This window comes from Cervus elaphus, chromosome 19, assembly GCF_910594005.1.
Source record: "Cervus elaphus chromosome 19, mCerEla1.1, whole genome shotgun sequence".
In the NCBI taxonomy this organism is placed as follows: Eukaryota; Metazoa; Chordata; class Mammalia; order Artiodactyla; family Cervidae; genus Cervus; species Cervus elaphus.
Window position 1 is genome coordinate 37,966,249 of NC_057833.1, and position 72,089 is coordinate 38,038,337.

General features: G+C 41.3%; 2 protein-coding genes and 1 pseudogene across 4 annotated transcripts; 2 read left to right on the forward strand and 1 right to left on the reverse strand.

Moving 5' to 3' along the window:
* Positions 1 to 476: 476 nt before the first annotated feature.
* Positions 477 to 967, forward strand: LOC122675335 (40S ribosomal protein S24-like). The gene has a single exon (XM_043873912.1). It carries the CDS (start codon positions 485 to 487, stop codon positions 881 to 883), a length of 399 nt encoding a protein of 132 aa, XP_043729847.1. The 5' UTR covers positions 477 to 484; the 3' UTR covers positions 884 to 967.
* A 4,147-nt stretch (positions 968 to 5,114) lies between these two features.
* TRA2B (transformer 2 beta homolog) lies at positions 5,115 to 25,073 on the reverse strand. Of its 3 annotated transcripts, none has more exons than XM_043873913.1 (9): positions 24,779 to 25,073; positions 13,552 to 13,685; positions 12,333 to 12,495; positions 11,124 to 11,312; positions 8,960 to 9,075; positions 8,574 to 8,657; positions 7,324 to 7,383; positions 6,550 to 6,623; positions 5,115 to 6,117 (listed from the first exon to the last, which is right to left on the reverse strand). In XM_043873913.1, the coding sequence occupies exons 1-9, from the start codon at positions 24,812 to 24,814 to the stop codon at positions 6,107 to 6,109; spliced, it is 867 nt and encodes a 288-aa protein (XP_043729848.1). In that variant the 5' UTR covers positions 24,815 to 25,073; the 3' UTR covers positions 5,115 to 6,106. The 3 variants fall into 3 exon arrangements, with proteins under 3 accessions (XP_043729848.1, XP_043729849.1, XP_043729850.1); XM_043873914.1 differs by lacking the exon at positions 24,779 to 25,073 and adding an exon at positions 18,496 to 18,671; XM_043873915.1 differs by lacking the exon at positions 13,552 to 13,685 and having other exon boundaries at positions 24,779 to 24,973.
* A 13,454-nt stretch (positions 25,074 to 38,527) lies between these two features.
* On the forward strand, positions 38,528 to 55,433 carry LOC122676120 (annotated as a pseudogene).
* The last annotated feature ends 16,656 nt before the right edge of the window (positions 55,434 to 72,089 follow it).

A 72,089-nucleotide genomic window follows, 5' to 3' on the forward strand; every position in this document is an offset into this window, starting at 1 on the left:
CTTCTAACATTTTTTGTCTTTTAATGTGTGTATTCGTACCACTGGGCTTCCCTGGTGGCTCAGCAGTAAAGAATCCACCTCCAGTGCAGAAGTCACGGAAGATACGGCATGTGGGATCATAGCTTGATCCCTGGGTGGGGAAGATCCCCTGGAGGAGAGCACAGTAACCCACTCCAGTATTCTTGCCTGGAAAATCTCAAGGACAGAGGATCCTGGTGGGTCAGTCCATGGGGTCGCAAAGAGATATAACTGATATAGTTCGATTAATATCTTCCATATTTGTTACTATTTTTTGTTCTTTGTTCTTATTTTTGTTCTGCTTTTTGTGGCTTTGATATTTTTTACGTATGTATTTTCTTTCCTTTTTTTTTTTTTTCTTTCCTTTCTTAGCATATCAGTTATACTTCATTTTTTAAAAAAAGTTATCCTTGTTTGCAATATACAACAAATCTAAGTCCACTTGAAAGTAACACTACTGGCCATCATGAACGACACAGTAATTATCCGGACTAGGAAGTTCATGACCAACCGACTGCTTCAGCGGAAACAAATGGTCATTGATGTTCTTCACCCTGGAAAGGCAACAGTACCTAAAACAGAAATTCGGGAAAAACTGGCCAAAATGTACAAGACCACACCAGATGTCATCTTTGTATTTGGATTCAGAACCCATTTTGGCGGTGGCAAGACAACTGGCTTCGGCATGATTTACGACTCCTTGGGTTACGCGAAGAAGAATGAGCCCAAACACAGGCTTGCAAGACATGGCCTGTATGAGAAGAAAAAGACCTCAAGAAAACAGCGAAAAGAACGCAAGACCAGAATGAACAAAGTCAGGGGGACTGCAAAGGCCAATGTTGGTGCTGGCAAAAAGAAGGAGTAAAGATTCTGCAGTGACTGTATCTGTGGTGCTTGTGCAGATTTTTCATGAAAGAATAAACTAAGACCTTTTCCATGAAAAAAAAAAGTAACACTATTGCTTCACCAGTACTGTGAGCACTTTTTAATAAAGTGATTCTAATTCCTCTCTAGAACTGCTTGTTCATTCCTGTCATTCCATTTTTATAAGCATATGTAAATACATATGACACATATAAGCATAGTCACATATTGTTAATCAAATAGTACTGTTGCTATTATTTTCAACAAAATTCAGTTCAAAGAAAAAAAATTTACCTTTCCTTAATCCTTTGATGCTTTTCCTTTATGTAATGAGTTTCTATCTAGGTTATTTTCCTTTTCTCTCTGGAGCTTATCTTGCTAGGCAGGTGTACTAGCAACAAATTCACTCTATTTTGATAGTCTAGTCTTCAGTGTTCACTTTTGCAAGATAATTTCATGAGGCAGAGAATTCTAACTTTGCGGGGGGGGGGGGGGTTTCTCTGAACATCTTAAATGTTACACCACTCTCTTCTTGCTTTCATGGTTTGTGAGACATCAGATTCTTACCTGTGCTCCTTTATAAGTAAGATGTATTTTTCCTCTGGCTTCTTCCTGGATTTTTAATCTTCAGTTATCTGTGCTTTGAAAATGACATGCCTTGGTGTGGTTGGGGCATTTACCATTTGTTGTTGAGTTTCTTGGATCTGTGGTCTGGCATTCAGCCTGTTCTAACCAGAGTATCATAAACTGGCTGGCTTATAAACAACAGAAATTTATTTCTCACAATTCTGGAGGTTGGGAAATTCAAGATGGAGACACTGGCAGACTCAGTGTCTGATGAGGATCTACTTCCTGATTCAGTCATCTTTTTACTGTGTGCTCACATGGTGCAGAGCAAGGGAGCTCTCTGGTGTCTATTTTATAGGACTCTAATCCCATTTATGAAGGCCCCATTATGATGACCTAACTACCTGCCAAAGGCCTAACACTCCAAGTGACATGACATCAGGGATTAAGCTTCAATTTACTGAAGGCACACATTCAGTCACAGCAGTTAACAGTCAGACATTAACATGGGGGAAATTCTCCATCATTACTGTTTCAAATATTTCTTCTCTTCTCCATTTAGCACTGCCATGACATATGAGCCATACCTTTCGCAATTATCACATAGTTTTTTTTTTTTTTAGGTTGGCAGTTTCTATGAATTCCTTAAGCTCAGCTATGTCCTGTTAATGACTGGTAGGGGCATTCTTTTTCTGTTGTTTTTTATCTCTAGCATTTTTTTGATTTCTTAGAATTTCCACGTCTCTGCTTGCATTGACCATCTGTTCCTGCATGCTGTTTACTTTATCCATCCCAGTTCTTTGCATGCTAATCAGAGTTAAATTCCCAGTCTAATTCCAGCATCCCTGCCATATCCCTGTCTGGTTCTAATGCTTACTCTCTCCAAACCGTCAATTTTGCTTTTAATATGCCTTCTAAATTTTTTTTTTTTTTTTTTGGTGTTAGCTGGACACAATACACTCAGAAAATGTGTGCGTAACGTATGGGCAGTCTGTACCCTTATGATTGGTATCTTTTTGTGCTTGTGCCTCTGCCTGTAAACGTTTTAAGTGCTTCTGGACATCCTCCTCCCCCAACTCCTTCCCCTTAGGTGGGACAGGATGGCTAGTGAGCTAGAGTTGAGTATTTCCCTGTTCCAGGTCAGTGAGGCTCTGATAAAATCCCAGCATGTTGGGCTCTGGTTAGTTTCTCTTGGGAGAGAGATCTTAAGAGGGTACAGAAGCTCTGGTGGAATCTCATGGTGGTTCCTTTTCTTCCCCCTCTGACAGCACAAGGGGACTTCTGAACATTCACTGAAAAATTAGTTGAGCTGGCAAAGCTCACAGAACTGAGAATTCCCTTATGGCTGCCATAGTATTTTTCATCCCCCCCCGCCCCCAAGATTTCTACTTGTGGGTTTCTGCTCTATGTTGAGATTTTACTTGCCTGTCTCCAGTTTGGGAGGCAGCAGTTTGCCCCATGACCTTACCTCTCTTATGAATCTAAAAACAGCTGTTGACTTTTTGTTTAGCCTTTTATTTGTTGTTAGAATGGAAAGGTGACTTCCAAGCTCTTATGTGCTTAACTAAAAACCAGAAATCATTTGATAACCTTTAAATTCAAATAGCACATTTAGACTAAAGCAGAGTTTTTTTTTTTTTTTACGATTATCAGATAGTTCTTATATTACCTAATGGGACAGTCCTCTGCAGGGAGAGAATCTTATGAACTTGGTGACTTCTAGTTTTAATAAAGTATATATCCATTGTATTGAAAAAGTAAATCAACCTGAACATAAGTGGCTTTACTTTAGGAAATTTAGTTTTAAATGTCTTTTAATAATTTTAAGCTGCTGACATTTTAAAGCAAGCTTTAAATTGTATCGTGATTGCAAAAGTCAAGCAGGCAATAAGCCAAATAAAAATTAGGAAAAGAAAAAGTGGGAGATGTGGTTGGAGAGATGCAGTGAGTTGTGTGGTTACATAGTGAAAGTCTTTTGAGGGTCACTAAAAAGTTTGGATTTATATCTAAATGCACGAATCAATGAAGGATTTTAAAGCAAAGGGATGATGTGATCTTATTTACCTCTTAGACATTCACTTTCACTGCGTAAGTGAAGAATGTATTAGGAATATGAATTGAGACTACAGAGATGGCTACCAATTAGGCATCACGAATGACAAGGAGTATTTGTCAAGACTTTTGACTGTAAACAAAAAATGCCAGATGACAAGCAGACACTTTTGGAGGGTTTTTAAGAACATCTGAAGTTTGTAGACTGCAGGAGGAAAAGAACCGGGCTACAAAGGAAGTTTAACAGCCAAAGCCACACCAGGAAGTCAGTTCAGTGAGGTGATGATCACCACTGCCAAACCCTGGACACCACAGCCTATCCCACTGCTGTCAACACTAGACAAGGAATCTCAGCTAGAGACAGAACCTCTCCACTCCTCTGGTCCACCCCTGCACCCATTTCACATATTGCTGACATCTTTAAGGCACTCTTTATCACCTACCCACTCTAATTAAATTTGCTACTGCCCCTGCTTCTTGGGGTTAAGGGTTACTGATTAGTGTTGTGCAAGCACTTTTTGCTGAAATACTCTCAATGCAAAGGGTGGCTAAAGAATTTGGGATTTAGGGCGTCTTATGTATCACGTAGTCGCTAAATCGTGTCCAACTCTTTTGCAACCCCATGGACTGGGGCCTGCTAGGCTCCTCTAACCACAGGATTTCCCAGGCAATAATACTGGAGTGGATTGCCACTTCCTTCTCCAGGGGATCTTCCCAACCCAGGGATTGAAACTGCATTGGAAGATTCTTTACCACTGAGCCACCAGGGAAGCCTCAATATTCACTGGAAGGACTGATGCTGATCCCAGTACTTGGACCACCTGATGCTAAGAACCAGCTCAATGGAAAAGACCTTGTTGATGATAAAGACTGAAGACAAAAGGACAGGGGGGCTCAAGGGACATGCACCTGAGCAAACTCCAGAGACAGTCGAGGACAGAGAAGTCTGGATTGCTGCAGTCCATCAGGTCTAGGTCTCAGTTGGATACCCAGATTAAATGACATCGTGATTAACAGCAGACTATAGATTGAGACTGGTTAAATTCAGATCCTAACATTGGTATTTTAATTGCTGTTTGACCTAAGGTAAATTATTACATCATTATGATTGATGCAGCTAAGCGTTATTGTGCTCAGTCACTTCAGTTGTGTCTCTTTGCTGCCCCATGGACTGTAGTCATCCAAGCCCCTCTATACATGGCATTCTCCAGGCAAGAATACTGCAGTGGGTTGCCATGCCCTTCAAGTACACGGGACATAGTATTTGTATGTAAGTAATAATACAAGGGTCAGCAGGCTAACACACTTATTTACCTGCCTAGAATTGACCATGAAAATATCCTAGAAAAATGTTCATTTCAGGCACCTTCAGGGGAAGTGTGGAGAATATTTTAATACAATACCATCCCCAAGTGGAGATGTTCATTCCAATACCTGGTTACTTACTTTAAATGTATTTTCCAGGAGTACAAAATTTACCTATTTAAAACAATTTTAACAACAGAAAGAATACATCTTAGTCCAAGGAATACTGTATAAGGGACTACAAACTATAAAAGAACTCTATGTAGCAAGGTTAAAACAAAATCTCTATAAACTGAGTTTTACCAGCCTTTTTACTCTTTTCATTTGCATTTATTTAAACACAGTTCTCAAAACATTTGAGTGAAATTGGGCCTCCTTTGGTAAGCAAAGGACCTGAAAGTAATATTTAAAAAATGAACAGGCAAAGTCTTCAGATCATCCACAACACAGGTGTAGTGTTCCCTTCTTTTTTCTCAAAAACTCTGAAGCACCCAGTTTTTCCATATAGTCTTAAAAGCTAGAAGAACAAGAGTACATTTGTGGTGGAATGTATTGTCACTGCTGATAACTAACTGAAATACCATTATCCCCTTGTAACAGCTTTAAGAAATAGCCTTTTTAAGGCATACATTGTGTAACTCATCTTATTCCCTGCTATATATAATACAGATTACATAAAGGCTGACAAATTCACATTATATAAGCAGTAAGCATTTGCTGTATTGAAAGATCTTTAGTTTTTAACACTAGCAGTATAGAGTTACAGAGCATAATTTTTATTACTTAATTGCAGGTATATTAAGTATGGTATGTTTCATGGACTGGAGGAAAACGGGCATTTTTGTCTTTAATTTACTACTGACAATCTAATCTGAACAGTTCTGCTAAGCATTGATATGTTAGAAAGAAAAGTAAAAACCAAACTTTATTGTTGCTTTTTGCCATTTGGTAGCATTTTACACACAGGCTTCGATCTTCAGAATACCCTGGATTCAGTAGAAAAACCATTTAAATGAAGTTCTGTACAATAGAAACTTCTCAGCAGTCAAAATTTTAGACTGTAAAAAAATACATGCAAAACATACTTTTCTGAAAACACTTAACTTTGAACAAAGCACCGAACTACACAAATGCAGAATGAAAACAGCATTTCAACTCCACCAAAAGTAGTCATCATAAAAGGTGTAAAAGTCACCTAACTTCACTAGGCACTGTTCACTTTTTAAACAGGAGACAATAAAAAATATTGTCCACAAACAATATCCCAACTGTAGGGCAGGTTTCAGAAAGTCTTCATGCTTTAATAGCGACCTAGAAAAAAAAACAAATATACTTCAATACTCAAGTGCATACATTTAATGTTGAGAATTTTAAACTTTTCTGTCATCAGCAAATTCCTATGTACCAGATTCTGTTGTGAAAACCTTCACCTAGTGCAGAACCAATGTTAGATAAAACTCATAGCTGGGAGTTTTACCTAACTCAGTCTGAAAGCTAAGGTTTTAAATCACTCAAAAATGTTTCTAAGCTTTTAAAAAATTTTAATTCCTAAAAAGAAAAGCTACAAATGGTGAGAGAATACACATGCACTATTTTAATTAGCAACAAGAGTAAGATCCAAGGGTTGTTTTCATCTATTTTCTTGTTAAAAACTAACTGAATCAACCCATTATCTGCTGTGGTTTCCAAAAGTCATAGCAAGCCACACTATTATATCAAAATTATATCAAAATAAAAACTTACGAGGTGAGTATGATCGAGATCTGGAACGTGATCTGTATCCTCCACGACTATAGTAGGGAGAAGGTGACCGTCTTCTGTAAACAAGTATCAAGACCATGTAAGACTCCATAGATCACATATTAAAGTGACTGGTTCCTTTATCAGTTTCCAAAACTAAAAGACCCTCGGCTGACCTTCACTGAAGTAGTGAGGTCTGTTTTAGTCCTGAGAATGAAGCACATTATCAGTACCAAAAAACTCCTCTATCAAAGAGGTTGAATATTCCTTGCTCTATCTGACCCACTGATCATCTGCTAGTTAACATTACACCTAACAAATTTAAACTGGGTTAGAGAAGAAAAAAATCATTACCACTAATTTAACCACACCCTATGAATGAATACCCAAAATTTCATTCATAGTGCTTCAGTGATTTAGTTTTATGTTAAGATAAACTTGAATAATTATTTGCTTATTCTGAAATGTTTATAAAAAGCTAATGAAACCATTAGGGATAAATAAGATTAAAATACTATGGATTCTTAGTTTATGCCATCATCTCTCAAGTTAAGGTATAAAATGGTACCACTGAGTGATAACAAGTACAAGCCCAATTTCTATAAACACAAATTAAGCCATGTACATTGTCATTTGACTTCAGTTACAGTATTTTTATAAACTTGTTATAAAATTTTGTGAATGCCATTTATAATTTATCAAAATATGAATAACAAATGTCTTTTTATGTGAGCCATTCTACTATTGTACAGATTTAAAATCTTTTCCTGGCCATACCTGTATATCTGATCCCTGTCTTGAGCAGCTCTCCAACCTCCTCCTCCTCCACCTCCACCTCTGTGAAGGCAGAAAATAAACATTTTAAGTTTTCAAAATGCACAATTCATGCATTAAAATTAAAACAGAAGTGAAAGCTAGTTTCCTTTAAGCAATGAAGAGTTGCTTTTGCCACCCCTTTACAAACTGACAGAGCTCTCCCTGGTGGTTAAAATGAGTATCATAGTAAGTACTCTTAAGACTAATCTTTGCAGCCTCCACAAGTCAATCAATCCCTTACATGTCAGTACAAAAATGCCACTGAAGAAAGTCTGTCAGTGCTAAATGTCAGGACTGTCAACTTTCTAAAAATTACAGAATAGTGTGCAAAAAAAAGACAGCTCACCACCACACCAAAATAGGGTATCATGGATTAACTGTTATGGTCAATATTTACTACACAGTTTGCATTTTGACAAACGACGCAAGATCTAAATTACCTGCTGTTGCTTAAATAGAGAACTTTACTTCATTTTTACTTTCCAAAGTATTCCTAGTATCATCAGCATTTCCCTATCAACCCCTGAAAAATGTATCAATATTGTTAGTATTAATAATAAATATCTTACCATTGTTATAGCAAACTTAAATAGTTACTTCTTTAGATTTTTCCAAGAATCAATTTGCCTCGTCCTTCAACACAATTCCTCAGCTACCAAAAAATTGCTTTATAAAGCAATGGTATTTAAAATCAGTTCATGGGGGAACTGAAGTATGGTCTATAATTTTATTGTCCCATTGGTTTACAACTTGGTGCTTATAAAAAATAAACATACCAAGAAAAAAAGAAGTAAAACCATAAAATCCAGAGACTTCCCTGGTGGTCTAGTGGTTTAATACTCCATTGTAGGGGGCACAGGTTTGGTCCCTAATTGGGGAATTTAAGATCCACATGCTCTGAGTTGCCCCCCAGAGGAAGGCATGGCAACCTATTTCAGTATTCTTGCCTGGAGAATCTCAAGAACAGAGGAGCCTGGCAGGCTACAGTCCATAGGGTTGCACAGAGTTGGAAACAACTGAAGCATCTTAGCATGCATGCCTTGAGCTGCGGCCAAAAAAGAGAGTCCAGTTTAAACTCTGGATCTCCAATTTAATAGTAAAGGTAAATACCTTTATCAAAGGCTAAAACCGTGCTGCTTTATGTTGCAACTAAACCAGAAGAGCTGATTTGTCTTTCAACAACTTAAAACTTTGTATTTTGGTTAACATACCTGTACGATCTGCTGTAATAGTCCCGATCATCATAGCCTCGATCATATCCTCTGTCATAGTAATCTCGACGGCGTGAGCTGCCACTGTGAATAAGATTTATACAAACTTGGTTTTACCTACATTAATACTTAATAGTTCCCAGTGTGGGAAAACTGGTCTGGTGAGAATCATTTAATTACCCAGCAATGTCAAATATATGGCATTTCTTTACGATACAAGTAGGATGTGCTCTATTACATGACATCAGAATTTATGGTACCAACTGAATGTTTCTACTGAATATATTTATACTGAATTTAAGTTTTAGTCAGTTGGAAATGCCAAAAGCCTCCCGGTGCCCTAAAGTGAACTGTCAATATTTTAACAACCTTGAAAACAAACTTACTAGGTAGGTCTCCCCATGTAAATTCCTGGTGTTGGAGTATGTGGTCTTTTCGTTATGGAGAAGTCAACTCTGATCCTACGTCCATCAAGCTCCATTCCATTGGCACGCTCTTTTGCCTTCAAAAGATATGTGAGTTGTTATATACATCATGAACAAAGCCCCAAATTAACTATTATCTATAAATAAAACCCAACTAGATGTTTCAGTTGGCCAGGGCATTATATCTGACAGTTTACTAATAGGTTTTTCTGCCTATCAAATCTTTACTTACAAAAGCTAACCTAGAAAAGTTCATTTAAAAAAAAAAAAAAAGCCACCCAATGAGAGCCAACTTAAGCCATGAAATATTTGGAATTACTGTATCGACTATAGATTTGACAGTACCTGTAGATCTATAAAATAGTACACAGTTGGCAAACTATGACCCATGAGCTAAGAATTTAAACAGGTGTTGGGGGTCAAAGTAGTATTTCATCAGAAATGAAATTCAAAATTAAGTGACCATGTTTTACTGAAACAAAACCCCACTTACTAATTTGCATTTTATACAGCTTTTACATTACAATGGCAGGGTTGAAAAGCTGTCATTGAGTTCTTATGGCTCCCAAAGCCCAAAATATTTTGTCTAATCCTTTATACAAATTTGAGGACCCCTGTTATGGAAGCAAAGAACTGGGATGAAAGCTTGAATCACACATAGTTCCTTAACATTAAAATGAAAATACTGTACTTTAAGAAAAAAATACCCCACCCCAAAGACATACCAGTTTATTCACAATTTAAAGAAACACCTCTCTCCCTAAATAGAATTTAGATTTCTAATTCCAATTATGCTATTTTCTAGTTTGACTGTTTTAAGCCTCAAGGCAGTTTCTGGCATTACTGATTTAGATACAAAATATACTATCTTTCAAAAAGGGAAATGTGGTTCTGTAGCGCGCGCACACACACACAAACTAGAGATACCAAAAAGCCGATCCCATAAGTAAGCTTGGACAAATATTATTTACATTTTTCACATCAATTATTACCAAAATGAAGTTGAATGACATCTTAAAGCATTCCTTAAATCTCTTAAATTATAACCACTAGCATTCAGCTTTTAATTCTTCCTTTAGTAGATGGGCCTACTCTATTCATTTAATTTTATTTAGAGCTCAAAATTATTAACCTCCATATTAACCTCAGATGACTTGCCATTGGTTTCTCAAGATTCTCCCCTCCTTATACTGTCCTTGGAGATGACTTTAGCTATCATCCCCATGTATCTTAAGTTCAAAGTTCTTCAATGGGCCAGGAGTCACATATCGAATTTTTACTTTAGTCTCTGTAAAAAAAAAATTTGAGGTCCCTGGTGGTCCAATGTTTAGGACTTAGTGCTTTCACCGCCGTGGCCCAGGTTCAATCCCTGGTTGGGAAACTAAGATCCCATAAGCCTCAAGGCCAAAAAAAGTTACTTCCTATGTTTTACCTCAACATCCAAAACATAAAATCACTTGCCAGTATACATTCAAAACCAGTTACTTTCTCCTGAGTCATAGCTTTATCACTTTTTCATGTTTTCTTTCATTTTAAAGTAATCTGATGTAAACTCTCATTAAATATCCCAAACTGGAGTATTAATATTCTTCTAGGCACACATCTGGAAACAGCTGACTGTGTTTGAATTTACTTCAAATAAATTGGTGGAAGAGACTGAGTTGGAATTTAGACCCAAACTGTCACTTTTCTGTTACGCTACAAATCTTTGAAATTTCCACATTAGAAGTTTTGCTTTTTTTTTTTTTAAAGTTCCAATTATGGACTTTAGTTATATATTCCCAGAAGGCATTTCCTTTAGATCAAGCTATACAGATACTAAAAGGGTTTCCCTGGTAGCTCCCCAGCTGGTCAAGAATCCATCTGCAATGCAGGAGACCCCAGTTCGATTCCTGGGTCCCCTGGAGAAGGGCAGCTACTCACTTCAATATTCTGGCCTGGAAAATTCCATGGACTGCATAGTCCATGGGGTTGCAAAGAGTCTGACACGACTGATCAACTTACAAAAGCAAAAGTCATCCAAGGAAGAATAGTTAAAAATAAGACTGTGTGTGTGTGTAAAAATGAAAGCGTGTGTATATACAGTTTTTTTTTTTTTTTACAAAGGTATAAGACTTTTACTTACTTCCTTGGCATCATCTACATTTTCAAAGTATACAAAGGCAAATCCTCTTGAACGTCTAGATTGCTGGTCATATACAATAGATACATCAGCAATTGGGCCATATTTAGAGAACACTTCTCTTAGATCTCTTTCTGTAGTGTACAAGCTCAATCCAAATACTCCAAGACAACAGTTGGGATCAGGATTTGCCTAGAAATAGAAAAATGGATTAAAAAAAAAAACTTTTAAAAAGCATCACATAAAAAATAAAAATTTTAAAAAAGGCATCACATATCAATCCCCCCAAAACTGTCACTAATATGAAAAGATAACAATGAAATAAAAAGTAATGTTACGCCAGCACAAGCATGTATGCACAGAGAACTGTGTCTAAACTTCAAAATGGTGAATTAACTAACATATACCACTCACACAATAGAAGGCTCTAACCTGCCAAAGAGATACAGAAGGTATGTTCAGCTTGATTTCTACAGAAAAATTGTTAAGTGTTCAAATATACATACAAGTGAAACCACAGATGTGTACCAAACTTTTAAAAATCAGATATTAAGCAGCTTCAATTATTATAATGAAGATAAATAGTGAACTCAATGTTGCTGACATCCCAGTTGCCATGAGTTTGCATAAAGGTTTCACTATTTCGCACATACATTTACTACAGTCAAATTCCACCCCACCTTCAAAAATATACACTCCCTATAGACCTACTTGTATATTATTCAATAAAAACCACAACAGGAACACACTAAATGCCATCTCATTCGTAACTTCTCATGGAAGACAAGCAAAGCTTTAAAACTGGAAAGAAACTTACTTAAAACTAAATGGGAAAATTAGAGCATATTTTAAAGCATATTAAACCGAGAAAACTCTAACAATAGTATGGAACATAGATACATGATCTAACTTTATTAACTGTAATGCAGAGAATTTTTATTTGATGTGCTGTTAATGTAACAGTATCTTAAATATGATCAACAGCTCAAATGTAGACCATATGTGGGAGCTATCTTTTTTTTAAAAAAAAAAAAAAGTCTCCAAACACGGAAAAGGCTCTAGAGAGAAATCATGCTACAGCTCCACCATCAGAAGTATCAGTTTAAAATCACAAAAGAAAACACTAAAAACAGAGGGGAATATACTATACATTAATTATAAAGTGGTTTCCTACAGTGTTCACTGCTTCAGAAACGATTGTTTTCATCTTACCCGATTCCCAACATGACGCCGGCGAGTAGACATGGGAGAATGACTGTGGCTATGCCGTCTTCGATAATCTCTGCTGTAAGATCTGCTACGAGATCGTCTATGGGACCGGGACCGAGATCGTGACCTTGTATAATGCCTCCGAGAACTTCTTCTGGATCTAGACCTGAAAGACAAAGGCTTCAAGGTTATGACTAAATAGCTGACAGTAGGATATGGCTTTTAATTCTTTCAACACTTTATTCTAAAGTTAAGCTTCAAAAGGTAAAACACACAATCCAGGTATATAGTGGGATCAATACTTTTCTTTTGTATATTGTCATTTCTGTGCTAGGAAGAGTTCCAAAGCCATCACTAACTAAAGCTCCCTTCCATCATCTCTTAAATAATTAAGAGATTAAACAACACAGTATCTATTAAAAATCATAAAACATGCAACATTTCATACTAGCCTGATTTGTGCCCACCTTTACCCTTCACAATACCATCCTTTATTTTTAAGCTTCTTGCATTATGCCCATTATTCACTCATGATAACATCACCATTACAAGCAGTATTCTCCAGCAGTGTTTTAAAATCAACCAGTTGCTCTTAACTACAGTGATCATATGAACTGTCATTTAAACCAGGAAGAATACAGTGTAAGAGAGAAAAGGGGCACTGTTAATTATGCCTGACAATAGGCATTAAGCTGGGGCTGACCTGGGCAAACCAGGATATATAGCCTACCCTTGAACATTAAAAAAAAAAAAAAAAAAGTGCTGTGTTAATAAGGTTTTTTGTTTTATAGTACATCTGTCATATTAGACTACACCTATTTATCAAGAATTGCAGTTACTAAAAGCCAATGCTCTGCACTCTTTTTTTTGCCATACTAATAAGCAGTTCACGTAAACTCAGTGAATCCTCACAACAATTCTGAAGAACTGGTACTATCGATAATTCATCTTTTATAGATAAGGAAGTTAAGATTGAAAAGGTTAAGTAATCTGCCCAAGCCAGAAAAAAACAGAGGTAAGATATGAACCCTAACACCAAAAGCCCAGGCTCTTAGCCACTTAGTCTTCTATCTCCCAGAACTTAACAATTAAGTTCATTTCTAATACCAATATTAAATAAGCCAACAAATGATCTAACCCTCTCTATCTTCCTAGTTTACAAAAGCACACACCAGTTTGAAAGCTAAGAGTAACAAGAAAATCCCAAGACAGTCTTTCTTACCTAGATTCAGATCTGGACCTGGACTTTGATCTGGAACGCCTGGAATCTTCCTTGGAGCGAGACCTTGCAGGGGTATGCCTTGCAGATTTCCCAGATCCATGAGCACTTCCACTTCTGGAAGCAGAACGGGATTCCTACATGTAGATGTCAAAAGTTTAATTTGTATACTTTCTGGGCAACTTTAAAAACAAATAAGCTGTGGTGAGATAAATGGTGAGGGAAAGCAATCCCCTTCCAAGATAAGAAAACATAGGTAAGGGCAGGAACTGAATATACCTGGTATAATAGTTACGTTGCTCCAATTGACATAAGCCAATTAACTTGAACTTCCACCTTTCTTGGGGAGCAGGGTTAAGAGTTAACTGACCCCACTCTTCAAAAATGGGTGCCAAAGCCAAGCAGTTAAGGGAACTGCCCAAGGATTGTTTTGGGAATGTTACTCCGTAAAGACTAGGGTGAGAAAGAACCTTATTAACTATGACACCTATACCTCATACCTATTATTTCAGTCAAACTGCCATCAATTAAAAAAAAAACCCTGTGAGATTTGTAAAATTTACTTTATTTTCAACTTTTATTTATTGCTGAGTGGAGAAAAAAGACAAGGACAGTACTGTTTCAAGTCACAGAGGAAGACAGAAACCTGGAGAGCAAGGACCAGCTTGAAGGAGACTAGATCTGTAGACCCTGTCCATCCAACTTTGTAGGAAGCCCTTAAGGATCTCAAAGCAACCAGATGAAGCTACAGCAGAAAGGCAGTGAATGAACTGCAGAGATAAGAATTAAGAGGGTACCAGAGATTTTCCTTAGCTAAGTGTAGATGAGCCAGGGCCAATAGATGGGAAACTGGGAATAAGCAGTTAGAAAAGTTACATACAAAAAGGACATATTAAAACGGAAACAGTTTAGATCACAGGCTCCTAATCTAGGTTCAGGAAAAGAAGTTCAGAACTGTATGTAAAAAACAACATCTAGATACATACTTTGTACCTAAGCTTTCCCCTATCATAACTGTGACTAGCTGGTAGGTAGATTGTACAAAAACAAAATCTCTAAAAGGAACTAGCAAAGAAATGGGTAAACAGGATAACTAGTTTGGTGAACCAAAGACATATAATTAGAGAAAAAAGCTAAAGGAATGTTCCGCCAAGACACCAAAATAGAAATAGTGGAAAAGACAACAATTAACTCAGTCTGACAGCTAACCAAGGTATCATCAAACAAGACAACATTTCAGGTTATCCACCTTCATCAAATTTAAAGGCATTAATCTCATGAATCTTCCTGCCAAACACAGAATAAAAATGGCTAAGTTGCTGTAGGGGTAACAATCAGTGTTGAAGTGGCACAAAAGTTTTTATCAAGAGACCTCCCTGTGTGGCAGACCTTCAGAATAAAACACTCCAGCCATTCTTAAAAGGATAAAGGTAGGAAATTCATCTAAATCACAGTCCAGAAAATTTGGAAGATCTTTCCTATGATGCTTAAGGACAAAAGTTACATGCAACACAGAAGAAACAAGGCTTAAAGTTTAGAACAAGATAAGAGTAACTCAGTGGGCAAAATGAATTCCGGTATCTATACCCAAGATGACTCTAAATACCAAAGTCACATGAAACATGGTGTGAAGTGGCATGAAACATGGCTACTCTCCTTCCTGCCATGAGTTAAAGAGAGTCAAAGTAAAAGATGACACCCCTAAGTATTGGTGAAAATAGTTACTTTTATCATCAAGAGGCACTACGGCTTTGAGGACCCCAACTAACAATCCCTTGACTTTCTCTGGCAAATATTCTGGACATTTAGAAGTACAATTCTCCTCTCCTTGGATAAAGAGGTTCTCAAATTGGGGATACAGTTTCTGCAATACATCAACAGGCAAAAGCTAACGTGGAAGGTAAAAAGAGGGTCTCTTAACACCTTTGTTTATTCCGATGCTAGAAAGATGACTTCATGGAAAGATTATGACCTTTAGTGGAAACAAAACAATCTGCTCTAGCAGGGAGAGAATATGGGTGCCTCACAATAAGAGTTAAAAGATTACCAATAAAATAACTATAGTTAACAGAAACCAGTCTGTCTAGGGAATCTAAAAAAAAGAGTAGAAAGTCAAGATCCTCTTTTAAGCCTCTTGCTTCAGTAAAACAGAAAAGCCTTACTCTAAGCTGAGGTGCATTACCAATCTGTTCACCAAGAAGGAAAAGAAAGTCCTTATAGCCTCAGAATAAATTTTAATGAGGTTTCTGGCAGACCAAGGGTCACAAATAACAGTATTTGTGAAATTATAAGACTTTTCACTCAACCTCTAAAACTAATTGGCTGTATGCAGACGTATTTTATGAACAATCATTTCTCAGACCAGGAACAGGAGAAACCACTAGAACACTAAGTCTTCTTCTGTACTGACACTTGTTAGGCTAACACAGAAACAGTCTCTACCTCCTACCTTTCATATCAGAGATAGTCTTCAAGTTAAATAAACCCTTTTGCAATTATGTTGGCTATTAGCTGGTTTGGAAATACATGCAAGGATATTTAGACTGTCTAGAAGGCCAAATCTAAAAGCATAAAGTTAACTTTAAACCTTGGTCCATGTTTAAATCTGTAAAACCAACTGGAAAAGCCCCTAAACACAAAGAAAATTCAAAGACCACTTTCAGGGCTCACAAAACTCTTCAATGCTAACACAATTAAAACCCTACCAAAAGAAGCACTACTCTCAACACCAATACCTCAAGAAAAAGGATCATAAATGTAAAGTTAGTATGAGCGACACAACCAAAAATTCCCTGAAAACCACACAGGGAATCAAGTTCTTACAAACGGAATCTTAGTCGTGTACTAATATACAATCATTAGGGAACACATCGGGGAAAAACAAACTCAGCCTTCCAACAAAATACCAGCATCTCCCTATTCCGAGAATGACAGAATCTTAATAAAATTTTTTGAAAGAGATGAAAGAAGTAGGAATAACCATCCAATTGCTAGGTTTCTCACATATTTTAAAAACTAGATGCAATAAAGTAGATTTTCAACAAAGGCTCTTACAGATATGTAGTAAACCTACAAAACATTTAATAATAGATCCCCAACTAGAGCTTATTTTAGCAGGTCTGGAGTTGGGCATCTGCATTTCTTAAAAACACCGTACATATTTGTGATGCTTATTTAAGTCTCACTGACTTAATTTCAAGTTTTATGCTTCTTATCTGGTTTTTTCAACAGTCATTTTCCTGAAACCTTGTTTTCTGTCACCTTCTCTGACCCCACCTCCCCACCCTGTCATTTATCACCCATCCTGAGGGCATGTACCTTACATTTGCCCCAGGACAAGAAGTCTGTTTCCCCCTACTACCCAGGCAGGAGGTGGAGAGAGGCACTCTCAGACTCAAAAATGCTTTTGGCCAAAGAGGGGTAAAAACCTGAATGGATAAGATGGTCCACTAGCATCAATGTTTACTTTTGCTTCACATCTTTCCAGCTTTTGCCATATAATCAAACTCCAAACTGCTGCTTCTCCTTACATGACTAACAGATCCTTTCTCTTTCAGACCCCAAGGACTTTTCAGGTCTCCTGATAAAAGAATCAATGAGCTTGAATAAAAATACAACATCCATTCACATCACTTGCCTCAGCCTAATCTGTAAGTAACTCAGAATGCAAAACGAACACTAACAATTTAATGTTATTAGTTTATATATGGCAAGTTCTACAAAGTAATTATCAGGGCAAATGATAGAAGATGGGTGTAATCTTCTGCTTGCAAGATACAGAATTGAAAAAGCACAAATTTGACACAAATCGGCCCTGAAGTATCAGAAAATGAATCTGTCTAAAGTCATTTAAGACACTGCACCAAGAGTTGTAAGGTTCAAAAACTCTCCAAGTTTAGGCTATCTTAATTTCAGGGAGAAGTGATAGCCTTGGTTTTCCCGATAGGGGAGAAGCTATCTCTTGGTTGCCTACTACTGGGTATTACTTTTGACACATGAACTTTCCCCATCCAACTGAAAGTAACAATACTGCACCAATCATTTGACTCTTCTATTCCGTTAAAACAAGCATACAGAAAGGGAAATAACAGAACTTTTGGATCTATTTTTACAGTAAGTGGTAAGAGTAGAGAACCAGAAACAAAGTTACTTTATGATCTGTTATCTCTCACACCATTTTAACAGTTAAGTTGTTAATAGCAGAAAATGAGAAAAGGGAATAAGACACTTACTGTTACTGCCACTGTTGAGTTAGGTATCCTGTTCACTTATGCGACCTATCTCATTCTAAGGGAAGCCCCTACAACTTTTTAGCAGTAACCCCAGTCATTCAGCTGGAATAAGCATTAAACGAAAAGAATTAAGACTCATCTTGTGAGTTTAGCACACATACATCTTAAAAGTTAGGGCCTAAGTGGTCATAGTTTTCCACTATTGCCATCTAAAAAGAAATTAATTTTTCCATAAATGCCAAAAGGAACTATCCTGTCCAATGGATTTTGGGGGTTTGGTTCTATAACCATCCTGGCAACATTCTTTAGGAAAACTGACAGACTTACAACATTCTATTTATACTGATCTGTACTGAAGGATAGGGGGTCAGTACATTGAGTCCAGAGAGGGTGGCACAGACCACCTACTTCAATTCTGGAAGTACTCACGCCCCAGGACCAGCAATGTCAGAGACGAAAAATCCAGGAGACAACATGAAGCCGGCTGTTACCCAAATTGGAGAGCTCATTCCTGCCTCCTATTTGACTACAAAGGGTTATTTTTTTTAAAGTTGCATTTCAGTCAGTTGACTAAGAAGTTAAAATTAGAATTACCTAATTTAAACGTTTCCCCTGGAAGGCACTTCTTTACCCTGTATATATTTCTTCTATTAAACAAATAATGCATGCATGTTTAGCAAAATATACAGGGACACATAAACAGACTAGTAATTACTTAGCGTAGTGCTTTCTGATTCCAGATTACTTCTTATCTTAACTTCATTTTTATTTCTTTTCTTCATTCTTCCGTTTCAAATTCTGACTTCTTTCATCTTCCCCACTTCACACAAATTGCTCAATATTCTACAAGTGGGACTTCTGGTCTGATAATTAGCATGCATTCTTTCTTTTATTTTTTCAAATTTCAGCTTCACTTATTCCTGAGCTTCAAATACTCATTTATAAAACTTGTCAAATGACGACTTCCGCATTTTCCTTCTTCAACATTAACCTTAATAGAAAAAGAACAGGATGAAGAATATTTTAAAACTCCAGGATAAAAGCCAGTGCCAAAACTGAAACTAGAAAAAAAAAAAAAAAATCCCTCTTGCTTTGGATTTTTTAGAAAAACTAAAATACGCAGCTCAAAAATCTGAAACTAGTTTCCTGCTGGTTCTAAAATATAGTTAATCTCATTTGTCTACTCCATGTAGATTTATCATGCTTAAGCTGAAATGTGAAGTGCGCAACTGAACATTTACTGTTCATCTAACATTAAGAACTATAATTACATTTCACACTTCTTATTGTATTCATCAATAGAAAGTATTTTAAGTGTCAAAAGCACATCTCTAGTCAAAAAATGACACATTAATACAAAAGTGCAAGAAAGGAAAAGCACGGACAATTCATTTGCACAATGATGACAAGGCTCAGGGTTGAAGAGGTCTACAAATTGTGACTAAGGTCAAAATATGTATTTAATGTCACACTTTTTAACTGAAAAAGTAGCCTGTAGAAAAACAATGTCAGGGAATTTGAAAATTTGGACTAATGTTTAACCCACCCCTAGAAAGTTGTCCTAGTGAGATTTTATAATATGAATGGCCCAACTTGTTAACTTAAAACTAAAGCATAAAAAGACCAAATCAAGTCAACCAACTACTGTATGCAAGGAGCTGTGAAGGAAGCAGAGCAAACTCAATTCAACTGCAGTGTTTTCAAAGAATTTTTGGTAAATCCAGCCCCCCAATGATTATTAAAATCGTCTGCAGTCCAAAGAAGCAACCCTACTTTAAAAGGTGGCAATGTTGTGGATAAAACCGCAGCTCACCTCCTGAAATTATTAAAAAGACTCAATATCACTTATATTTCACTTAAAAGATCAGTAAGTTGAAGTGTCTATTGAACATCCTAAACAAAATATTGCTCTCCTAAAACATTCTTGTTTTCTTGTACTTCACACTTTATGATCCTTCACTGTCAATTTCCTCTCCTAGTTTTTTCCTGAAAATAAAACTTTCCTTAGGAGAAGGAAAAAAAAAGAAGTCCTTTATACCTATCTGATCACAAAGACAACCATGCATGGCTATGAAGGAAGTGTTATGTCGTCTTTTCTAAGAGGATAAGCATAACCTTCAGTCTAGTTTTTCAAAGTCAATTATTGCTTATCTAATCCAGGAAAAAAAATTTTTTTAAACTTTTTACTTAAGGGAATCACAGTAATTGTTTTCTCTTAATATCCATCACTAAAATGTAATGGGAAATGTTTACTGGCAGCACACAATTGTAATCGTGGAATCAGAATGCCCAAGCAGGTTTCCTTTAAGGCCTCCTAAACTTTAAATATATATACAGGGCTTAGGTTCAGAAAATGCTGAATAGAGGCCAAAGCTCTAGATATGACAATTATTCAATATGAATGCCTTCCTGCTGTTATCTCACTACCCACTTCCCAATTTTCTTTATATTTGAAGAACAAAATAAGCTGGTATATAATGTAAGTATTAGATTTCTTCAAACTCAGCTAAGTTGAGGTGGCCACTTAATAAAACCAGGAGACTAACTATTGGGCTAATGTTAAACACATATTAAGAAGTCCTACTTAGAAACAAGCAGAAATTTGTCTCACCACCAACACAATTTTTGTTAAAATCACTCTAGCGGTTATAACTGGAATTTACACAACATTAATTAAGTACAAACTCATTAGGTTGACTAGGTAGTATTTTAAAAATTGGGACTGGCAAAGGAAAACTCATTGATTCTGCTATAAAGATCAATGCTCATATCAACATTAAGGACTTTTCTGCAGCTAAACTCTCCAGAAGTTTGGATAGAAAAATCCTCAAAGATTGAGAATATGTTCTGAAAAAACTATCATGACAAACTTAAATCAGCTCTAACCCCATGTTTAAAAGATCCCTTGCAAAAACAGTAGACTCTGAATTTATTACTACTTTTAAGTCTATTAACTAAACACAAAAATGACTGCAAAGAGTCTTCATCCATGCTGTCATATACAGCAATCGTATTGATAAAAATCAGAATATAACTTCCAAAACCCAATTCAAAGCAAAGACTTTTGAGAATTTGAAAACTAATTTTCTGTAATGAAGAATTCCTCCCCCACTTAAAGACTAAATGACAATACCTAATTCTGTTCTGTGTGACCCAAACCCCTCAAAAAAGCAAAACACTTAAATTTCCCCAACTTCAACCACCACCTCATCACTGTATTTTATGAGGAAATAAAGCAATTATGTGTTAAAAAAAAAAAACCAACATAAATATAACACACATGCTAAGGCTCAAAAGATATACACAGCTGTAGCCCTGTCCTCTTGGGTGAAATGTAAAAAAACTATGATATTAATATTATCATTTAGGTTTGGGATTTTATTGGAGATAAAGAATGGAAAAGGCTGTACAAAGCAAATTCCATTTAACATTATCTCTCATCATTTGAGTTCCTGTTCAATCTCGACAAAACCAGTACTTACCTTGCAACCACTTGTATTTTCAGTTTGAAAGTGCCACCTTCTAATTCCGGACCATATCCACAATATCAAATCATTCTTAATTAAAACCACCAAAAATATTCTTCAACTTGGTTTCAAGAGACTTGTTGCCTTACCAGACTCAAACTGAAACAAAACTATCTCCTCCCACCCAACATGAATCCTCTATTTAAGGAACTTAGTGCAATGGCTACAACCCTTTGGGAAGAAAAAGACTGAGATGTTTCAGTTTTGAAAAGTACTAAAAATTCAAAGAGACAACCCAAGATTAAGCAGAAGAGGAGAAACTGCAGAGTATGAAAGGGAGTTTGATGGAATGGTACACAGATGCTATTCATCTCTACAAAGAAAACTAAAGGTAATATACCTACATTGTAAACCCATTACTTTCGTAAAACTAAGCAATACTCTACCAGAGTATGTATGTATCATAATCTTGACAGCAAGACAAATTAAAAAGACTTGGTCCATACAATACTGCTTCCTTAATTAATTTCTGGTTTCTCTAGGTCAAGACCCAATTGTAGAATAAAAAGAAGTTACAGTTACGAGGGTAGAGCATCAAACCAGTGCGAAGGCCAAACTTCACCACACCCTAAACTGTGAACACAATTAGGCCATAGGATTTATCACCTCCCTCCCCATTACCATACAGCCCTACACTTGGCTACAGGACCCTATCGTGTTATTCTCCCAAATCTTGACATAACAGATCTAGGACCACCTTTTTCCAAAGGTGCTTGCCAACTTCTCTGCAAAAAAACATGAGAAATTTTGGGGGATTACTGGAAAAAACTTGAATTCGAACAAGTAATATCTTACTTTAACTTGGGTTTGGCCAGATCAGGGAAGTCAGCTCTAACCAGAAACATTTAAATTTAAATCTACTAACCGAGACATGAAAAATCCCGATACTGATAAAAGATACAGTCTGCAGTAACCGAAGGTGTTCAACAAACACAAAAATTCAGGAATGCACCCTAGCCGCACATTTAAAATAAGGGAACACAAGAGCCACAAATCAATATTCACCCAGTAAGTAAACAGGTTATAAACAACCAAACTGAAGGTGATTTATTGCTCTCCCTTCCTCTACTCCGGTCTGGTTAGGACTAAAAGGAGGAAAAAAAAACCTTTTTAAGTGACGGCAGGGCCACGAGGTGGTGGTGGTGATGAGTGACCTCAGCTGGTAAGATTTTATTACATTATCACTGGCTGATTAGATTAGGTGTTAGTGATTTACACTAATAATTTGTAATGTCTGAAAACTTAGGTGTTATGTGAGTCGCTAAATCGTGTCCGACTCTCTGCAACCCCATGAACTGTAGCCTGCCAGACTCCTCTGTCCATGGTGGGTTGCCAGTCCCTTCTTTAGGGGATCTTTCCAACCCAGGGATCGAACCGGGTCTCCCGCATGGCAGAAAGCTTAGAGTGGAATGAAAGTAATCTTTCAGGCTCTTGATAAGCTATTCATAGCAGCCAAGTTCAAGACCATTACTCTGAAACGCAACAGTTTTCCCGCTGTTTTCAGGCACTTCCAAAAAGGAAGTTTTTAGCCAATCAGACCTGACTGGTCTACCTAATGCTTTTGTGGCATTGTATTTAAACTATTTCATTGAGCTTTATGGTTTTGCCAAGCATTCTTTGGGAGTCCCAAAGTGTTTTTTAAGTCTAGTCTAACCACTTCAGAATCCAATAAACCAACTGGAAAGCAATCTACAGACAAAACAAAGGCCAAAGAAATTAATGTGGAAGTACTCCACATCGTCGAAGTTCAGAGGTCTGTTTCAAGCCAAGACGCTTAAGAACATCATTTGTAACATGTACCTTTATTATTTTCTCTTCTTCCGTAAGTTTGTTGAATAACCCTAGGTAACAAGATTGTGAGGTAACTAGGATGTATATTCTACTAACAGAAAAAAAAAAAAACCAATTCAAACGCTTTATTAGTGGGACGATAATGTCTCTTGAGCTGTCTCAAACCAGGACTCAATCTCTGCAATTGTTTCCTCTCTCACGAACTTCCAAACGTAACTTAACTCAGGTTTATTTAACTGAGAGGTCCTCCACTGAAACCAGCCATTTTTTATTCTCAAAACGATGCAAAACGGACCCAATAGTTGTTTTAATAGCTTAAGACTGAAATTATCACTTGCCTTCCAGTCCAAACACCGACACCTAGTTTCCAGTTTTCAACTGGCGGAAACGATAACCCACAGTTTTAACAACTTGTGAGCTAGATCCACGCTTTCTCACCAAAGAGCTTAAAACGATAATCACACACACACTGCTGACTGGAAATTAACCGTCTTTAGGATAAAAAAGCCAACATTCACCTGGATAGGTAAAGGCGAGGACTGATTGGTTCAAACCAAATTAACCAGATTTGGCCGCAAAGTTACACAATAAACTTAAGATTTCAACAGCTAACATTTTTCCTTTCAAAAAACGCCCTAATGAAATCACCTAGAATTTGTTTCGTAAGTTTGCGAAAATATTCGATAGATTTACGGTGATCAAAAGATCAAGACTGACATTTCTGCGGCTTAGTACTCACGGACCCGCAACCAAGCTTTATATTATGCTTTATTCTAGGCCTGGGAACATTATTTCTAGTTTGTCCAGTCCTCACCAAACTCCACATTTTGGGGTGGAAACGTTAAAAAATGCACAAACACAATTCGTGGTTCACAAAATAGGTATGGCTCAAAACAAAGGAAACAACGGCGCCAAAAATTGTTGCCCGCCAATTTCTCCTTCACCATCCCGTGGAAAAAAGATCTACTCGATCGGCAAGAAAACCTCAGCGACCTCGTGGTCTACTTGGTTACCGATAACTATTTGCGGTTTAAGAGCGATTTTGGCATCCAAGAAAATCACGCCATTTAGGCCGAACACAAAGCTCGCGCGCAATCCCCTCTAACGGGCCCAGAACTTAAGTCTACGTCAGACTAGTTTGCCATCTCTCAAGAAGCCAAGAACACCTTAGATTCCCATCTTTTCGGGGTCCAAAATATGATCCTGTCTTAACCTAAATGCTGGGCAAAAACCCTGAAGAACACTGTTCTTTGCATCCCACGTTCCCCGACCGCGGCCTGGAAATTGTTGCGCGGCGCCTCCGCCATTTTGTGCCTCTGGCAGGGCGCCCAGCCCGCCAGCCCAAGATGGCTGCGGCGAGGCTTCGCAGGAGAGCAACGGCGAAACGAGATACCGCTCCCCTCCCCCACCACCGAGGGGACGCAGCGGCCATTTTTAACCTTTCCCTCCCGATAACGGAAAAAACCGCCGTTTCGAGTACCGGGCAACCTAAACCCGCCTGCGGCCTCCTTCACGGATAAGGACAATGTTACCAGGGTTTCTTAACCTGACTCGCACCCCTCCCGGTCTCAGACTTCGGAACCAAAATCGCCCCAGTCTCCCGGCCCGAGGCCGATGGGCCTGGAAAGAGATGCAAGAGGCTGGGACCACACAGCCGCCCCCTGCACCACCGATACCTACCCGCTCGCCGTAGTTCTGCTCGCCGCTGTCGCTCATGACTTCCACTGCTGTCACCGCTCGATGTGCTTCAATCGAAGCTGCCAACCTCTCGCGCCTTCAGTGTAGAGGCTCCGCCGCAGCCTCGCACTACACACCGGTTCCCGATCCGCTGAGAGCCGAAACGCTCCGCGCCGCCTCCGCTTGGGCTCTAAGTCTCCCGGACGTGACGCGGCGCTCTTTAACCCGGCCCCACCCCCTCCCAGAGGGCGCGCTTTCTTGGCTCCGCCCCTCGACGTTAGGCCTTCGCTTTCCAGCTGTGGCGCGTCCCGAGCCGGATGTGACGTAAGCCCCACCCCTCGCGCCGCGCTAACCCCATCTCCGAGTCTCTTTGAGGCGGGAAAGTGAGCGCGGTGGGTAGCTTCTGTGGTGGTCGCTGCGGGGGTTAGTGATGTCACCCTCCACACCTGACTGCCTTCTCTAATTTTCCAGGGAAACCGTCGTGGAAGGTGGGGGATGGAGAGAGGAGATACCCACCTTTTCCTCCCATCCTTCTTGCTTCCGCTTTATTCATTTTTTGTGTCTTTATTTGGTTGCAGAGGGCAGATACTCGTATACAGGGTTCCGTGCATTACTTAGGTTTTTTGTAGCTTCAGTTGTGGATCATTCCTACCTGAAATCCATTCATGTGAGCCTCTGTCAAGTACCAAATCACGTTACCACATCCTGATGCACTGAAATCAAGCACGATCCCTAACCCGAGGAAGTTAGTGGTCTGTTAAGGGAGAATTGTTAGACATACATTTGCAAACTGATTTGGTTAAACGTACAACTGTAGTGGTGTCTCGGAGTAAACATTAATTATGCCATCACCCAACAGCATGATAAAGAGCTCAGATTTGGAAGTTCAGACATCTCTCTGTGCCTGCTGTTTCCCTTAAAAAAAAAAAAAAAGTGTGTGTGTGTGTGTGTGTGTGTGTGTGTGTGTGTGTGTGTGTGTGTGTGTACCCGGCTGGTGAGGTACTCTGATACCTATAAAGGGCCATTTGATTTTTTAAAACAGTTTTCTTGAGATTTAATTCACATACCATGCAATACTCTTATTTAAAATGTACAATTCAAGTCGTTTTTATATTTACAGAGTTGTGCAACCATCACAGTTTTAGAACCAGTTCATCACTCCCCAAAAAGAAACCTGTCATTAATAGTCACGTTTCATCTTCTCTCCAGCTTCCCCCCACCAATTCTCCTAGTTTTAAGGAATCGAAAATCTACTTTATCTATAGTTTTTCATATTCTGAATATTTCCTATAAATGGAATCACATATGTAATATGGAGTCTTTTGTGACTGGCTTCTTTAACAAAGTTTTCAAGGTTCATCCATGCTGTAGCATGCATCAGTTATTTCATTCCTTTTTATTGCTGAATAATATTCCATTGTATAAATGTATCAGATTTAATTATCCATTCATCAGTTGGTAGACTTTTGGGTGATTTTCACCTTTTATCTATTATGAATAATGCTAATATGAACATTCTGATACAAGTTTTTGTATGAACATGTTTTCAATTCTTTGGGGAATATACCTAGTAATGTAATTGCTGGGTCATGAAGGTAATGCTGTTTAACTTTTTAAGGAACTGCCATTTAATTACAGATACCCTAGTGGATGTGAAGTGGTATGCTATTGTGGTTTTGATTTGCCTATCCCTAAGAATAACGTTGAGTATCTTTTCATGTGTTTCTTGGCCATTTGTAGATCTTTGGGAAAATGTCTGTTCAGATAATTTGCCCACTATTACTTTTTCTTATTGAGTTGTAAGAATTGGCAATTTGATTCTTGCTTGATTTAAAATAGTCATCTGGAACAGCATCAGTACTTAAGGTACCTGAGATCCAGAGATTTGGTGATGACTCAAGGTAACAATTGTCCTCTCTTTTTACATGCTCTTCAGAGTCAACTTCATTGCTTTCATAGCTTAAGTCAGGGACCTATATGATTATGGCTTCCAAATCTATATTTACTTCAACACCCACCCTCCTTCAGTTCCATGTTTAAATTGTAGGTGCTTACTGGAATATTTACCTGGATATTTCAGAGATTTATAAAAATTAGCATAAGCATTTTAATAATATGCCCTAGAAACATCTCTGCTAAAACTTTCTTCTCTCTTTCCCTCATTTAATTAGTTAACGCTTCTCATTAATTCTACTTCTTGTATATTTTTTAAATTTATCTTTTTTTTCTCCATTCCTCTTGCCACCATTTGTCAGGGTTTCATCAACTCACTTATCTGATGAAGTGCAAATTATCTTAGACACTTTAGTGGAGTTTTTACCTTTTGTGGAGTTTTTATCTCTTTAAACACTATATTTCAAGTTCTAATAAGAGAAAATCGTGTTATAAAAAATTCAAAAATATTACCTTACCCAATCAAAAAATGGGCCAAAGAACTAAACAGACATTTCTCCAAAGAAGACATACAGATGGCTAACAAACACATGAAAAGATGCTCAACATCACTCATTATCAGAGAAATGCAAATCAAAACCACAATGAGGTACCATTACACACCAGTCAGGATGGCTGCTATCCAAAAGTCTACAAGCAATAAATGCTGGAGAGGGTGTGGAGAAAAGGGAACCCTCTTACACTGTTGGTGGGAATGCAAACTAGTACAGCCGTTATGGAGAACAGTGTGGAGATTTCTTAAAAAACTGGAATTAGAACTGCTATATGACCCAGCAATACCACTCCTGGGCATACACACTGAGGAAACCAGATCTGAAAGAGACACGTGTACCCCAATGTTCATCGCAGCACTGTTTATAATAGCCAGGACATGGAAGCAACCTAGATGCCCATCAGCAGACGAATGGATAAGGAAGCTGTGGTACATATACACCATGGAATATTACTCAGACATTAAAAAGAATTCATTTGAATCAGTTCTAATGAGATGGATGAAACTGGAGCCCATCATACAGAGTGAAGTAAGCCAGAAAGGTAAAGACCAATACAGTATACTAACGCATATATATGTAAGTTAGAAAGATGGTAACGATAATCCTATATGCAAAACAGAAAAAGAGACACAGATGTACAGAACAGAATTTTGGACTCTGTGGGAGAAGGCGAGGGTGGGATGTTTTGAGAGAACAGCATCGAAACATGTATATTATCTAGGGTGAAACAGATCACCAGCCCAGGCTGGATGCATGAGACAACTGGTCGGGCCTGGTGCACTGGGAAGACCCAGAGGAATCGGGTGGAGAGGGAGGTGGGAGGGGGGATCGGGATGGGGAATACATGTAAATCCATGGCTGATTCATGTCAGTGTATGACAAAAACCACTACAATATTGTAAAGTAATTAGCCTCCAACTAATAACAATAAATGGAAAAAATATTACCTTAAAAATATTACCTTATCATTTCAAAGTTAAAATGAGAAAACAACTCTGGTACACTTTTTCCCAATAATTGTGCTTGGAATTTTGTGACGATCTCTTGTGCTTTTGTGTATTTAATGATTTCTAGTCACTGTATCAGGGAAGCTCCTAGTGGCTCAGCAGTAAATAATCCACCAGCAATACAGGAGACTTGAGAGACGTAGGTTTGATCCCTGGGTCAGGAAGATCTCCTACAGGAGGAAATAGCAACCCTCTCCAGTATTCTTGCCTGGGAAATTTCATGGACAGAGGAGCTTGGCTGACTACAGTTCATTGGGTTGCAAAGAGTCAGACATAACTGAGCACCACACCAAATCATTGTATCAGCTAGACTGTACTGTTTCTAAACTTTTTTGTATTCTCCCTAGGATGAAGAAATTAATTTCCTCCTTTTTAACACCTGCATACCTACCTGTGTGATGTAATTTAAAAATTTAAGTCAGGAGTAAAATGTTAATAGTAAAATCTATGTAAGTCAACAATATGGGTGTTCACTGTACAGTCCTCTTCACTCTTTGAATGTTTTCATAATAAACTGTTGAGAGAAAAAAAATATAAGTCAAGCCATGGTATCACATGCTTTGAAACCTTCAGTGGCTTCTCATAACTTTTAGAACAAGTCCAAAAACCTTGATACAATCTGCAAGTCTCTGCATGATTTGTTCCTTACCTGCCACTCTTCTCCTTGTTTTCTATGCAGTAGGCACACAGCTTCTCACAGTCCATGTATCATCAAAGCTATACCTTTGAATGAACTGTTCCCTCTTCCTGGGGCATTTAACAACTATCTTCTTCCCAACACACGTCTAAACCTGGGCTCCAACTCAGATCTCTGGCCTCTGAACTGGCTCAGAATTGTTCTCAGGAGGGGTCTCCCAAGATACTACAGAGATGTGAAAGTGAAGGAAAGAGAATAACTAGACCAACTTCTGGGTTCTGGCTTGGGTGAACAGGTGAAAGGACAATGGTACCATGAACTAAGGGGAAATGAGGGAAGGTGGGGCAGAATGATGACTTCAATTTAGGACATTCCAGTGAAGGTGTCTAGTGAGTACTGGTTATAACAGTCTGGGGCTTAGGGAAGATCTGAGTGGAATATACATCCTGAACTAGAATTACCAGTATAGAGATGGTCAGGGAAAACTTTCATTGAATAAACAAGATGCCTAAAGTAGTGATGTCCTCATGTGACAGAAAACAGCAAACCTGAGTCCATATTGGGTTTATTCTCTTAGTTCTAACCTTTGTGCTCTGTTGCTTGTGCTTTGTCATGCTGGCTCTGTACCTTGATTTAAAAGAATGTTGCCTAGAGCCTGAAATATACATGATAGCCCTTTCTCAAGGCTCTGCCTCCCAGGTTTGACCTTTAAAGCCGTTAACACACTTTTCATTCACATAAAGATAAAAAGTTGTAGATCATTCATACAGAGATAAAAAGTTGTAGAACAGGAAATAACATTTGTCCTTTTGGAGGTGTTCAGGAACATATTACAGAACCTACATGGACAGCTACAAGATCAAAGCATTGTCACATGCTCTCTGGAGTCTGGTGGGCACCAGGAAGTCTGTGACAACCAGTCACACCCCCTTCCCTTTTAGTATCAGTTCAGTTCAGTTCAGTTGCTCGGCAGTGCCTGACTCTGCAACCCTGTGGACTGCAGCACGCTAGGCTTCCCTGTCCATTACCAACTCCCGGAGCTTGCTCAAACTCATGTACATCAAGTTGGTGATGCCATCCAACCATCTCATCCTCTGTCATCCCTTTCTCCTCCTGCCTTCAATCTTTCCCAGCATCCCAGTCTTTTAAATAAGTCAGCTGTTCCCATAAGGTGGCCAAAGTATTGGAGCTTCAGCTTCAGAATCAGCCCTTCCAATGAATATTCAGAACTGATTTCCTTTAGGATTGACTGGTTTGATCTTGCAGTCCAAGGAGCTCTCAAAAGTCTTCTCCAACACCACAGTTCAAAAGCATCAATTCTTTGGCGCTCAGATTTCTTTATGGTCCAATTTTCACATCCATACATGACTACTAGAAAAACCATAGCTTTGACTATACAGACCTTTGTCGGCAAAGTACTGTCTCTGCTTTCTAATATGCTGTCTAGGTTGGTCATAGCTTTTCTTCCAAGGAGCAAGTGTCTTTTAATTTCATGGCTGCAGAGCAGTTCTGTGAAGACCTACAAGATCTTCTAGAACTAACACCAAAAAAAAAAAGATATCCCTTTTCATATAAAAGAAGCCTAAATTCTAATTTGGGTAAGATGATTCTTTGGGATACTAGTCTGCCATCTTCTCGGTCTGCTGGATTTCTGAATAAAGTTGCTATTTCTTGCCTCAACACTTTGTGTCTCAATTTATTGGCCTGTCATGCATTGATCAGTATGAGCTTGGACTCAGTAACACTCAGAGAACCAATAGCAGATAAAGTGACTGAATGGACTTGAGTTTGAGCAAGCTCCGCAGTGCATGGGGTCACAAAGAATCAGACACGATAGAGCGACTAAACAACAACAAAAGTGGCTGAACACTTATTCATTGCTTGGAAACATGAGCGTGGAAATCAAAAGTTGGCGACTTAGTTAAGGCTGATTTTCATGAACCAGCTTAAAGCTGAGAGGAAATTAGGAAAACATTTAGTTAATAATAATGGCTATGGCTGCATAATATAAATAATTGTGGTGAAACAGCCAATCATTTTGGAGTATCCTGAACACTAAAGAAAAGCTCAGCCTAGAAAAAAACAAAAGAATTAAATTAGGCATCTTTTCTAGCTACCTAGAGAGAACTGGGAAAGGGATAAAAGTAGCAAAAATTAGAATACCAGATGACAAAATTCAGCAATCAGACATTTAGCATATAAAGAAAATATTTGCCTTAGAATTATTATTACATTACTAATGTAGTCTGGGAATAAAAATATTCAAACAAGAACTGTACAATGTAGAAGGTGAAAGTCCTTTTTCCTATTTTTTTCTTTAATCTCACTCCTCAGAGGTAACCTCAGTTAAAAATTTAATGTCTGAACATTTAGACCTTTGATAGGTAGACAAATTTATTAATATCATGCTATACATATTCTTTTATTTTAATATACTATCCTACAGGTTGGCGTTTTTCACTTAGCCAAATCTAAAATGTACTAAATTCCATGTTAGTACATATACATTTAGCTCATATTTTAAAACTAGTTACATGGTATTCCACTGTAAGTATGTGCCATGATCTATTTTATTATTCCCTTTTTATACAGATGAGAAGCAGCAGCTGTTTAAAGAGAAGTGGAAACCGTGTCCCTGGGAGGGTCAGGCCAGGGCACAAATGCATTAAAATGAGGACGTTGGTCAGTCTCCAGGAGCCTAGTGATCAGACCATAGGATCCTTGTGAGCACAGCTAAGTATTGGAGGGGGCTAGTGATGCTAAGAGCAGGGGCTAGAACACCTGGGGTTGAACCCTGTTTCCACCATTACTGAGAGCCCTCAGGCAAATTTAACCTCTGTGCCTCATTTGCCTTGTCTGTAAATTAGAAATTACAAGAGCACCTACTTCAAAGGTTTTGTTAATATTCCTTGAGTTAGTAAATATAAAACATTTAGAAAAAAAAAAAAAAACATTTAGGATAATTGTCTAGCCCGTAATAAGTAGCAATTATTATGTAGGTCATAGAAGGGTGTTGAATGTTATGTAAATACAGTGGAAAGCCATTGAAATGTTTTCAGCGGGGGAAAGAGTTGACTCAGTTTTTATTTTTATATGATCACATTCTCCATTGGATGGAGATGGGTTGGAGGGAGGTGAAAACTAGACTACTCACTTATCAAGCTATTGCAGTGGTCCAGGAGAGAGAGACCATTGCTATACAGTGGTGACAAAAGAGACAGAGAGACATAAACAGATCTTAGATCTATTTTGAAGACAGAATTGAATGGACTTGTAGGAGGGTGAGGGGATGGAGACATCAAGAAGCTCTCACAAAAGGCTGTGGCATGCCAGACTGGGGAAGCCTGAAAGGGAAAGAGTTAAAAACTGGGAGGGGATTAGGGTTTGATTTTGAATTCAGTAAGTTTGAGAGGTTATAAAATATGGAAGTACATGTTGTCAAGTAGGCAGTTCCATCTACAAATACAAAATTAGATATATGTTAAAATCTTATAATGCATCTAGGCTTCATAAATCTTATTTGTTGTCAATCATGAATTTGTATTCAACAAGTAGTTATTAAGCAACAAATTATGCATTGAATGCTAACATATTTTATTGGCAATGGAACATTTTAATTGGATTCTTTCCTCTAACTAGAAAAGTGCTGTATCTTGCATGTGCACTGTTGGCTGTATAATATTCTACCATATGGCTATACATAATTTAATCATTTTCTTTGTTTTTTTCTAATTTTTTGACATTTGAAATAATACTTCAATGAATATTTTTTGTTCATAAATCTACATATGAGCTTTTAAAATAATTTTTGAGGGGGTTTAGGATAGCTTTGTAGAAACAATACTTTGTCAACAAACATGATCTTTTTTAGGATTCTTTTTTTAGTAGTAAAATATTATTGTCTATATTCATTATACTGTGTATTAGATCTCTTTTTTAGGACTTTTGAAACATACTGTCAACTTAGTTTCCAAAAAAAGTTGTATTAATTTACACTCTTGGTCACAATCTATGAATGTTCACCATATCATGGGGATCAAAATTAAAAACTTTGCTAATCTAATGTAAAAGGTGAATCTAATATAAAAAGTGAAACTGTTGTTTAATTTGCTCTTCTTTAACAACCAGTGATAGGATTATCTCTGCTAATCTCCTGTTGCTTTTATCACTGACAGAAGGTGTGGTTCTCCTTACCTGCAGTCTTCTCTCTGCCCTCATTATCCCTTTCACCTGGTTTGTGTTTAGTTGCTCAGTCCTGTCTGACTCTTTGTGACCTTATGTACTATAGCCTGCCAGGCCCCTCTGTCCATATGATTTTTCAGCAAGAATACTGAAGTGGGTTGCCACTTCCTCTTCCAGGGGGTCTTCCCAATCCAGGGGTCTCATCCCGTCTACTGTGTCTCCTGCATTGCAGGCAGATTCTTTACCCAATGAGCCACTGGGGAAGTCCCAATGGTTTATTCGACCCCATTCTTCACCTTTCATCTCCAGTGACACTCCTTCAGTCCTGACTGCACTCCTCCCTACTTCTCAGTTTAGTTCAGTCGCTCAGTCGTGTCCGACTCTTTGCAACCCCATGAACCGCAGCACGCCAGGCCTCCCTGTCCATCACCAACTCCTGGAGTTGACCCAAACCCATGTCCATTGAGACGGTGATGCCATCCAACCATCTCATTCTCTGTCGTCTCCTTCTCCTGTCCTCAATCGTTCCCAGCATCAGGGTCTTTTCCAATGAGTCAGCTCTTGGAATCAGGTGGCCAAAGTATTGGAGTTTCAGCTTCAACATCAGTCCTTCCAATGAATACTCAGAACTGATCTCCTTTAGGACAGACTGGTTGGATCTCCTTGCAGTCCAAGGGACTCTCAAGAGTCTTCTCCAACACCACAGTTCAAAAGCATCAATTCTGTGCTCAGCTTTCTTTATAGTTCTCATAGACCCATGTTCTTCTCCTTCAGAGAACATATTTCTGTTTATAATTATGTGTTTATTAGCATAAGTGTTTGATTAATGCTTATTTCTCCCTAAATCCAAAGCTTCAAGGAAATGTAGGGATATTTTGTTCATCATTGAATCCTCACTCCAGAAACAGTTTTGGAATGAATTAATATACAAAAAAATGAATAGGAAGTGGGAAGATAGAGACACTATAATTGGCTAGCCTAGGTTACGTGCCTATGCTGGGAGTCTATTACCAAGAAAAGAAGCAGTGGCACAAAAATGGTCAATGGGAAATTATGAGCTGGGCAGCTATCCCAGTTTGTATCGACCACAAGACATTCTAAATTTTCTTGTAGTCAGAGCTGCAGATTTTCTTTGTTAGGAATTTCTTTATCACATATAGACTGAAAAAGTCTTCATCCTGAGTAAAATTAATGTACCTTTACATTTTCCTCTAGGTGTTTTCTTTTTATTGTTTCCTTTAAACATTTGCTAGTAGTTGGACAGGTGTCATTGTGAAAATGTAGAAGAAGACACAGAAAACAAAGTGTGGCATACAGGGATACATTTTCTGAACTGGAAAGATGTGAAAGAAAGGAAAACTTGCTTTGGCTTCTGACTTTCTTTGGGGGGTGCTGTGTGTCTCAGGAGAAAGTTAGTTCCCTAAATAAGGGTTAGAACCAGAGCCCTCTGCTTGGAAGCACAGAGTCCTAACCACTGGACCACCAGAGGATTTTCTGATATGATTTTCTTTTGCTGGTTTGCTAGGGTAAAATGGAATATCTTAATGTTAATATTGTCCTCATCAGAATATTTATAGGGCTGGCATCATTAAAAAAAGACTCAAAGAGCCGGACATGACTAAGCAACTAACACACACACACACAAAGAATGGATTGAGTTTTCTGATATGGATCGAAAGACATCTGTAGATTGCATTGGGTAGTATAGCCATTTTAACTTTATTAATTCTTCCAATTTGAGAGCATGGACTATCTTTCCATTTCTTTGAATCATCTTCAATCTCCTCTATTAAATGTTTAGTAGTTGGCAAAACCACTACAATATTGTAAAATAATTAGCCTCCAACTAATATAAATAAATTTAAAAAATGTTTAGTAGTTCTCAGCATAAAAGTCTTTCACCTCCTTGATCAGGTTTATTCCTAAGTATTTTTTTTTTTTTTGGATGCAATTTAAAAAGGGATTTTAGTTTTGTTTTTACATTTCCTTTCTGATATTTCATTGTTAGTGTAAAGAAATACAACCCATTTCTGAATGTTGATCTTGTATGCTGCTACCTTGCTGAATGACTGAGTTTTTTAAGTGTAAGACAAATCTTGTCAGACCACATCAGCATGGCAAAGTGAGAAACTGAATGAGTGATTACAAAACAGTATTAAATTTCCAGAATCCTCTCCCCATGCCCAGCCAGCCCCAATTCCTCCTGATAATCCAAGAGTTTTCCTAAGGAGGTGTCCTCACTTGCTTCCTCCTTATGGCATTTCTCTGCCACCCCCAGTCAGGACCATGGGAGCTGGGGCCTCTGACTTAGACTGCATGGCTTGTCTTTTAGTTTTTTGTTTTTTTGGGGGGGCACCATGGCATGCAGGATCTTAGTTCCCCAAACTGTGCCCCCAGCAATGGAAGTGTGGAGTCTTAACCACTGAACCACCTGGGAAGACTAAGTAGTTTAATTTCATGTAATCCTCACCACATCTATAAGAGGGAGATACTACAATCACTGCCCTCCTCCCCGCCCCAGCTCCATTTTATAGATGAAGAAACTGAAGTTTAGGGAAATTTTACAAAGTGTCCAAGAGGTAGCTCTTGTCATGTGTTGCACAGCTTTCTAGTTGTGGATTTACTGGGTTGGGTTAATTACACTTGGAAGTAAGAAGCAAACACAGCCAAGGGAGTGCACAGCTGAATGTTGACTGCAGAGTCCTGCCCATTCTCTCCTTCTCTTGGCTGGGCAGACCAAAAAAGCAAACTTTTCCTATCAAGGGGACCCTAAATAAATGTTGAGACATCAGCTTAGGATGCCTTCAAATTACAAAGAAAATGGCATCACTGACTTCTGTTTGAACACTTAGTTTCTTAATGGGTTGCTACTTGCCCTGGTAGGGATTGGCTTAGTTAAAAAGCTAACTTTTTTTCCCCCACAGGACGAGATGGTTGGATGGCATCACTGACTCACTGGACTTGAGTTTGAGCAAGTTCTGGGAGAAGGTGAAGGACACGGAAGCCTGGCGTGCTGGCAGTCCGTGGGGTCACAGAGAGTCTCACATGACTGAGCGACTGAAAAACAACGTAGTGGTCATTTAGATTGTCTCCAGGTGTTTTTTTTAACACAAATAATGCCATGGATAAACTTCCTTGAATATAATAAATCTTTGTAGTGGCACTGCGAACTCTCCATATGGCTAGGGTAAAACTGTGTGTAGTGTAGGGTAGCAGAAGTGTCATATATCTTTCTTGTGACAGGAAATGGAAAGATGTGAATGATCAACTCTTGAAGTCTGTAGCAACTCCAGAATTTACCTCTTTGTTTCCTTGTGGGTTATACTATACAAGGGGGTGGGTGGGAGAAATGCTTCCTCTCACAAGGATGAACAGGCAGGAGCAGGTGATTGGAGCAGGAGGGTGAAGGGAAAGGCAAGGGGCAGACAGGCTGCAGGCAAGGGGCAGGTTGCTCCCTATTTTGGATCCATCTTCACAGTCTTTTGGCAGAGGGCTCCAGGTAATCCTGTGGTATCTGCTATTTTCAGCTCCTCTTCATTTGTGATGCAAAGTTTGTGCCCTACAGCTTTCCCAGTGACCTAACTCTACCAAATATTCTTTCATTCATTCAACAAGTATTTAACATGCACCTGCCATGAGCCAAATAGAGCTGTAGGCACTGGAGATACATGCAAGTGAATAAAACAAAAACAGCCTAGCTGTGGGGAGCAGGAGCAGAAATAAACATATGAGCAAATAAACATGGCTGTAACATGTCAGGTCATAAACGTTATCAAGAAAAATAAAGCAGAGTATGGGGGGAAGGAGAGAGCCACCTTCAATCCACAAATGTGTTCAAGTCTTTCCTACTGAAATGAAACTTCATTGTACCTTATAACCACAGTTCACTCTTACTTCCTTTATGGCAAGTTTCCTTAACTTGCACATTTGCATTTGCATTTGTCATTCCCTCAGCTCCCAGTTTCTCAACCAGCTGCAGCCCCAGAACCAAAGGTCCAGTTCTGAGCTCATTTCCCCCTGAGCCCCACTACTGTTCCCCCACTGCCAACTCCTCCAGTTGGCAGAGCCATTTTTAGTCCTTTTTCACTTTCCCTTCCCCCATCCAATCAATCATAAAGGCCTTCTTACTTTTCTTCCTGAATATCTTTCTCTTCACCCCCATTGTCATGCCTCTGTTGGCTTGCTAGGGTCGCTGCACCAAAGTACCACAAAGTGGGTTGATCAAACTACAGAACTTTATCATCTCATGGTTCTGGAGGCTGGAAATCCAGAGTTGGGTAGGTCTGATTCCTTCGATAGGCTGTGAGGGAAGGATCTACTCCAGATCTCTCTCGTAGGCTTGTGGATGGCCACCTTAACGTTCACGTGGCATTCTCCTTGTATTTTCACATTGCCTTCTGTGTTCAAACTTCCCACTTTCTCTTGGTTGATTGATTGGCCATATTGTACAGGATGTGGGATCTTAGTTCCCTGACCAGGGATGAAACCCACACCCTTTGCAATGGAAGCACAGTCTTAACCACTGGACCACCAGAGAAATCTCCAAATTTCCCTTTTTTATAAGTAGATCAGTCATATTGGATTAGGCACATTCTAATCTCACTTTACCTTGACTGGACCTCTGTATATACTCTCTCTCCAAATAAGGTCACATCCTGAGGTGTTGGGAGGTAGGACTTCAACCCAGAAATCTTGGAGGGGCACAATTTAACCCAAAATATCACCTCCATTCAAGCTTTTGTCATTTCTCAACTGAATCATTTCTTATTTGTCTTCCTTAGGGGAATCCCTGCTTCTAGCATCATCTTCTTTCAATCTATCCTCCACTCTGCTGCCAGAGGATCAGCTAAAACCTGCTGTGGCTGCCAGGATAAATCCACAAACTGGCCCTTTGTCCTCTGCCTTCTGCCATCCTTCTCAGTCTTAATTCCCATCATTCAAGTAGCATTGTTGCAGCCATCTTGAGCCCTTTGTCATGATTACCCTGCCTGTGAACTTGACCATGTGTGACTCCTCCTGCCTGGGGTGGTCTCTCTTCCTGCTCTCACTAACTGAACGCTCCATGGGGTCTTCAGGCCAGCTCCAGCAACATCTTCCCTCAAAAGCCTTCCTTAACACCACCATTCTGGGTTTCGTGTTTCCCTTCCGGGACCTACGTTCCCTCTGCCTTTCTCTCTGCTTTTCTTTTACTTACTAGTCTGTCTCCCTTACCAGAGCCTCTAGTTCAGTGCCTAGTATACCAAAGGTACTCACTACACATTTGCTGAACACATGAGTAAGTGAAATAAATGAAACCTCCTTTAGAAAATTGCTGTGTCAGAGTGAGTTAGTTAGGTGGTGATAACAAAAGTTTTTAGAAGGCAGGGACATAGTCCATGATGGGTGTGGTAATCAGAAAGGTTTAAAATTCTCACGCTCAACAGAAACTGCATCTCAGCTGCTGTCGCTGTTCGGAGGAAAGTGCTGCTGCTGCGTTGACTCTTTGTTTAGTAACATGACCAGCAAGAAAATAATTGCAGTGGTTGGAGCAACAGGTAAAAAACTTCTTACTTTAAAAGTGTGTGCTGACTTGGGTTACTTTCTTGTTTTCCTGTTTTTAACTTCAAAGCCTGCAAGCATAGACTGAACAAAGAGCCCTTTGGAGAAAATTGAGAAAAGTTTATCATTTGCTTGCATTTATGATGTGGTAAAGGAGCAGGGTGATTTGACTTGATTTGTACAGAAATGATCTGAGAGGCACAAGGACATCGGACACATTTTCTTGTTCTTGATCATGGGCTGATTTGTTGGTGTAAGTCTCATTTCAGCACAAGTTATCTGCTACAGACTTTTCTCCACTCGCTTCCTGATAAGCACAAGGAGCAAATGTGAGAGGCCCATGGGCAGAAGATACCCACATCCTGACCAGTGCGGGAAGGACTCTGAAAGGATGGAGTGGGTGGGGATTGCTGCTGCTAAGTCGCTTCAGTCGTGTCCGACTCTGTGCGACCCCATAGACGGCAGCCCACCAGGCTCCCCCATCCCTCGGATTCTCCAGGCAAGAACATTGGAGTGGGTTGCCATTTCCTTCTCCAATGCATGAAAGAAAAAGTGAGAGTGAAGTCGCTCAGTCGTGTCCAACTCTTAGGGACTCCATGGACTGCAGCTTACCAGGCTCCTCCATCCATGGGATTTTCCAGGCAAGAGTACTGGAGTGGGTGCCATTGCCTTCTCCGTGGGTGGGGATTAGGAGAACACGTGCCCGGACTTCTCTCACGCACAGCTGCCTGAACCTTGCCACTGGCATTTCTGCTTCCCCTCTGCCTCCCTCACAATCTGTTCTCCCAACAGCTAGACCTATCTTTCCAAAATCTTTCAATCAGCTCACTCTCCGTCTGTCAGTTCTCATTTCTGCCTTTTGATGATCTATTTGAAACTGTCAGATCATGGCAGGTCTCGGCTCAAAATCCCCCAACAGCGGCCCCCTACCTCACTCAAGTGAAATGAAAGCCCAACTCCTGGTCTGCAAGACACTTCTCCCACTTCCTCCTCTGCCATTCTCCCTCTCTCCCTCTGCCTGTTCCTCAAACACACTCCCAACTTAAGGCCTTTGCACTGGCTGCTCCCTCAGCCTAGAATAATCTTCCTTCCTTTGTCACCCACGATGCTTTCTCCCTCATGTCTTCCAAGCCCTCTCCATGACCGCTCTCCAGACTTCCTTTTTTAAAATGGCAACTTCACTCCACCCTGCCACCGTCTGACTCCCTTCCTGCTTGATTTCTTCCTTTACCACCTTCTCTCCACACTAAGATAGAAGCTCTATGAGGACAGGGGTTTTGTCTGAAGGGAGGCAAGTGCTAAAGTGGGGAGAAAAGAGAAGCAAATTCTCAAAAAACCAACAGCCATGGGCTTCCCAGGTGGCTCAGTGGTAAAGAATCTGTCTGCCAATGCAGGAGACACCAACCAGTTCGATCCCTGGTTTAGGAAGAACCCACATGCTGCAAAGCAACTAAGTCCGTTTGCTGCAGCTGCTGAAGCCTGTACCCTCTAGAGCCTGTGTTCCGCAACAACAGAGGGCGCCAAAATGAGAAGCCCTCATGCTGCAACCAGAAAGGAGCTCCTACTAGCCTGGACTAGAGAAAGCCCACACAGCAGGGAGGACCCAGCAAAGCAGCTCCCCACACTACCCCCAAATCAACCCCAAAAGCAGGCATGACACTGACTTTAAAAGGAAACAAAAGGTAATCAGATGAGGGGATGACTGTATATCGTATTAGGGCAATAGTGAAGTTGTTGGTTTTTCCTGAAAGAGAGGAGAAGTCACTGAAGGGTTTTGAGCAGAGCTGTGACATGATAAGACTTGGTGCTAAAGTTTCCTGTTGACATCTGTCTGGTGAAGAAGCTGTAGGGGGCAAGGGCTGAAGCAGGGAGACTTATGAGGCTGTTGCCCTAAACCAGGCATGACTGACAGTGGCTTAGACTAGGGAGTGGTCAGATTCCCAATATGTTTTAAGGAGCATTGACTTGGTTCCCTGATGGGTCAGATATCAGAGGGAAAGAATGACTCCTAAGTGTTCTGGTTTGAGCAACTGAAAGAATAAAGTTGCGATTCACTGAAATGGGGAGGACCTGGAGAGAGCAGGTCAAGACAGGTCAGGAACTCTGTTTCCGTCTCTTTACACTTGAATTGCTGCCTAAACATTCAAAGTAGGACGGTAAGAGGCTTGGGAGTGGCTCCTAAAGGAATCAGGTTAGATGTGTTAAAGTTGAAGAAAGTTGACTTGCAGTTGGCTGAGGAGGTGTGCTGATTGCTTTACTGCCCACTTTTAATCCTTCGTTCAATAACCTTGGAGTTGTGGGTGTGTGTTTGGGGATTTGGGGAAGGGTTACTAGATTCGGCGAATAAAAATACATGATGCCTAATTAAATGTGATAGGGAAAGTGTTAACCCTTACTTGTGTATGCATTTGAATGTCAAACTCTTGAGCATCATCTCCAGTGTCTGCCATTAAAATGCTGCTCTCTACATGGACTCACCTTCAAGGGAGCAAGGCCAATATGGTTGAATTCGTCTCCTGGTTTGAGTCTTAATGAGACATTAAAGTGGGTGTGATTAGGAGAGCCAGTCCTGGTTTTGGTTCTACTCTTCTTATTTTTTCATACTTGTCCATATTGCTTGCTTTTCCATTTTATGTGGGTCCAGGCAAAGACTGTCCACCTGAAAGCTGAGAATGCAGAGCACAGAGGTTTCATTATTTGTACTTCCTTCATTCACTCATTCTTTCATTCAATAAACAGATATTGAAAGCTTGCAGTGTTCCAGGCACTAATCTCAAAACATGATTAGCAAACAGGGATAAAGAGTAAACAGTTTGTCTTCAAGGTGAACTTTAAGTTACAGTTCAGTTATAAGGAAATAATTACAAAGGTCAGTGTTTTGAGTTGTACCCCGTCCCTCCCCAAATTCATATGTTGAAACCCTAATCCCTAGTACCTCTGAATGTGACAGTATTTGCACATATACAATGTGTTATTGTATTGTTAAAGAGGTCATTTAAAGAGGCGGTTCCGTTAAAGTGAGGCCATAAGAGTGGGCCATAGTCCAATCTGACTGCTGTTCTCAGTAGAAAAAGGAAGTCTGACACAGAGACCTGAGGGGCTCGAGTACACACAGGAAAGACCACTTGAAGACACAGTGAGCAGCCTCTCCTTTTACAATCCAAGGAGAGAGGCTTCAGGAGAGACCAAGCCAGCCGAGGACACCTTGTTCATGGACTTCTGGCCTCCAGGGGTGTGAAAAATATGGGTTGTTTAAGCCACCATTCTGTAGAATCTTGTTATGGCAGCTCTAGCAAACTAATAAGGTCAACAGATTTTTTAAATTGAATTTTAATTTTTATAGATACTGCATTTCAGAAATAGTGTTCTCAATGTAATATCTTCTCCAATCTCTGAGGATATTAATTCTTTAAAATTTTTCTTCTGTTTCCTGCCTCTTTTTATCTTTTCTTTTTTTTTTATCAGTTTGCTTATTTTGGTTTTACCTTTTATGTTGGAGGCTTTCCTTGAACATCTGATGAATTTGGCTATCTGTTCATATTCAGTACAAGAGTACAAAACTGGCTAAGGGTCCAAAGGCAAAGCCCACTGAACGGCAGGCTGACAGGATCATCAGTGGTCTATCAGTTGGGGTGCCTCAAAAAGAAGTGCCACAGTCTCTCAGAGAAGTTGAGAAAATTTAGTAAAGATGGGAAAGAACAGAAAGACTAAGTAAGCAACACGAAAGGACCAGAGGACAAGAGGGATGACTAAAACCTGGGAAGAGCAGCAATGTGAAGGGGTCACCTCTGCTCCAACCCTTGGGTCCCCTGTTGATGCCCTCCTCTGGCCAGACCCAGACTGAAGGCAAAAGAGCCCACTGATGGAGTCCATAGAGGGCAGCCTCTCAGGAGCTAGGCAGGAGAGAGAAGGGAAGGTGCATTTTGAACCACACACACACAAAATCAGGACCGATATGGGACCAGTTTGATGCAGGATCCCAAATATCAGTGAATGTGTAGAGTCTGTGGCATCCCCCATAGGACATTCAGTAAACATTTGTAGAGTGGATAAATCAGGTGAGTGATGATCATATCATGAACAGTCTTGAACACCATAAAAAGAAACTTCTGCAAGTTTTCGACCCTTTAAAAAAATAATAGAATAGGAACTTCTTTTGAAAGTAAAATTCTACAAAGAACCTAAAAAATGAAACCTGTGACCAGTTAAGGCTTCCCTTGTGGCTCAGATGGTAAAGAATCTGCCTGCAATGTGGGAGACCCAGGTTTGATTCCTGGGTTGGGAAGATCCCCTGGAGAAGGGAATGGCAATCCATTCCAGTATTCTTGCCTGCAAAATTCCATGGACAGAGGACCCTGACCAGTTAAAAGTAGAATTGTTTAGTGGACTCTGAGGTGGAGGGTCTGGTCCCCTGCTCTCCTGGCCTCCCAGTTGCCTCCGGGCCCCCCATTCTTTCTCTCCTCCATGGCTTCTGCTAAGCTACCTCGGAGAACGCTGTGAGAAACCTAATTTGAAACCACTCTTGCAAGCCATGGGACTGCCTCCTGAAGCAGTTACAGCAGCAGTAATGGGATTCCCTGCCCAGCTTCTTTTAGTGAACATTCTTCCTGACTCTTTCTGTATTTTTTCTTCCCCAATTCTGCAGGAGCCCAGGGCGGCTCTGTGGCCAGGGCCATGCTAGAGAGCAAAAAGTATGTGGTGAGAGCGCTGACTTGAGACGTGACCCAGCCAAAGGCGCAGGTGCTCCGGGACCTTGGGGCCGAGGTGGTTAAAGGGGACCTGAATGACAAAGCATCGGTGGAGGCTGCCTTGAAGGGAGCCTATGGGGCCTTCCTGGTAACCAACACCTGGGAACATTTCAGCAAAGAGAAAGAAGTGTGTCAGGTGGGAACCACCTTCAAAAGCCCTTTCTTTTTTCCTGCCTGCCCATGCTGCCCTCCCTGGAAGGGGGTGGGCCTCACTCTATCACTTCTCTCTGGCATTTATGAAATCCATGTGCTTCAGGTGGATTGTTAGGTGATTGTAAAATCAGTGTCATGTGACATCTGTCCAAAGGTGACCTTGGAGATCTGAGAGTGGTCGTGTAGTGGAGCCAGTTATTAGAGCCTCTGATTCTTACCATTTGTTGTAGATGGCATGTGAGGGATGGCAGCAAGGACATCCCATGAATTAAGGTTACTCTGAGAGTGAAATGGGAAGAACAAATGTAAGGACTATGTTTAGACTTCTGGCAGAGAACTTGGAAATGAATTAGCAATGGGTACATAAGAAAAGAAGTGAGCAAACAAGCAAATGAGTCACAAGGATGAACTCCAGGGAAAATGAAAATTTGTAGAAAAAGTGAATGTGACCATAAAACAGGTGAAGCGTCGCTCTGCTTCACCCATGTTAGCACTGATGAATGATGCAGCTCCAAATATGATATTCTGAGGATGAAAAAAAGGAAGTTGTGTATGTATGTGATGGTTACGGTGGTGGGGCCATGTGTGTGAGCATACTGTTGTGCTCGGTTGTTACGACGTGTCCAGCTCTTTGCCACCCAGTGGACTTAGCCCACCAGGCACCTCTATCTAGGGGATTTCCCAGGCAAAGATACTGGAGTGGGTTGCTGTTTTCTTCTCCAGGGGATCTTCCCTGACCCAAAGACCAAACTCGCTTCTCCTGCTGCATCTCCTGCATTGCAGGCGGGTACTTTACCGCTGAGCCACCAGGGAAGCCTGTGTGAGAGAGACAGAGACATTGAGAGAGAGAGAGCTGAAGATGAGGCTCATCTGTCATAGTAGAAATTTAGTAGATGATTTCTTAAACTGTGAAAAATCAAGAATTAGCAGTACAACATGTTATTTAGAAATAAAGAAGCAGCTAAAAGATGAAAATGAGCACGTAGAATATTGGGCATGAGCCCATAGAATTTCTGGAAAGTAGTTATCACCATAGGGGGTACAGGGAACTTTTCTGTCATTATAAGATCTACTTTCCCCTCCCCCATGCCAGTGCTATTTGCAAATTATACATATGTTTAAATAGAAAATATGAAGATTAAAGTTTTTAAATGTAATGGATGGGATCGGACTTTTTCAGTAATGGTAAAATTAAAAAAATTAAGAGCAAGATTGAACCATTTCAGGAACGTCTGTTAATTATATCACTTACAGCTTGTCTTTAAGTGATAAATTTAGGAAGGACTTATTTTAGGAACTCTTGAGTTCTAATTCTGATATTCACTCACTGTGGAATGTAGGGGTACAAGTCATTTCTCTGTCTCACTTTCTCAACCTAAGCCAGATTAGTTATGTCTTCTCTGTCTGGTATGGGGTTTTGTGAGGAAAAGAAGGGAAAAAAAAGAGAGGGAGTGGAAGGAAGAAGGAGCTTTGAAGAACTTGGAACTAAAACTACAAAAAAGAAAATATATGTACATCTATGCATGCTTGTATGTGTGTGTGTGTTTATAAAAACCAATTATATGTATATCTCCCTCCATTTTGCCCTCAGTATCCAAATGGTGAGCAGATATAATCTATCATCAGAAAACATCACACTGCTTTCACAGGTATCCCTGAGCCTCTTTTATATATATATATATGTGTATATATATATATAAAATGCGGTAGTGGATCACAGAGTTACTGACAACCAAGAGGAAGGGGCCGGATTCCTTACTGTTTGCACCAGAAGATGGGTTCAGCATTTTGACACAGTGGAGCCTCTGCTTCTGGATCCTGGTGGCCTCCCCTATGATCTGAGGCTGGGAAAGCTCCCCTCCAAAGAGGACAATAAGAGAAAGGCGTCGGGGGGGAGTAGAGGACCCAGCATCAGCCCCTCAGTCTGCATGCAAATTCAACCTTCTCTATAAGGTGTCTACCTTTGTCCCTCAGGGAAAACTGGTGGCTGATGTTGCCAAGAGCCAGGGTCTGAAGCACGTGGTGTACAGCGGCCCGGAGAACGTCAAGCGCCTGACAAACGGCAAGCTGGAGGTGCTGCACTTTGACGGGAAGGGTGAGGTGGAGGAGTATTTCTGGTCCATTGGCGTTTCCATGACCAGCGTCCGAGTGGCAGCTTACTTTGAAAACTTTCTTGGCCCACTGAAGCCGGTGAAGGCCTCTGATGGAGATTACTACACCCTGGGTATGTGGAGGGTTGTAGTGAAACTAACCTGACACCAGCTTTCCCCCTGCCCAGCCCCCTATTCCCATCCTTCCTCTCTTCACATGCCATCCGAGTGCCTGCTGTGTGGTCAGCTCTGGGTGAAGTGCTGACAGGGGCCCCACGTTGTCCTAGATCTCCTGGAGAGCTGGGTCTTGGGCTGGAAAAACCAAGGATTACACTTCCTGTCTCATCCAGCTGATGTTCCTCATATAAGCAGTGAGCCACGTGGCCTCAGGCCTCAGTTTCCCCATGTCTAATAGGAAAGTTGGACAAGATGACTTTCCTTTCTAGCTCGTCTCTCTGCCCTTCTGTGGCCACAGGGAACACATTCTTCTCTCGACCTGGATCCCAGGGTCAGAATCCTGAGAGGGTCCATGCCCATACTGCACCTGAGCTTGTCCGATCTCGGAAGCTAAGCAGGGTCAGGCTGGTTAGTACTTGGATGGGAGAATCCTGGAGGGACACTGACTCCCTCAGAATGAGTTTCCAGCCCTGCTTGCAGAGCCTGGTTCCATAAGTCTGGTCTGGGGCCTGCAAGACTATAGTTCTAATCAGGACTCCTGGTTAGAATTCCAATGCTGCCAGTCCCCTGGCCTGCATTCCCCTGCTCTTTGGGGACATTTTCTTTGACCATAGTCCAGGGTGGCTCTGTGGAATGGAGGGAGTGTGAGAGAATCAGTGACTGCAAGGCAGTCTTTCTTCCCTGGCATGTAATTAAGACTGATGAGGGACGTAACTAGTGGCAAAGTAGATCTGAGCTAGAGCCTGGAGCACCTGCCACATGTCACAGATGACTTGGGTAATAGTTCAACAAGTGACCTGATAAGTGTATAAATGTGATACATCTCTTCACCCCCCTTCCCTTCTTCCTATGCCTCTGCCAGGTTTCAGAAGCCTGCACCCGTGACATTTCCCAGGTTCTAAACTAGGATATTATAATCTATGAATTAGATTGGCCCTAGGTGAAGAGGTGATGCTTTAACCTTTTGCTGGTACCCAGTCCCATGTGAGTTCCCCACATCTGTAAAACCCAGCCTCGGGTATCCCTGAGATCTCGTCCTCTCCCTTCCGTCAAGCGCCGCCCCCTCCATAGGGAATAGCTCCCTGCCACCGCGCGCCCCCCCCCCCCCCGCCCCCACACACCATAGGGAATATCTAACGTTTACCGAGGACTTACTGGATGTTTGGTGTCTGTTTCACAGATGGGAAAACTGAGGCACAGATAGATGAGATTAACTTTGCCAAGATCAATAGTAAGGTAGAACCAGAACTTGAATTCTGGTAATCTGACTCCAAAACTGTACTCTTTAAATGAAAAAAAAAAAAAATTTTTTTTTTTTTTGGTCACACCATGAGGCAAGTGGGATCTTAGTTCCCCAACCAGGGATTGAAATCATGCGCCCTGCAGTGGAAGTGCAAAGTCTTAACCACTGGACCACCAGAGAATTCCAGAACCATATTCTTTTGTTTTTTTCAGTCAATAAGAAATTTACTTGTTTTAAAAAAATCCAAATGCACGCATTGTCCAGAAAAATTTAACAGATTTATAATTGTTATAAAGTTGAACTGCTGAAACTTGTTCACTGAAACATTTTGACATTCATTAATGCTTTATGTCCTGCATTTACATTAAAAATTCACACACAAATGAAAATGGAAAAACTGCCAATACCTGATTTCTCTCCCCTATTTTTCCACTTGCAATCATATACTTAGGTACCTTTTGACCCCATGGAAAACATATATCTAACGTTCAGAACTACCAATAACAGGAAGAAGAGAATTTTTCTTTTTTTAAGAATGAAATGTTTACCATCTTAGTGGATTCTTGAGCACGTTCTCCACGTATGCGGCATGCTAACTGGATGTCTTTTGGCATAATTGTTACACGTTTGGCATGGATAGCAGACAGGTTGGTGTCTTCAAAAAGGCCAACAAGATAGGCCTCACTTGCCTCCTGCAAAGCACCAATAACTGCACCCTGGAAGCGCATATCTGTTTTGAAGTCCTGACCAATTTCCTGCACCAGATGCTGGAAGGGAAGTTTGCGAATCAGCAGCTCAGTGGACTTCTGATAACGTCTCATTTCACCGAGTGCCGCAGTACCAGGCCTGTAAAGATGAGGTTTCGTCACCCCTCCAGTAGAGGGCGCACTCTTGCGAGTGGCTTTTGTAGTGAGTTGCTTCCTCGGTGCTTTACTGCTGGTTGATTAGCTTACATTCGAGCCATGGTATAGAGACCGCCTCACTTAACCCCTTCTCCTTTGGCTGGAGCTAGGAGAGCTAAAGGAGACGCTGGCCGGCTGCAAACAGAATTCCAGAACCATATTTTTTTTTACCACTGTCCCTTAGCACCTTTTAAACTCAGTCCAAGAACCTCAATCTTCAAATAAAAGCAAACCTCAGAGTCAGAATACACTTGACTCTGAGTGCCTCAAAAAACAGAGACTGCTTTTTTACAATTATAATTTATAATTTATTTATATTTATAAATTTATAATTTATATATTTTATAATTATAATTTATGCAGAGGAATGAGCAGACATATTTCCTACCCAGAAATCAGGTAGGAAGTTAATTTTGCTGCAAAAAGACAAATTGTGACATTTAGTTCCTGGCTGCTAAACCTTAAGTCACTTTTACACTGGACTGGAATTCAGAGACCTTGATTCTTGTCCTGGCCTGTTGTTTCCTAACTGTAAGGCGCTGGGTGAGTCAGTAGACTTAGATTCTTCAGTTTAAATAAACGACAGTGCTGGGGCTAGATCACGTCCACATTGGGTTCCAGCCTCAGGAGTGTGGGCTTCTGGGAATCTGCAAGAGGTTGTACCCACCTGTAGGAATGGCACAGAATTCGGAGTGATGGACGAGGGCTTGAGTTCCCTTCTGCTGCTTGCTGGCTGAGTAACCTCAGGCAACTCCTTGATATTCCTATGTTTCAAGGTTGTTTTGAGGATTAAACCATCCAATATGTTTGCTAATGATTTCATTCAATAAATATTTGAAGGCCTCCTACGTGCCAGTCATTTACTTCACTTTACTGGAGATTCAGTAATAAACCACTCAAAGCAGACAAAGCTCTGCCCTCATTAAGCTCATATTCTGGTCAAGGAGGTGGATAGCAGAGAAGCATAATAGAGAAGTAAAATGTATTATGTGTTAGAAAGTGATAAGTACTCTAAAAAATAAGCCTGAGTAAAGTGTATGTGGAGTGTTAGCAGTAAGCGTGGTGTATGAAATTTAAATTAGGTGATTGGTGGGCTTCTTTGAGAAGGTGACATTTGAGCAACTTCTGATAGAGGTAAGTAACTGGCTTTGTGAATATTCGGGGGAAGACATTTTCAGGCAGACAGAACAGCCAGTGTGGTTGGATCGGAGCAGGTTGGGGGTTGGGGAGAGGGGAGTAGGAGGTGAGGCCAGAGCTAGTAGAGGGTCTGGTCCTGTAAGCTATGGCTTTTCTTCTGAGAGACACAGAGAGCCATTGGAGGGGTCTGGGCAGATATGACATGAGCTAACTTTAGTTTTTACAGAATCACTCTGACTTTTGTGTTGAAAAGAGACTGTGGAAGGGCAGGAGTAGAATTGGAAATAAGGGGCCCAGCTTTGCAATAATCCAAGTCAGAGATGATGGTGGCTTTGTTGTTCAGTCACTGAGTTGTGTCTGACTCTTTGCGACCCCATAGACTACAGCACACCAAGCTTCCCTGTCCTTTGCCATCTCCCAGAGTTTGCTCAGATTCATGTGCATTGAATTGGTGGTGCCATCTAACCATCTCATCCTCTGCCGCCCTCTTCTTCTCCTACCCTCAATATTTCCCAGCATCAGGGTCTTTTACGAGTTAGCTCTTCTCAGATGGTGGCTTAGACTAGGGTAATACCAGTGAGGATGGCGAGAAGTCTTCAAATTCTGGACACTGTGAATATGACTACAAAAAAAAAAAGGATCTGGGGTGGGAGACACATGTCAAGGTTGACTCTAAGATTTTTAATTTGAGAAACTGGAATCATAGAGTTGCCATTAACTGAGAAGGAAGTTTGTAGCAGAAGCAGGTTGCCCAGGAATTCATTTTGGGGCACACTGAGTTTCTAATGTTTATTAAACATTCAAGTAAGGATATTGAGTAGGACATGGGACAAATGCATCTGGAGCTCAACAGAGATGTCAGGGTTAGACATAACAATTAATCATAACTTGCACACAGAAGATGCTTAGTAAATAGTAGTTCTTTTTCTTTTTATCAATACCCAGGTATTATGATATTTTCTCAAACAAACCTTATAACTGCATGGATGGTAGCGACTCAGTGTTACATGGAATTCCCATACCTTTTGTTTAACTGGTTGATTAATTCAGATTGATGGGAGCTACCAAGGATGTGATGTAATTAGCTATTTTTATCTTTTTATTTTTTAAACTAGCAATGCCTATGGGGGATGTACCAATGGATGGTATCTCGGTTGCTGATATCGGAGCCGTCGTCTGCAGCATCTTTAATTTTCTCCAGAGGAGTTTGTAGGCAAGGCCATGGGTCTCAGTGCAGAAGTGCTGACTATGCAGCAGTATGCTGATATTCTGTCCAAGGGTTTGGGGAAAGAAGTCCGAGATGCAAAGGTGAGTTTTTAAGAGACAAACATGATCACAAGAGGTCACATTCCCACTAACTTACAAATTCTGGGAGACTTTTCACAGATTTGGGCAGGGTTGAGCTGAGGCCGTCAGATGAAATTGGAGAGGATTCCTGTTCTATGAATCTGTCTTCATTTGTTGGTGCATCTGAATCCTAACCTTAAGACTTTATGCTTTGGCTTCAGGTTAATCAGCTTATTAAAGTACAATTCCTTTTGGGTGGAAAGAACTTAGACTCTGAAGACTAAGGTACAATGTTCTCATATACACCATCCCATCCCTCCCCTCCCAGGGACTCATCGCTGATCAGGCCAGTGTGCCAGAGTTGGCCAGCATCAGGCAAGGCACTTAGCCTCTCTAAGCTGTGGCTTCCTCATTCACAAAGTGGCTGAGAGCATCTTCCTGGGGCATTTTGTGAAAATTAGGGTATATTTTGGGAGCTTAGCCTAGAGTTTGGCATATAACAAGCATATCTCAAGGACCTGTTATATACCTGGTGCTACCTTTGAGGACTTCACAGCAGAGTTGGGGTGAAAATTCTCACATGAATGAAGTCATAGTGATCAGACAAGAGCAGAACTCTGTGGTGCTTGATTGTGTTGCCCACACTCTCTGCTCTATGGGTGGTCAGAGAGGGTAGGAGAAGGCTTCACAGAAGGAGTAGCTTTGAGGTGGTCCTTGAGTCTGGGCAAGACTGGGTATGGGTGGAGGGAGCAATGGGTGGCCTGACTAAGTTCTAGAATGAACAGGAATAAACCGGAGGCAGTCTGGGGAAGTAAGCAAGTCCTGGCTCTGCCCTTATCCCTCTGGGGGCTCTTGAAAAATTACTTAACTTCTCCATGGTTGTGTGTGCATGTTCAGTCATGTCTGACTCTTTGTGACCCCCTGGATTGTAGCCTGCCAGGTTCCTCTGTCCATGGGGATTCCCCAGGCAAGAATATTGGAGTGGGTTGCCTTTCCCTTCTCCAGGGGATTTTCCTGACCCAGGGATTGAACACATGTTTCCTGAGTCTCCTGCATTGGCAGGCGGATTCTTTACCACTGAGCCACCTGGGAAGCAGACTTAACCTCTCCAGCCTTCCTTTGTTCATATGTTAAAGAAGATTATTACACCTGCCATAGGCTTGTTGCGAGGATGTGGTGAGACCCATGTGGGAAAGGCTAGCACTGGGTCTGGTATTTAGTAGCCCTCCATAACTAACTGGGTTGGAATGGCCTGGGCTTGAGTGTGGCCATGATAGACCTTTCATAGAGAAGTGAGGGCAGTGGTTCATCCTGAGTGCTTCCAGCCATTTCTCCAAGCGGCTGTTGTGAGAGGCTGGAGAGAGAACAGTGTTTCTGAGAAAGAAGTGTTCATCTGTGTGTGCCTGGCCTGGACACCATCGCAGCTGAAAGGAGGACCCTACCTTCCCTCAAGCTGGCAGGCATCAACTAACACAGCTCTTTGTCTCTCCTGGCTGCTGGTCTCCCATCTGTGAAAGGAGAGTGTAGTCTGGATGGTTTCTCAGGTTCTGCCCAGTACTGACATTTCTCCAGAGTAGAGAGAGTCCCTTCCTCTTTACAGTTCGAGTCTGCTTTTGTAAATTAGGATTGATTGGAACACACCTGCACTTTTGTTTGTGTATTGCCTCTGGCTGGTTTCAGGATACATTGGTAGATCTGAGTAGTTCTAGACAGTAGTTCTAGTAGTAGTGACAGAGACCATATGGCCAGAAAGCCTTAAATATTTATATTTAGCCCTTCATGAGTAAGTTTGGTGAACCCTGCTCTAGAATGTTTCCTAGAGTTAGGGGCAGAGGGTTGGTTTTTGTTTTCATCTGCAGCTCGTGGGCCAGTGAATCTTGAGAGGCTATCTAGACTCCAGTTCACCTCAAGTACTGGCCCTGTGAGGAGGCTGACAGATATTTTGGGGAGAAAACTATTGTAGGTATCAATCCAGCTATAAAGCCATGTTTGGGGATCTCACTGAAAGCCACACAAATTTCATGGAGAAAATGTTACTCCCAAGCCCAAGAAGTCAGCACTCATTCAAAAGATGGTGAGAGAACATCTTTTGTTCTTATGAGAACTTCTGCAAAGTCATCTATCCCTGGGTGCAAATTTACTATTTAGTGACTGACCCCTCTCCCAGTGCTTTGCTTTTGGGTCTTGTATTCATTTTGTCTGTGGGGTCTGAACTCTACAAAGAAGGGGAGGGAGGTGAAGAATGTGGGCGTGTGGTGTGTGTGCATTCATTTCAGAACGCCAGGTAAACGTTATTTGGGATGGCTCAGGACCGTCCAAGCATCTCTCAGTCACATACCTGGTTTCTGACGGCTTTGGGTACAAGTTGTTTCGCAATGCAGCAGAAACTTCTCTGGCACACAGAATTTTATGGGATTGGAAGCTGGAAGTTCTACAGAATGGTTAAAGCTGTTCTTAGAAACGAGTTTGACTTAAAGCCACTGGTGCTGGTACGGTACTCTGGGGAAGGACGCATGTGGCCACAAGGTGGCGCTCCAGCCCTGGCGGTCTGACTTTCCCTGTCTGGTCAGAAGGTTGCTGTTTGCTTAATTACTTCAGCGACTACCCCTCACCCCTGACCCCACTCCCGAACTCCCCAGAATAAACTCCCATCAGAAACTCTGATCTGGCTGAAACTGCCTGTCTAACCCCAAAAGGGACACTGTTCTCTCAGAAAAGTGAGACACAACAGAGCAAATCTCTTTTCTTAAAAACCTGCAGAAAAGCATCCCTTATTTTCCTGAGGGATATTAGTTACCAAAGTTATAGGATGAGAGAGTAACTCAAGGAGACAGATATTTTAGAAGTCATCTTCCATGCTTCTCTGATAGTGTTCTATTTTCAAACTCACTAAAATTTAAAAATATTTTCTGATTTCAAAAATTATAAATGCTTATGGCAGAAAATACAGAAAATTATTTTTAAAAAGAATATAAAAGTCACATTGTTTAATCTATCAGAGATAGTAACTGTTAAGATTCGTACATTTTCTTCTGGTCTTTTTCCAGTATATATGTAATAAAATTAAAACAACATGCTATGTACCATTTTGTATTTGGCTTTTTCACTTGACATTAAATTATGAGCATATATTTCTATTCAACTTTTTAAAAAATATTGACTGCATAATATTTCTAGAGTAGATGTACCATAGTTACCATAGTTTATTTTACCATTCCTCTATTTTCTGGATATGCAGATTGTTTTTTATTTTTCATTACTATAAATGGTATGACAGTCATTATGTTATATGAGTTTGCACCTGTCACATTATTCTAAGGCCAGGTAGAGGTTAGAGTTTTCTAAGTGAGGTTAGAGTTTATCGTTGGAGACTAAAAACTGATTATATTGGATCCAATAGTTAGAAATGTTCTTAATGGGAATCCCATGGTGGTTCAGTAGTTAGGGCTCTGCGCTAGTAGTTAGGGGGCAAGATTTTGGTCCCTGATCAGGGAACAAAGATTCTACATACCATGTGGCATGGCCAAAAAAAAAAAAAGGAAAGAAAGAAAGAAATGGTCTTAGTTGATGCAGATGGCATCTCTATAGATCCACTTAGTGTCGGAAGGGTTTTTCAGAGGGTGGCTCAGTGGGTATGTGATGGGGAGTGTTTGTTGGGCCTGGCCCTGGCAGAGGCTGCATGGCTGAAGTTCAGATGCTTGTTTCCAATCAGGAGGGAAGGATGGAGAGCTTAGTGCCTTGATGCTGCATGGAGGGCTTGATGGGTTGAAGATCTTGAAGGCATGCTGAGGAATCCCAGGAGGAAATGTATATGAAAACCAGTCAGATGAAGGGGCTATATATCCATGGTACCTTATCCCGAGTGCTTGCGGCCAGAAACAATTCAGCTTTCAGAGTCTTGCAGCTTTTAGAGGGGTTATGTCTACACACACTATGTGACATCACCATCAGGGGCTGGGGCAGGACCCTGTAACCAAACATATCAATATCTCTGCAGAGAAAGACAGGGCAATTTCCACTAAGCAGGATGAAGACCATAAATAACTTCTCTTAAGTTTAGATAAGGTTTTGCCCCCAAATTAGTTCAGGAAAGTCAATATGTTGCCAAATTGCTTATGAAAAAAAACTTCAGTGTTTCTTGGGTCTTGGGATTAGGCAAAAGAATTGTGGATTTGTATCATCATGAAGGTGAACAAGTTCTTTTCAAACTGTTTTAAATGAGGGCTATAACATTTCGTGTTGTTCTTTTCTTTCTTTCTTTTTTAACTTGTTCTTCAAAGATCACCCCAGAGGCTTATGAGAAGCTGAAATTCCCTGCAGCAAAGGAAATGGCCAACGTGTCGTTTCTATCAAATGAAGCCAGACCGTGACATCAAGCTCACCCACCGACTGAATCCCAAAGTCAAAAGCTTCAGCCAGTTCATCTCAGAGAACCAGGCAGCCTTGAAGAACTTATAAACTGTTCACACAGGCCTCTGAGAACACAGTGTTATTCCTCCCAGTTCCTGGTCTTCTTTATAGCACTAAAACTGTGTTTATGGAACAGACAGCTTAGAATACAGTTGTTATACCCTGAAGGCTTCCCTGGGTTGGGAGCGGGGTGGGGGCAGGGGGTGGGTGGGCAGTAGGACACTGCAGAGCTGATTCACACAGTACTGTGACCCACATGTAACGTTCCAGCTGCTAATAAACATAGTACACCTGTCAGGTTAAGTGAGAAGCCCCCAGCCTATCACCCTTTGTAGTTCTCTCTTCCCAGCAGCCACGTTGCCTTGGAAGTCTCTGGCCTGAGCAACTTGCAGCTCCTTCCTTCTCACAAATCAGTGGGGATGGGGGTACCCTCAGCTTTCTCCTTCATATGTGACCTCGAACTGGTCACATATGTGTGACTGTCACACCTGGAACTCCCTTAGACAGCTCCAGTTTTTTCAAGCGCGTTGTCACATTCTTCGTGAGGTTTTAAGTGATTTTAATTTTCTTAAAAATCTTTGTAGAGGGTTTTCTGGGGAACTTGGTGTTCAGTGAACCAGTGTTGGAAATGGAAATTCAGTTTTGCTTCAAGGTTGGAAGCTCATCTCTAATTGTCATTAAATCAGCTGTTGAATCATTACTCAGTTACTCGTCTTTTCATTCACCTGCCCCTCATTTATCCATCCTCCAACTTTCTTTTCAGCCCCAGCACCAATGGTACATCTGTAGGCCTTGCTCCCCTCCTGTTTTCTTGCTGGAGTGGTCCACTCTCCAAAGGCTGCCATGGCCCCTTTTCAGTTTGTGGTTGGGATTGTGTCATGCGAGGGCAAGGGAGGGGGCTATGTCACTACTTAGCGACAAGTGAAGCCCAGAGCCTCTGCAGTGGGTACAGTCCAGGAGCTTGAGACAATGTCTGGCCAAAGGTAGTAAAGTGGAAAAAGAAGGTGATGGAAGTGCCCCCATGGTATCTTTTTTTGTTTCTGGCTTAGCATTTTTCTATCCCATATTGTAATTGTCTTGTTTACTAGCCTTCCTCTTGGCTGTGAGAGACTTGGACCCCTTTTTACCCCAGCACCTGGCACATGGTAGGCGATCAATAAATGTTGATTGACTAAATGTGTGAATAAAGTTAACTGATCATACCATTACAAGAAAAGGGAAATAAATAGGTGCATGGGTTGGAGAGTGGTGAGAACCAGCAACTGATACTTAAAGCGCAAGAGGTTGTCCACGTCCGGGAGAGCGGGGTTGACCCCTACTGTTCTGGGGCAGGTAGCAGATGGAGCTGAGCGAGGACAAGGGTGGCGGTGCCTGTGTGACAGGACGCAGTGGCCGGGACCTGGCTCAGAAGAGGACGCTCAGCAATGCCAAACGTCAGCCTTTCTGTCTCTTAATGCATCCAGTGGTGTTTGTTGGGTGAATGATGGAGGTTATTGCAGACAAATTTTGATTCTTAAGGGGAAATCAGTCAACTTGAGGACCATGCTCCTTTCTGAAGGGCACTCTCCTTATTCCCCAAGTGATCAACTTGATTTGGCCTAAGCTATTAACCCTGAGAAACGGGTCTGGATAAATTTCTAAAACAGGAAAAGAAAAACAAAGCCTTAAACTAAAAATAGGTGGCTTATTATTCATCTGGTGGGCCAGGCAGGAAGAATGGCCACTGCTTCCTAAATAAACCTCAGTATCCCCTAAGTGGAAGTGTCTGTAGGCCAGTGGGTCCCCTGGGCTCACTGTGTGTTCACTGGGGTGGCAGGTTGGTTCTTCCAACCTTTGGGACAAGGCTAGGGTAACTCTAGGCCAGTCCCACTCTTGTTCCTGGAAAGCCCACGAAACCCATTCTGGGCTTAAAATATTTGTTTATTTGGCTGTACCAAATATTAGTTGCAGTACATAGGATCTTTGATCTTTTTTGCAGCATGTGGGATTTAGTTTCCTGACCAGTGATAGAACCTGGGTCCCCTGCATTGGGAGTGTGGAGTTTTAGCCACTGGACCACCAGGGAAGTCCCCCTTTGTGGATTTAGAAGCAAACTTTACAGTGGCTGATCTGAAACGAGTCTGCCTTTTAGAGATCTTCTTTGCATCTCCATCTCACACAATCAATAAAGGGAAAGAGCTGTTAACGTTGGTCTAAGACATTTTGACATTTCTGGACAACAGATGAGGGACTCTACCACCACCCCTGCCCTTTTCCCCCTTCGATCTCCAAGCCTACGGAGAGAAAAGCTTCCCTTCCAAGTTTCTCAGAGGAGAGATTTGGGGACCCACAAAAGGCACAGCAGGTAGAAATGAGCTATGCACCACAGGAAATGCAACCACCGTCTGTGGTCCAGGGAGTGGGGTGGGTGGGGGTGAGGGTGGAGGTGCAGGAACAGAAGGGGTGCTGGCAGTATCTCTCTGTGATTCTATAAATGTTCCTAGAAACGTTGGCTATAAAGTCACACAATGCTGGGTTTGACTCCTCTCTGTGCCACTGACTAGCTGTGTGCATTTGGCTTCAGTTTCCCCATCCTCACAGGTTCTGCTGGGCTCCGGCTACAAGATTAAAAGTGGAAAAAGCACTTTGGACAGTCTTTGGCAGATAGTCAGTGCTCAATAATTAGTATTGAGAATAATCCCTGCCCTCACCCCCTTTGGGCTTCCCTGGTGGCTGGCTCAGATGATAAAGAATCTGCCTGCAATGTGGGAGATCCAGGTTTGATCCCTGGGTCTGGAAGATCCCTTGGAGAAGGGAATGGCAGCCTACTCCAGCATTCTTATCTGGAGAATTCCATGGACAGAGGAGGCTGGCGGGCTGCAGTCCATGGGGCTGCAGAGTTGGACATGACTGAGTGACTAACACTCACCTTCTTCATATAGCACTCTGAGTTCTGAGGTACCTATAGGGTACTCTGGGTCACGCCCTAACCTGCCATGCACTGGTGGCCTCCTGGAGAGCAGATTCATCTGGCTCTCCCCACCCTCTGCTGGAGATCTGGTTCCTGCTGCCAGCTCCCTTTATCCACCACTAGATGGCAGGACGAGCCTAGCATCTAGCATGGGAAAGGGTCCCTGCAACCTCATCCAAGCTGGCTTCCTCACCAGCATCCATTCTCCTGCCCAGGGGATACTTCCAACTCTGATGTCCCACCAAACTGCACAAGGGGCAGAGACGATTCCCCGAAAGGAATTCGGGGCACTGTTAGGAAAATTGAAGTGTCGATTGGGCCAAACACTGTGCACGGTCCAAAGCAGCTGTTCCCTGGCAAGAGTCAGCTCCTGGAGTCCTCGCAGAAGTCAGCAGGAAGGCAAGAGCATAGACTTTAAAACACTCCAGAGTATAAGCTGTTAGACTATTTCTGAAGGGCTGTTCAGCTAATGGTTGCAAGAGGACTAAAAATGTGCACACCCTTTGGCTTGGCAATGCTTCTAGGAAACTATTTTAGGTAAATAAACACAAATACAGATAACAATTAAATTTCCAGGATTTTATATGAAACTGTTGCTCATGAGTGGAAAAATGCAAATAAGCTAAATGTTCAGCATTAAAGGAATGGATAACTTAATTACTGAATAGTTTTAAAGTTCCCTTAAATTTTAAATTCTTAAAAGCTAGAATTTGTAAATAATTTTACTGGAAAAAACTTATTATGTTTCAAGTGAAAAATGTTGGACTTCCCTGGTGGCCCAGTGGTTAAGACTCTGCTTCTAATGCAGGGAGTCCCAGGTTTGATCCCTTTTTTGGCAAATTAAGATCCCGTATCTGCACAGTGTGGTGAAAAAAGAATATATTGTATGTAAAGTAATGTTATACCTAGCTTAATTCCAGTTGTGTAAAGTATGCAAGTATATAGTAAAATATCGAGAGGAAAACCACCAGCACATTAAAAGTGGTTTTCATTGAACAGTGAGATTTTGGTTGGTTTCTACTTTCTCCTTTTAAGTTTTCCCTTTTTTTCAGGTTTCTGTAATTAAAATATGTTAATTAGACATTAAAATTTTATGTAAAAAAGTTCCTTTTATTTTTATTTATTTATTTATTTTTAAAAAGTTCCTTTTAAAGTTTAACAAATATAGATGATCTTAATTCTTCCTTATGTTATGACAACTATAATAATTGTTATTTACTATGTACTAGCCACTATGATAGGAGCTGTATGAACATTCTTGCACTAAATCTTTACACAAACCCTATAAACAAGATTATCTTCTCATTTTACAGATAAAGAAACATATTTTGAAGAGTTTAGGTAATTTTTCCAAAGTCACACATTACTAGGTGGTAGAGCCAGGATTTAAATTCAGGTTTGTATGTATGCAAAGTCCGTGAGCTGTCCTGCCTATCAGGACTTTGATCAATGCAATTCTCAACTTAAGAAAGAACTGGGTCATCGAATTCATTCAGAATTTAGTTGTTTGGAATTTGCGGCGTATTTTTCTCTTAGAAATACTGTCAATGCTAACTCGCAACACTATATAAAGACCAACCTCCAAAACTGGTGAAACCACATTTACTCATTTACTGTGAAACCACAACTTTTTTTTTAAACCACAACTTTTGATAAGGTGTTTCTTGCTAACCCTTTCTCCCAGATGTACAAGCAAGTGAGTATTGAAACTAATATTGGGGTGAGCATGAGGCAGTACTTGGGGATGTCGTGAAAAGGCTATCTCAAACTGTATGTGTGAAATAAGAGAAAGCAGACTCAAGGTGTGACCCAGGGTACAGCAAAAGCCATGAGGTCTGAATGGCTGACTGTGTGAAGGCATCCAGGATAGGAGGGGTGGGCCTAAGGGACAAAGCCCAGCCTAGAAACCTGGAAACCCTCAGGAGGGCTGTCAAATCCAAATGTTTCCTGGAGCCAGGCAGGTAAATTTATGAAGCAGCCAGATGTAACACAATAAAGGACGCTGGAAACCACAGCAGTGAGAGCCTGGGTGACCCAACTACAGGGGTTAAGAATAGAATTTAGGAGACACACAATGCCACCAAGCATCGTCGCTTCAACTGTTCCTAACATGATGGTTTTCTGACTTTAGGGTTTAACAGCTGAATCTTCCTATTTTGTAGAAGGAGCGAGGTACCTGGTGAGGTTGTAAGGACAGAGCATGAGAGGAAGGAGCAAGAACAAGACTCTGGCGTCCCCGCTTAGTCAATGGGGAACATGTCAAAGGCAAGGGCTGTGGGGGTGGGGGAGGAGCTTGTTGGCAGCAACTGCTCCTGTTTGTATGTCATTACAAATGAAGCTTTCTCTCATTGCTTCCAGCAAAATTTGGCCATGTGGGAAGAGAAAGAAGAAAGGAATTAACGTTTGTTGAGAGCCACACAGTTTCATAATCATCATCTCATTTTAGTCTTTTTATCTCCTTGAAAAGTTGGTGTATGTGGCAAAGTCTAGCTAGATGTTTACCAAACCTGTTTCCTCATCTTCCTGGGCATGCAGCTGGACCTCATTTCTAAGTGTTCTTTGCAATTCATTGCAGTGATAGATAGATGCTAGCCTGCAAGTGGATGGGATGCTGTGTGTGGATGTGTGTGCAAGTGGATGGGATAGGCCCAGCAGAAAACCTTCCACTGGCCTTAGTCCTACATTGTCTCCCACCTACCTTTGGATGGACATCTACAAGGCTGGTGACCTTGAAATCCATGCTTAGAAAACAGTGAAGACAGATAAAGAAAGGATGCAGGCACCTATCTCCTCTCTTGGAGAAGAGCAGCCCAGAGACCAGGAAAGCCTGTTGTGGACTTTATGAGCATCAGAAATCAGTTTAATGTTAGAGACAATGAACTCTAATTGTGTGTGTGTTTTTATCACAGCCACTAGCGTTGCTTTAACTAATAGAGCATTTTAAACACCCATTTTACAGAGAAGTAAAATGAAGGTCAGAGAAGTCAACTAATTTGCCTAAGGTCACAAACTGAAAATGAAAGAAGTTGAACCCAGGTTTATCCCGTTTCCGAGCCCAGGCTCTTTCTATAAAAACATATTGCTTCCAAGGGAACCGATAAATGCTGCAGTCATAATTTGTGATTTCGTATCTTATTTTAACCAGCACACCCACCCCCCAAATCTGATGGGTGCCTCCAAAATGCAAGCGAGTGGGAAGAAATCATGTATGACTCACCAAGATCTCACTCTACCATCAAGTTGCAGAGGGGGCAAGGCACAGGCAGCTCCCAGGTCTTTCTCCTGAGAGCTAGGCCAGTGGCTGGCAGAGCAGCGTGGGGCCTGACAATCCTGGGGAGGTTTTTCCATTCTCAGTAGTGCTCTTGCTTGGTCCTCTTGTTCATTAACATCTGTGTCCCCTACAATTTGGGCTCTGGCTTGAACTCTGTGAACTGCTCAAAGAGGCTCTTGCTACCTCTTTGTTCAGACGGACAATGGTTGCAGTAACAAAGAGGAAAATCAGATGCAGGTGAAAGTTTATTTTTAACGTTTCCGAGGCCAAATGGGGATTTCACATGAAAAGCAGAGCCCTCACTTCCGCCTGCTCTCTCTGAAAGTGGCTGGGGTGCTTTGGGCTGGCCAGGACTCCAACACGCTTGGATCTTTTCCAAGCAAGTGCACCATGGATGAGGTAGATGGTTCAGTCTTTCTGGGGCCTTCGTTTGGCCAGAAATAGACATTTTGTTTGAAGATGGTGTTCAGCTTTGGCTGACAGAATGTGATAAGCCTAGGAAAGCAGGCATGCTGCTCTGGCCACCCAAATACGTGAGGTTTCTTTACATTTTAGTCAAGTCAGACTGAAGCCTGAAAAAAATGTGTAATAAAGGGAAAATTCTTGGAAATGACTAGATGAAAAGCTCCCTTGGGAGTGGACCTCTAACTCATCCCTCCTCTGTGGCTCCCCTAGAGGTCTGCAGCGAGCAGAGGCTGGGAGGCTCCTGGGAGAAACACAGAAGGCCATCAGAAGTAGCTCTTCAGGGCACACCTGCATTGTGCGAAGAACTTGACTTTGCTGCCTCCTCATGTCATCTCGGGAGGTAAGAGTCATTGTCAGCTGTGCTTGAGCAATGAGGAGACTGGCTCTGAGAGGTGATGATGAGTCAGCCCAGTAGTTGCAGAGCACACCCAAGATTATATGACTCCAAACTCATACACCTTAGGTCAATTGTCTACAGCAAAGGAGGCGTGAATATAGAATGACTGAAAAAACAGTCTCTTCAGCAAGTGATGTTGGGAAAGCTGGATAGTTGTGTGTTAATCAATGAAATTAGGACACACCCTCACACCATCTACAAAAATAAACTCAAAATGGTTTAAAGACCAAAATATAAGACTCGACAGCATAGAAGAGAATGTAGGCAAAACATTCCCTGACGTAAATATTAGCAATATTTTCTTAGATGGGCCTTTCAAGGCAAAAAAAATAAAACCAAAAATAAACAAATAGGACCTACTCAAAAGCTTTTGCACAGCAAAGAAATCATCAATAAGTTGAAAAGATGACCTACAGATTGGGAGAAAATCTTTGCAGACAATGCAGACAATGCGGGGTTAATATTCAAAATATGAGCAGCTCACGCAACTCAATAAAAATTAAAAAAAAATAGAAATTTGAAAAAAACCCCACAAAAACAAAAACAAATCCAAACAACCCAATCAAAAAATGTGCTGAAGACTTAAATAGACGTTTTCCAAAGAAGACATACAGGTAGCCAAAAGGCACATGAAAAGATGTTCACCATGGCTAATTATTAGAGAAATATAAATTAAAACCACAATGAGGTGTCACCTCACACCAGTCAGAATGGCCATCATCAAAAAGTCTACAAATAGTAAATGCTGGAAAGGGTGTGGAGAAAAGGGAACCCTTCTACATTATTGGCGGGAATGTAAATTGGTGCAGCCACTATGGAGAACAGTATGCAGGTTCCTTAGAAAACTAAAAATAGAGTTACCATATGATCCCGGGTATATATCCAAAAAACCCAAAAAGATACAGGCACACCCATGTTGGCAGCAGCACTGCTTACAATAGCCCAAACGTGGAAGCAACCCAACTGCCTATCAACAGATGCTTGGCTTAACAAGTATGCTGTGTGTATGTGTGTATGTGTGTCTGTGTGCATACATGTGTGTGCATGCTCAGTTGTGTCCGACTCTTTGTGACCCTATGGACTGTAGCCTGCCAGGGTCCTCTGTCCATGGGATTTTCTAGGCAAAAGTACTGGAGTGGGTTGCCATTTCCTTCTCCAGGGGATCTTCCCAACCATCCAGGGCTCGAACCTGCTTCTCTTGCATCTCCTGCATTGGCAGGTGGATTCTTTACCAACTGTGCCACCTATTGTGTGTGTGTATATATATATGTATGTATACTGTATATACACACACACACACACACACACACACACACAATGGCATGTTACTCAGTCATTAAAAAAAGAATGAAATATTATCACTTGCAGCAATATGGATGGACCTAGAGATTAGCATACTAAGTGAAGTCAGAGAAAGACAAGTATCAAATGACATCACTCATATGTGGAATCCAAAAAATAATACCAGTGAATCTATACACAAAACAGAAACAGACTCACAGACACAGAAAAGAAACTTATGATTACCAAAGGGAAAAGGGAGGGAGTGGAGGGATAAATGGGTAGTATGGGATTAATAGATACAAACTACTATATATACAATAGATAAGCAATGAGGATATACTGTATAGCACAAGAAACTATAATGTATACTTTATAATAGACTATGATGGAAAATAATCTGAAAAAAATATATAACTGAATCACTTTGCTGTATACTTGAAACTAACACAATATTGTAAATCAACTATACTTCAATTAAAAAAAGATTATTTGACTCCAAAGTAAATTTTCCCCATTGTCGCATAGTGAAGGCAAGCATTAGCTTTTTTTTTTTTTTCTTTAAAAGTCTTTATTCAATTTGTTACAATATTGCTTCTGTTGTTTTTTATGTTTGGGTGTCTGGACTGTGAGGCATGTGGGATTTTAGCTCCCCAACCAGAGATCAAACCCGAGTCTCCAGCATGTGAAGGCAAAGTCTTAACCATTGGATTACCAGGGAAGTCCCACTTTATTTTCCTTTCCCTGATTTTCTACCTACCAGGGGGAGGCAGAAAAACATGCAGAAATGGCCCTGTGCTTGCACTCTCTGGAGCCCCAGCGGTTATACTTTTCTTGCAGAAATGAGGTAACCAGAAGTTGTGGGTTCATAGTAGCCATGACTGTAATAGAATGTTTCAAGAAAACAAACATGAAATGGCTTGGTCTTCTTTTTCGCTAAATTCACTTTACATTATACTGGCTTTCTGATACAAAATGGTTTTCCTTTCGGATATCGTTCTTTCACTGGCAGGTCTCAGGTGGAGCGTGGATTGAGGAAGAAAGGAAGAGGAGAGCAAGCAGTCCCAAGAGCTAAGAGTTGCGTTCTTTTAGGACACCTGATGAATGTGCCTTCTTCTTGCTTGTATTTTTTGTTTTTCTTTGTGAAGCAGGGGAAAGGGGGGGTGACCACCCAAGGAAAGGGAAGAGCAAGGATGGGCATCGTGAGGCGGTAGGGTGAAGGTCCAAGTTTGGGGAGCGCCAAGTGCGTGTGTGTGTGCTGAGTCTCTTCAGTCATATCCGGCTCTGTGTGACCCTAAGGACTGTAGCCCACCAGGCTCCTCTGTCTGTGGGGTTCTCCAGGCAAGAACACTGGAGTGGGTTGCCATGTCCTCCTCCAGGGGATCTTCCTGACCCAGGGATCGAACCCGTATCTCCTGCAGATCCTGCATTTCAGGCAGAGTCTTTGCTGCTGAGCCACCAGGGAAGGCCAGGTAGGGGCAAGGGTGGCCTGTAAAGCCAGCTCCATGAAGTGGATGGGGCTGCCTGAGGCAAAGCTGGGAACACTTACATCCAAGGGGGTTATTGCCATCTACCTGCTTCCTCTCTGCTCTAAGCACCCCCAACTGTCAGTCCCACCTTCCTCCTGGTGCTCACTCCTTTCCCAGGGAAAAGAGACACTCACTGAAGGTCACCAAACTGGTTCTTCCCAAATCCCCAACTCCAGCCAGTACTTTTCACCCCATAGAGCCCCTTATTACTTCATTTTCCTCACCTGCAACTTTTATGAAGTTCAAAAAAACCCACAAAAACCTTTTATGAAGTTCAGCAAGCACAAAGTCACTGCTAAATCTTCTCTTACAAGCTAATCTTTCCTCTTTCTTCCCATTTTAAAAGGGCCATTGCCAGTGACCAGGAACCCTGGAATGGAGTCAACATTGACCCTTCCTTTCCCCAGAACTCCTATAATCTCATTCACAAAATCCTATCAGTCCTTTCTCCCCCATGCCTCTTGCATTTCTTACTTCTTTTTACTCTCTCTGCCTCCATCCCAAGTCAGCATCTTGCATCTGACTCTTGCATCTGCTCCTTGGCTGGTCTCTCTATAGACGCTTTTCTCTTCAGGTTATCATCCCATATCCATTTATTATTCATTCATCAAAAGAATATTTATTGAGCACCCACTAAGTACCAGGTAGTGTATTGGACACAAGATGTACCAGTGAGTAAGACAAGCATGGTCCAGTTGCGATTGTCAGGCAATCACAGTGCCTGAGGGTGAGTGTGGTGAGGGAGGAGGTACTAGCTGCGAGGGTATGCCTCAGGGAGTCCAAGTCCAGGCGGGAAGAAGTGTTAGGGAGGTCCGCACACTCCTGCCAGACTCATTTTCATAAAATAACAACTTTATCCTGTTTTTACCACAGTGGGCCTCCAATTGCCTTTGCTCCTTCAGGTCTGCAAAGGGATGACTGTTTCCTAAACCTCAAATCCATGTGTGGAAACTCTAGCCCCCAATGTGATATTATTAGGGGTAGGGCCTTTGGGAAGTGATTGGGTCATGAAGGCGGAGCACTCAGGAAAGGGATTAGTGCCTTTATAAAAGAGACCCCAGAAAACTCTCTTGCCCTATTTCTGTCATGTGAAGACACAACAAGAGGTCAGCAGTCTACAACCCAGAAGAGGGCTCTCAGCTGAAGCTGACCCCACGGGCATGCCAGTCTCAGACTTCCAGCTTCCGGAATGGGGAGAAATAAACTTCTGTTGTTTATAAGCCACTCAGTCCTTGGTACTTTATTGTAGCAGCATGAAAAAACAAGGTTCAAACTTTGCACACTGAGCTCCTAAGCCTTCCCTCTTCAGCCCAGCCTTTTCCCCAGGACTCTGATGGCAGAGGTAGTAGTAGCAGCAATCATAACCAGAGCAGAATAGCAAAACTTCCTTGTGATTATATATGCCTCAGGTCCTCTTCTCAGTGCTTCTCCCACGTTCACTTTCACAGCATTCTCTTTGAGGGTGACACAGTTCCTATCACTAGCGTCACCTCACTTACAGGTGAGGAAATGGAGACACGGAGAGGGGGCTAAATGGCAGAATCTGGGTTCAAATCCTGGCCATGTGGCTCCAGGTTTGACACATGACCACAATGCCCCTGACTGTGTAACTTGGCCCCATGGATTTTAGACTTTCCATCAGTTCAGTTCAGGTGCTCAGTCATGTCCGATTCTTTGCGACCTCGTGGACTGTAGCACACCAGGCTTCCCTGTCCATCACCAACTCCCAGAGTTTGCTCAAACTCACATCCACTGAGTCAGTGATGCCATCCAACCATCTCGTCCTCTGTCGTCCCCTTCTCCTGCCTTCAATCTTGCCCAGCATCAGGGTCTTTTTAAATGAGTCAGCTCTTTGCATCAAGTGGCCAAAGTATTGGAGCCTCAACTTCAGCATCAGTCCTTCCAAAGAATATTCAGGACTAATTTCCTTTAGGATTTACTGGTTTGATCTCTTTGCAGTCCGAGGGACTCTCAAGAGTCTTCTCCAACACCACAGTTCAAAACCATCAGTTCTTCAGCACTCAGCTTTCTTTATAGTCCAGCTCTCACATCCATACAAGAATAATGGAAAAACCATAGCTTTGACTAGATGGAACTTTGTTGGCAAAGTAATGTCTCTGCTTTTTAATATGCTGTCTAGGTTGGTTGTAGCTTCTCTTCCAAGGAGCAAGCGTCTTTTAATTTCATGGCTGCAGTCACCCTCTGCAGTGATTTTGGAGCCCAAGAAAATAAAGTCTCTCACTGTTTCCATTGCTTTCCCATCTATTTGCCATGAAGTGATGGGACTGGATGCCATGATCTTAGTTTTTTGAATGTTGAGTTTTAAGCCAACTTTTTCACTCTCCTCTTTCACTTTCATCAAGAGGCTCTTTAGTTCTTTTTTGCTTTTTGCCATAAGGATGGTGTCATCTGCATATCTGAGGTTATTGATATTTCTCCCAGCAATCTTGATTCCAGCTTGTGCTTCTATGATACACCCTAAATTCTCCTTGGGGGCTTTTCCCCTGGTCCTTTCTCTCCCAGGAAAGCCCTGCTCTCTCTTAGCAAAGCCCCTGTCTTTTTCAGAACCATCCTCTACAGAAAAAGAGTGAAGTCTGAACTCAGTTCTGTGTTCAAGTCCCAGCTTCCAGCTATCAAACCCCTTCTTCTCCCCAACTCTCAGTTCCCCCTTCTCTACAATGGGAATATTACTGTCCTCCTCCTAGGGCCTTTCTGAGTATGATGTGAGAATAACATGTGTGAGTGTGCTTTGCAAACCCTGAGCCCTATGCAAATGTAAGGGAATTGACACCATTTTTACCTCATGTTTCCCATGGTAAGAATGTTTCTGTACAGCCTGTACTTCATTATAATGACATTTGATTATATATTCTCTTGGGCACATGACTTCATCATTCTAAACCTCAGCTGCCTCATCTGTGAAATGGGCATGGTATCTTCAGCCATATTGGATGATTGTGGGAATTAAATGCAACAGGGTTTTCAAAGGATTAGACATACAAGAATGTGCAATGTTTGTCTCCCAAACCTTGACTTTTCTCCAGCTGTTGGGGCTAAATTGTTTTTGTCTCTAACTAGAAGAAGGCCGTCCAAAATCATGCCTTCTCTTTCTCTCCACAATTTTTTTTTTAAATAAAGGAAAGGCACCTGTCTCCTTGGAGCTTTTGGTTTAATTCAGCATCAACATTGGAATATTTATTTACCAAAGAAAAATACTTTCCATGCTCCTTTTGACCATGTCGCCCAGATGCACCGCCATCGGCCGCCCAAAGCCCATTCTGAAGCAAGAGCATTTTGTGAGCACAGCAGTACTCCGTGACCCTCCAAGTGCTTGTTCAGCTGAAATCACTCGTGTCTGGCACAGACCTTCTCTTTTCATTTTGGCAGAACTTCAGGGAGTGAAAAGCTGGGTTAGTGTTAGGGCTGGGATTAGAAATTGAGACTCAACAGATCATACTGTTAACACTTCTCCTCTTTGCTAACTTTATGAAGTTCGAGAAAAGCTTTCTGGGGAACGCGACACCAGCTTATTTGCCAAAAGCTGACATGGGCCAAGGAAGATGTAGTCAGCATTTGGAATCTCCTTGCCTTAGAATTAACAGCCAAGGAGGGAAGAAGGATGCTGGGGAGCTGGGAGCCGGGGGCTGAGGGGGTAGGTGTGTGGAAAGGAATTGGAAGGATTCAGGATGCTGAGCGGGCTTGGCTCCTTGTGATTCCACCCCCACAACACAACATCTCTTAAGCCATTCCTTCCTCTCCTTCTCCAGCACAGCCCTGTCCTGGTCCTCATCACCCTTACCAGCAACAGCAATACTTTCTAATCCATCTCCTCGTCCCTCTTGTTCACCCTAAACACGGCTGCCAGTTTTTATTCCTCTGCTTAAAAACATTCAAGGCTCCCCAGTGCTTATTAAACAAAAGCCTCACTTTTAGGTGAGTGCTCAAGCTCCCCCCTACCCCCACCTTCAGGCAGGCCCCAAACTATCCCCTGACCTCATCTCATCTCTCATCCTCCACAGAGCCTCAAACACCAGCTAGGTAGGCATGTGGTTATCCACTGACTTGCCAGTACAGTACCTTCCAACCTTCCAACCTTTGAGCTTTTTCCCAGGCTGGTCCTTCTGCCTGGATGGCTCAATCCTAGCTCCCATCTTCACCTGGATTCCTCTGCAGTCTCTAAGACTCAGTTCAAGGATGGCTCCTTCCACAAAGCCTGTCTCAGCTTCTCCAGGCGGAGCTGACACCACCTCCTCTCTGCTCCCTGGGACAGTGCACTGCACTTGTTCACGGGTACCACTGGGGGACTTTGGAACTGGACTAGACCTTGTCCATGTCTCCCCCACCCTCACCTGGTGCCTTGTTCAGCTTATACTCTGTTACTTGCATTTATGAAAGCTGATGAGACAAACTCCCACGATGCCAAGGAGAAGCCAGAGAAGCACACTGAGTCTTTGGCTGTGTCAGGCTCATGGGTTCTGCCTGTCCTAATCTCCAGAGCAGTGCAGTGTGGTGGGGAAATGCCTTCTCCTTTACTCTGGGTTACTGCTCCCTGAGAACGTGTCTCCAAGACAGTGTCCCAGCTGGCAACTACTCCAGCCCAGTTAAGCTCCTGGAAGTTTCCCTAGTATGTGGCAGACTCTGTGTTTGACTCTGGGGACACATAAGTGAGTGTGATTCTGTGCCTGCCATGGGAGTCCTCACAGATAGACACACACGTGATTTCAAGACAAGACAGAAGCTTGATGGGATGCTCAGTCCAATCTGGGAGCATCAGGGTAGGCTTCTTAAAGGAGGTGACACTGGACTGAACATTAAAGAATGTACTGGAGCTCGACAGGCAAAGACAGTGAGTCTAAACAACATAGCCTCAAGCTACCATGAGCATTCAGGACTGAAGGTTTATTGGTGGGGTGGGGAAGAGGGTGAGTGGCAGAGAGAGAGAGTGATAGAGAAGATGATGGCATTTGAGCTGGACTTAGAAAGATGAGAGTTTTGGATGTATAGAGATCTGAATAGGATAGAAGTTGAAGGACAATCTGGGCAGAGGAACAGCTTGAGCCAAAGCATGGAGCACTGATGTAACTTGCTTTAAGTCAACTTTAAGTAACTTGGTCAACTCCAAGAAAGTTATCACTGGGAAAGACAAAAGCTCTAATTTGAAAACATACATGCACCCCAATGTTCACAGAAGCATTATTTACAGTAGCCAAGACATGCTAAACAGTTGAATGGAAAAAGAAAATGTGTGTGTGTGTGTGTGTGTGTGTGTATAATGGAATATTACTTATCCATAAAAAGAAAGAAATAATGCCATTTGCAGCAACATGGATGGACCTAGAGATTATTATACTAAGTGAAGTAAGTCAGACAAAGAAAGACAGATATTATATGATATCATTTATGTGGAATCTAAAAAATAGCACAAATGAACTTACTGGGTGGAGAGCAGATATGGGCTTCCCCAGTGACTCAGAGGTAAAGAATCTGTCTGCAATGCCAGAGATGCAGGAGATGCAGCTTCAATCCCTGAGTTGGGAAGATCCCCTGGAGGAAGGCATGGCAACCCACTCCAGTATTCTTGCCTGGAGAATTCCATGGACAGAGGAGCCTGGCAGGCTACAGTCCATCAGGTCACAAAGAGTCAGACATGACTGAAGTGACTCAGCACAATAGCAGATATATTATACATATATATACTTTACATTATATTCATCTTCATTATGTTCAAGAGGCCAAAGAAATTTGTCATAACTTATTTAACGAATCTCCTATTATTAGACACTTTGGTTGTTTTCAGTTTCTTCTATGATAAACATCTCTGGGTATGAAGTACTTTCGCCCACATTTTGAGTTATTTCCTTAGAATAAATTTTCAGAAGTGGAATTACAGGGTCACAGGATACAAACTCTTTTATGGTTCTTAATACATTTTGCCAAATTTCTTTTAAGAGATTTGTACCGATTTACACTGCCACCAGCAAAGTGTGAGGGTGCCAGTTTACCCACATCCTTGGCAGCTTTGGGCATTTTAATTAAAAAAAATTTTTTTTGCCAGTTTAATAGGGGAAGAACTTTACGTTGTTTTAATTTGAATTTTTATTACTTTATCTGACATTACTTAATAAATGTTTCCCATGTTGCTTCAATGGTCTTAATAAGCTCTTTTGTGATCCCAAAACCTTTTGATGGTTGGGATTTGATGACAGAATATAAGAGTAGGGCATTCCAGTTTAGTGACCACCATGAGCCAGAGCAGAAGGTCAGGAAAGCTCCCACACAGGGGGTCAGGAGCTAAACTCATTGTTTTCAACACTCTCTTCCTTCTGGGCTCTTCATCTTGGTGAATAGCACTACCAGCCATCATGTCATTCAAGCCAAAGCCTGAGTGTCATTGTTGACCTCTCCCTGTGTTTACTGAACCAAACTTGGGTCCACTCTCCTGTGTGCAGTCAAGCCAATCTACTGACCCCACGATGTAGTGAAGGAAAGTGCAGTGTTTATTGCAGGGCACCAAGAAAGAAGTCCAGGGCAGCTAGTGCTCAAAATACTCAAAACTCTCCAACTGGTTTTAGCAAAGCATTTTTAAAGGCAAGATGAGAGAGGGCTCTATGATCAGCTTGTGCATAAGTATCTGATCGGCTGATGGTGGAGTAACAGGGTGGTGTCACAGGGGTTAACATTATCAATCCTCAGGTCCCTGTAGGCTTGAGGGTTTGTGCTCATGGTCATCAAATAGTTACTGTCTTTCTTTTGGTGGGGGTTTTTGAAGCTGTAAAGCAACTCAGGAAACGTATATCAGATACTGTTATTTAGGTACCTCAGAGAGGAGCTAAAGCAGAGGATATGGCGGAGGGATTCTTCCCCCAGCCCCCCGCCCCGCCAAGGCCCCATGGGATACTGCTCAGTTTTACTTGCCCATCACCACCTACATTCAATCAATAACCAAGTCCTCTAAAGCGCTCTTGAAGCACTACTGCTATAGATACTGAGTTCAGGTCATATCATCTCTATTTGAAACAATTGCAGAAGCCTCCTAAATGATCTTGTTTCCCTCTAAACCATGTTCCACATTGCAGGCAAAACTATCTTTCTTACACCCAGATATGACTCATATGTGTTAACAGTTCTTGTTACTTTTGATGAAGTCCCCAAATTATGATACTTAAAACTATTTTGCAGGATTCCCAAGTGGCGCTAGTGGTAAAGAACCTGCCTGCCAATGCAGGAGACATCAGAGACACGGGTTCGATCCCTGGGTCGGGGAGATCTCCTGGAGGAGAGCATGGCAACCCACTCTAGTATTCTTGCCTGGAAAATCCCACAGACAGAGGAGCCTGGTGGGCTACAGTCCATAGGGTCACAAAGAGTTGGACACGACTGAAGCGAATTAGCACAACACAACACAGTCCATTTTGCAAAGCCTGCCATGATCTGAATCCTGCCCGTTCTCGGGTGCGGCAATC

What these genes read in the sequence shown, in the direction of transcription:
- LOC122675335 (XM_043873912.1), top strand. Translation starts at nt 485, where the DNA reads ATGAACGACACAGTAATTATCCGGACTAGGAAGTTCATGACCAACCGA.
- TRA2B (XM_043873913.1), bottom strand. Translation starts at nt 24,814, where the DNA reads ATGAGCGACAGCGGCGAGCAGAACTACGGCGAGCGG. An exon ending in AGCAGAACTACGGCGAGCGG is followed by an intron (nt 13,686 to 24,778) that starts GTAGGTATCGGT and finishes ATCTACATGTAG; the next exon opens with GAATCCCGTTCTGCTTCCAG. An exon ending in TACATGGGGAGACCTACCTA is followed by an intron (nt 8,658 to 8,959) that starts GTAAGTTTGTTT and finishes TCTTATTCACAG; the next exon opens with TGGCAGCTCACGCCGTCGAG.